This window comes from Capricornis sumatraensis, chromosome 2, assembly GCF_032405125.1.
Source record: "Capricornis sumatraensis isolate serow.1 chromosome 2, serow.2, whole genome shotgun sequence".
In the NCBI taxonomy this organism is placed as follows: Eukaryota; Metazoa; Chordata; class Mammalia; order Artiodactyla; family Bovidae; genus Capricornis; species Capricornis sumatraensis.
The window spans coordinates 199,691,450-199,763,538 of NC_091070.1; the positions used below are offsets into that span (position 1 = coordinate 199,691,450).

A 72,089-nucleotide genomic window follows, 5' to 3' on the forward strand; every position below is an offset into this window, starting at 1 on the left:
CTGGTGAACCCTCAGCGCCCCAGGCTCACACAGGCCCATGGATTCACAGCCTCATGTTGGTCATGGTGTTTGTTGCTCTCTGAACAAGAAAGCTGATCTCTGTGAGGCAGAGACCACAGCTGCCTCGTTTGTCGTGATGTCCGAGTGTCCAGCACAGGTCTGGAACAACGGGAGGTCCCCGGTCATAAGGACCTTATGAATGAATGTCATAAGGACCTTATCCCCTCCATTTATTTACATTCCTTCCCATGAAGTATCAGCTTCTGAATCAGCATCTTCAGCTCCATCCCCTCGAGGACCCAGTTACCTCCTGCACAACTCTACAGGAACCCCAGACCAAGATGGAATTCTGGATCTCTGACTCATCTGAGGCCCCTGTGCTGCTAGGGGCGCCACCGTTCATCCACCCAGGCCAGAGGCGGGAAGCACCCCGAATCCCCCTCCCTTACCCCACCCCATCTTCCCTGCTTCAGGTCTGCTGCTTGCATGGGTGTTTGCAGCCACCCTCTGTCCTTCTCCTTGTTTTCACTCTTGCTTCATGCTCAAACTATCCTCTGCACATGGTCACTTGAGAGACCTTTCCCAAACACAGAGTCAAGCGGGACCCGGTTCCTCACACCTGTGAGGTGAGCCTCCCTCCTCCAGGAGGGGGCCTGGACTTGAAGCCAGACTTCCCTGGGCAAATCCTGTCCTGCCAATTTTATATTAGCATGATGTTGGGCAAGTTAGTTGGATATTTAGGCAGAGATAGGTACGTCAGCCCCTGAATATGAAAATTAAGGGTAAAGTGATGCCCATCTTATTGGGTTGCAGTGAAGAGTAAATGTGTTAATATATGTACAGGAAGCATAGAGTAAATAAATACTTAGTGAGTGTTAGTAACAGACACCTTTCTTTTCCTCTTTTGCCTCCAATGTCTTGATTAGCCACGAGATGGCACATTGCAGGCGCTCTGCTACTTGACTACCCCAAGCTTTCCTTCCTCCCCTACCACAGTGCTTCACATCTCAGTGCCTATTTGTTTACGTTCTGGGCTTCTGTTTTCCCTTCTGCCAGCCTCACCAACTTCTGGAACGCTTTCTGATACATCTTTCCCACTCCAAACTCACCAAGTGGATTATGTTTTCTGTCTCCGAGCTCCTGGAGGGCATGACATCTCCAGGTCCCTGGGCAGAGTCCCTGCATAGAAGAAGAGCTGTGTTTGTCAGATGAATGAATATGTGTCAACCAGTCCCAGCTCAGCCACTTAAATAATTTGCATGATCTTGGGCAAATCAATTTACCTCTTAAGTTTTTTTTTTTTTCTTAAATGGACATCAAAGAGGCTCAACAACATATTTGTGGAGACAGCCCAGTGCAAAGCCTTAGTAAGATCTGATGTGTAGAACCAGGGCCTCCTTGCCCAGACACCTGCCTGCCAACCATGGAGCATTCTCATTGCCCACCAGCTATTCCCCACTTGTGCTTACTCCTGTCCCCTATCCCAGTTGAGGGTATTAGAAATGAGTTTACCTCTTCCTAAAGGTCCTTCTTTATTAAGTATGGTCTGGAATTAGCAGCAAGCTGGCTGGGCTGGGTGGGCCGAGGCTTAGTTGATGGTTCAGCTGAGTCCAGTGGGCTCCTATTTGCCTGGAAAGCACAGGCTCAGCCTCCCTGTCCCTGAAAGCCCCACTGTCCTCCTGAATGAGGCCCTCCTGGGCCTTGTCTTCTTCACTCTGGTTCCTGACGTCCCAGCTCTGGCTGGGGTGGGACACTGCCTCTGTTTGGATGACCCTGGTCACTGTGGCTCTCCCATAAAAACCCTGAAAACAATGGTCCTTCCTTAGGACAAACTCCCAGGAGTGGGATGACTCCATGAAAGAATACAAGCATTTTTGAGGCTCTTGTAAAGTACATGCTCACCAGTGATTTCTTTAACAGTTGAAGCCATTTATACTTAATCAGTTCACTGTAAACAGCGTGGTTGGGGGAAGATTCCAGTTTGCATTGCTGCCAAACACTTAAAAATTGTTCGCAAAGCATAATACTTTCTTTTTGCCAAATGTCTGTTCTGTCCTTCCTCCTTTCTCCTTATTGCTGGAAATATCTTGAAAAGCCACCAAATGGCAGCACTCACACACAATCCTTGGGATGCTTAATGCCACCAGCAACCCCTTTTCCTGTGTGTAGAGGAGAATCTGCCCAGGCCGAGGGTCCGAGCGTGGTGACCACTGATAGGATCCATGAGAGATGTGGGGGTGGCCCAAATGGAGAGATCACTGGTTGGAAGTCAAGTGCTTGGGATTCTAGAACTCATCCTGTTCTGCCTTAAGTTTAGCTACCATTTATTTCCTGAGGACTGCCTGGGCTACATTTTATCCAACCATCACATCAGGAGCATCCATCACCAGGATTTGTGTCTATATTTACAATTCCTTTTCCTGTACACTGGCTGTCTTAAAAATTGTACGTATCCCGCTGCAGATATGCTGGAATTTCTGTATCTGCCATGGCACCCTCAGGCATGGGGACTAGGTTGTTCTCTGTAGACCCTATCTCTGCCTAAATATCCAATAACTGCCTCACTCCATATTAAGCAAGAGTTCTACAGGGTGTGGCATCCTATAATATTCCAAAAGGAAACTCAGATACAGGGCTATCTATATTCAGAATTCCTTGTAAATATCTAAGGTTTTTATATACTCTTATCAATTTACCCATTCCCTAGACAGTGTAACAAGAGACTATAAGACGATGCAGTTACTTTCTGTTAATCATAAGGGAAGATAACTGAGGATAAAGCTGTCACGCAGAGATATGCAGAGATGAAAGAAATCTAGATGTTGAATTGGAGCCTACATCAAACTGTGCTTGAAAGCCACACTACAATTAGTTACATGAGCCAATAATTTCATTTTGAAGTTGAAGTTAGTTTGAGTTTTTTATGTTTTTTTTTGTGGGTTACACCAAAAGGAAACCTATATCATCCAGGAAGATATCAGAATTATTTCTAATAGTTGTTAAAACCAATCAGAAGTATCATAAATTATACAATTTATCCCCAAACCATATAGTTGTGTTTTGGCATTATATTTATCTTCCTCTGGTAACAAAATTCCTTCGTTAATCATTATATGAGGAGACTTAGAATTAGCAAACTTTCTTTAGGAACACATGGATTCCATTCTTAGATTTTAGGATAATGTGGCACGTGAGTATGGGAGGCTTGTAGCAGTCTGGAGTCAGCTCGAAGTGGAGCAGAGTCAGGGCCAGGGTCATTTTACATTTAGCCATGGAAAAACGCTGCCTAATGCAGTTCCTGGGGACACCAGGGAGGAAAAGTAATACCTGATAAATCTGTATATTATTAGAAACATGTAGTCAAGGCTATGGTTTTTCCTGTGGTCGTGTATGGATGTGAAAGTTGGACTGTGAAGAAGGCTGAGTGCCGAAGAATTGATGCTTTTGAACTGTGGGGTTGGAGAAGACTCTTGAGAGTCCCTTGGACTGCAAGGAGATCCAACCAGTCCATTCTGAAGGAGATCAGTCCTGGGTGTTCTTTGGAAGGACTGATGCTAAAGCTGAAACTCCAGTACTTTGGCCACCTGATGCAAAGAGTTGACTCATTGGAAAAGACTCTGATGCTGGGAGGGATTGGGGGCAGGAGGAGAAGGGGACGACAGAGGATGAGATGGCTGGATGGCATCACTGACTCGATGGATGCCAGTCTGAGTGAACTCCAGAAGTTGGTGATGGACAGGGAGGCCTGGCGTGCTGCGATTCATGGGGTCGCAAAGAGTCGGACACGACTGAGCGACTGAACTGAACTGAGACAATCTTTTTATATATGACACCTTTTCCAGGGAAACAAAATCCATATTCTAAACCAAACCAAGTTTGTGATAGAATTCAGGAAAGGTTTTAAATACACTGGGACCGTAAAGTTCCTTTGTGTCAAGACTAAGCGATAGTGAATTGTATCAACAATTGATTCTGCAGGATCCATAGAACTAGAAAAAATTTCCAAATTATGGAGAAGAAACACTAGTTTTACTATTATTCATTCAGAAATCTGTGCAGTTGAGCATGAGAATTCTTTTTTTTTTTTGAGAGACAAAAGAAGGTTTTTAATAAGTAAAATACAGAGCATGTAGTGTTTTACATTCACAGTTCTGCTCTCTGTTGCCATGACAATTTACCCTAGCCTTGAATTTGCAGCAAAGAGCATGAGAATATTAAACCTGGTATACTCAGTGGATTATACTGTGTTTGATAAAGCAGGTTTTTCTTATATCATATTGGAAAAGCATATTTTCTTATACCATATATTTTCTTATACCATCCCTGGTGGCTCAGATGCTAAAGAATCTGCCTGCAATGCAGGAGACCCAGGTTCAATCCCAAGTCAGGAAGATCCCCTGCCCAAGGGCATGGCAACCTGCTCCAGTATTCTTTCCTGGAGAACTCCATGGACTGAGGAGCCTGAGGAGCTACAGTCCATGGGGTCACAAAGATTCGGACATGACTGAGCAACTACTATGGGAAAGGGACATTAAGAACTTAGAACAGGAATTTAGATTGTGCCTGGGTGCTGCCTTGTCTGGGGTGGAGATGGCTGGCATCAATACATGCCCACTTGTCAAGGAACAGAGCTGTCTTTCATGAAATTAGCTGATCTCTTTGGGGGCTCGTCTGAACTCCCTGGCCATAAAAGAAGACAAACCAGGTAACGTGGCAGGGAGCCACCCCAGTGCCGGTGAACTGTGGGCACAGAGTGAGTGAATTTTGTCAAGCAAGCACAATTGTACACTTCCATCCTGTTTACCAGCTTGAGTCTTTACCTTGATCCACCTGAGAATGGTAGGGAGGCATAGGGGTGTCTTTTTTCCACAATTTTCCTTGGAGAATTTCAAGGGGTAAAGATCTGTAATGAAAGTGAAGGTCCTCCACTCCCCCCACCCCCAAACGCTACACGAATCATGAATGCAATTCCTAAAGCTAACTCTAGGAACTGACAAAGGCTGGGTACTACAAGCCTAGCCTGTGGATCACAATAAACTGTGGATGATTCTTCAAGAGATGGGAGTACCAGAGCACCTGACCTGCCTTTTGAGAAACCTATATGCAGGTCAGGAAGCAACAGTTAGAACTGGACATGGAACAACAGACTGGTTCCAAATAGGAAAAGGAGTATGTCCAGGCTGTATATTGTCACCCTGCTTATTTAACTTCTATGCAGAGTACATCATGAGAAACACTGGGCTGGAAGAAGCACAAACTGGAATCAAGATTGCCGGGAGAAATATCAATAACCTCAGATATGCAGATGACACCACCCTTATGGCAGAAAGTGAAGAGGAACTAAAAAGCCTCTTGATGAAAGTGAAAGAGGAGAGTGAAAAAGTTGGCTTAAAGCTCAACATTCAGAAAACAAAGATCATGGCACCTGGTCCCATCCCTTCATGGGAAGTACACTGGGAAACAGTGGAAACAGTGGCTGGCTTTATTTTGGGGGGCTCCAAAATCATTGCAGATGGTGATTGCAGCCATGAAATTAAAAGACTCTTACTCGTTGGAAGAAAAGTTATGACCAACCTAGATAGTATATTGAAAAGCAGAGACATTATTTTGCCCACTAAGGTCCGTCTAGTCAAGGCTATGGTTTTTCCAGTAGTCATGTATGGATGTGAGAGTTGGACTGTGAAGAAAGCTGAGCACAGAAGAATTGATGTTTTTGAACTGTGGTGTTGGAGAAGACTCTTGAGAGTCCCTTGGACTGCAAGGAAATCTAACCAGTCCATTCTAAAGGAGATCAGTCCTGGGTGTTCTTTGGAAAGAATGATGCTAAAGCTGAAACTCCAGTACTTTGGTCACCTCATGCGAAGAGTTGACTCATTGGAAAAGACTCTGATGCTGGGAGGGATTGGGGGCAGGAGGAGAAGAGGATGACAGAGGATGAGATGGCTGGATGGCATCACTGACTCGATGGACGTGAGTCTGAGTGAACTCCGGGAGTTGGTGATGGACAGGGAGGCCTGGTGTGCTGCGATTCATGGGGTCACAAAGAGTCGGACATGACTGAGTGACTGAACTGAACTGAACTGATGGGATTTGAGTCTGGGATAAGAAGGTTTTTGTTTGGAATATTATCAAGATATTTTACATAGTTTCCTGATGCTAACAAGTCTTGTGCAGCCTGAACAGGAATTTCTTAATGATTTCGAGATTCACCACTTATTTGATGTGTAAGTGCCAAATATTTAATACATATTAGATACTCAGTGGATTAATAGACATGGTCCCTGCCTTCATGGAGCTTCTATTCTAAAGTGGAAAATGGATACCAAATAGATAAATACAAATTGTGTTAATACTGAGTGCCATGAAAGAAATGAGTGGGCTGGGATAGACAGTAATCCAGTGGAATTTACTTTTTTTCACCTTAGTTGATTTACAATGCGCCAATCTCTGCTATATCAGCTTTACACATATATACATTATTTTTAAAGTTCTTTTCCCAGGTTTATCCCAGGAAAATGAAATGAAAATCACTCAGGCATCTCCAACTCTTTGTGACCCCATGGACTATACAGTCCATGGAATTCTCCAGGCAAGAATACTGGAGTGGGTAGCCTTTCCCTTCTCCAGGGGATCTTCCCAACCCAGGGGTTGAACCCAGGTCTCCCGCATTGCAAGCAGATTCTTTACCTGCTGAGCCACCATGGAAGACCAAGAATACTGGAGTGGGTAGCCTATCCCTTCTCCAGGGGATCTTCCCAACCCAGGGGTTGAACCCAGGTCTCCCGCATTGCAAGCGGATTCTTTACCCGCTGAGCCACCATGGAAGACCAAGAATACTGGAGTGGGTAGCCTATCCCTTCTCCAGTGGATCATCCCAACCCAGCAATTGAACCAGGGTCTTCTGCATCTTAGATGAATTCTTTACCAGCTGAGCTACCAGGGATGCCCCTTCAAGCTGTGTAGGGGTGTCATTAAGGGATGGCAGTTAGGTTATCCCAGGAGATTGGATATAATTCCCTGTGCTATCCAGGACCTTGTTGTTTATCCATTCTAAATGTAATAGCTTGCATCTACCAAACCCAGACTCTCAGTCCATCTCTCTCCTTCCCTCCCTTCCCCTTGGCAACCGCAAGTCTGATTTCTATGTCTGTGAGTCTTTTTCTGTTTAGTAGACAGGTTCATTTGTGCCATATTTAGTTTTCACATATAAGTGATATCATATGGTATTTATTTTTAAGGGGAATTTACTTTAGATGGGGTTGTCTAGAAAATCTTCTTTGAGAAGGTGACATACAAGTTGAAACCTGAAAGATGGTAATGGAAGTTAGCCCTCCTTTTCCTCATGTGGCTCGTAGCAGCAAAATTATGGCAAGTAGCTAGACAGTTTAAATAGCCCTGAAACATGATCCCTGCCAAGTAAAAGCAAACTAATCTTCTTGACAATATGGGTAGACAGTAAATGGAAGGAAAGCACTGATCACATCAGTAATAACCCACTCTAACAAGAAGATCCCCAAATAGAGGGACCTAAATCAGATAGAAATTTCTTTCTCTCTCACATTAAAGTCTCAGGGAAGCAAGTGGTCCAGAATTTGTAGCATGGTTTGCTTTACAAGACCGTCAAGGCATCCAGGCTCCTTCAGTCTTCTTGTTCTCCATCTTCAACACGTGGCTTTCGGTTAACGATCTGAGATAGTTACCAGCTCCCACCACCGCCTCTGCTTTTGAGCAAGTGAGAGGACATAAGAGGGAATGGGAAGGTATGCACCTTTCTTTTTGAAGACATTAGCTGGAAATTGTATACGTCCCTTCTGCTCACAGCTCTGCCTATAACCGACTTCCTCCTTTAGCTGAAAAGGAGACTAGGAAAAGTGGTCTTTCACTGGGACTATGTTCTCAGCTAAAACTATTGCTATTTCTGTAAGAGTGGAGAAAAGATGTTGAAGGGACACTGAGTCATCTCTGCCACAAATAGCCTACTGTCTGTGGGCTAGGACAGATGTTTTTAAAAAGAAAGTCTATCAGGGATAGTGCTGAGACCATGAAGGGTGTCATAGCATTTAGAGTCTAGTAATTAAAGGTCACCATTCACAGGCCATACAGGGAAATCTGTGAGTATTCCGTCTCAAGTCAGGAATAGGTGATGTGGGCAAGTATCTTGAAGGAGTCACATAAACCTGACCAAAACACTGTCACTCTCTCTTCTTGTCCCTCTCAACTGGGAGATGGCACACAAGCAAAAACAATGCTCAACTTCTTAAACACAAATCCTAAAGTTTTTCTGTAAAGGACAGTACACCCAACAGAGTTAGTTGTACATCATATCAAGTGTCATGTTTTTATTCTTTACCTTTTGTGCATCACTGATCATTTTACAAATTTGAAGAAAACAGCAAATCTTCCCCCAGAAATATATACATTTTCTAAGCGCCAGTAAAAGAGTTTGTCTATGATCTTCTGACCCCAGTGTACTCCCTGAGCCCATTTCTGGAACCTATTGAGAGCCATTCCTTTGTCCTAATATCTTGGAGAACCTTAGCAGATGGATATGTCTAGTAGTGGAGGTACCCCATGTTTAGGAGGCAAGTCATTTTATCCTTTGGCAGTTTGAGAATACTGAACAAAAAAACTTCCTCCTTTGTAAAACTCACCCATTGGTACAACTCAAAATTTCTTTAACAATATATAGATTTGATGGATAGCTACATGTACAAGGATGAAACTAAATAACTTTTCTCATACCATATACTCAAAAAAATAAAATGAATTAAAGAGTTAAAAGGAAGAGTAGAAGCCATAAAATTCCTAGAAGAACACTATAGGCAGTGAGCTCTTTGTCGTGGGTCTTAGAAATATTTTTTTGGATCTGTCTCCTTATGTAAAGGAAAAAGAAGCCAAAATAAATAAATGAGACTGCATCAAACTGAAAAGCTTTTGCACAGGGAAGGAAACCATCAACAAAATGAAATCATACTGAATGGAAGATTCAAATGATATGTCTGCTGCTGCTGCTGCTAAGTCGCTTCAGTCGTGTCCGACTCTGTGCGACCCCATAGGCAGCAGCCCACCAGGCTCCTCCATCCATGGGATTTTCCAGGCAAGAGTACTGGAGTGGGGTGCCATTGCCTTCTTTGAATGATATGTCTACTAAGGGGTTAATATCCACACTCTCTAAAGAACTCATACAACTCAATATATTAAAAAGTCCAATTTTAAAAATGGGCAAAGGACCTGAATAGGCATTCTTCCAAAGAAGACATACAGAGGGCCTACAGACACATGAAAAGATGCTCAATGTCACAAACCGTTGTTGTTCAGTCACTCAGTCATGTTTGACTATTTGGAACCCCATGGACTGCAGCACGCCAGACTTCTCTGTCCTTTACTATCCCCCAAAGTTTGCTCAGATTCATGTCCATTGAGTTGGTGATGCCATCCAGTCATCTCATCCTCTGTCATCCCCTTCTCCTCCTGTCTTCAATCTTTCCCATCATCAGGGTCTTTTCCAATGAGTCGACTCTTGAAGTCAGAATCTTAGCTCACCTACTTTTCCTCCTGTTTACTCAATAATGCCTTTGTTTCTCAGTATTTGGACTCTTCACCACAACCCTGCTGAATGGAAAGACCCTCAGGTATGACAGTCCCAAACTCCACCCAGTGGCATCTGAGATAGTCAGCAAGGATAGGAGGGAACAGAAGATATTCACAGTAGAGGCCATGGTTAGAACAACCATTCATTGGTTAGGAAAGAGAAAACAGAACAAAATTTCTATGCTTTTAAAAGAAAAATACTTTGGGACTTCCCTGGTGGCTAAGACTCTGCACTCTTGAGGCAGGGCCCCCAGGTTCGATCCCTGGTCAGGGGACTAGATCCCACATGCCACAATTAAGAGTTCAAAGGCCTCACCTAAAGGTTCTGCATGCTGCAAACAAAGACAGAAAATATCACGTGCCATAGCTAAGACTCAGGGCAGCCAAGTAGATAAATAAATATTTAAAAATAAAACAAAGAAAAGAAAAATATTTCCTATTTGTAAAGTTTCCAATGTTCCACGATGATTCCTCATCAACAGAAACACATCACATCCTTTTGGGAAGCAAAAGGTATGTGATTAGCTGACTGACACAATGTCGTTTAACCACCTTCTACCCCACTTTCATTTATTCATAAAGTCAAGCTAGTCATTGAGTTGTGATATAGATCACAAACAATGTCTTACTGGAAATCATTAAAGGAGCAAAATTATGAAGCCCTTGCCTTGTAAAATATTAACGCATATTTGAGTTTAGACCTTCAAAAATCCCACTCTCATTTACACTTAAAGTTAACCTGAATGAGGGTGAGAAGGAAAGGAGAGACCTACAGGATCTGGAAGAGAAAGAGCATTATCTTTGGCTGCGAATCAGTGTTCAGAGCCACCACACAGTCTAAATCTAGGCTGTGCTCATCCACACCTCCCACAGAGATGGGGAGGTGGAGAGGCCAGGATCTGAATGACTTGAGCATTTGAATTGCCACCCCTTGAACTTGGCACAGGGATTCCCAGGTGGCTCAGTGATTATAAGCCACCTGCCAATGCAGGAGACACAGGTTCTAACTGTTGCTTCCTGACCTGCATATAGATTTCTCAAGAGGAGGTCAGGTTGTCTGGTATTCCCATCTCTTGAAGGATTTTCCACAGTTTATTGTGATCCACACAGTCAAAGGCTTTGGCATAATCAATAAAGCAGAAATAGATGATTTTCTGGAACTCTCTTGTTTTTTTGATGATCCAGCAGATATTAGCAATTTGATCTCTGGTTCCTCTGCATTTTCTAAAACCAGCTTGAACATCTGGATGTTCACTGTTAACTACTGCTGAAGCCTGGCTTGGAGAATTTTGAGCATTACTTTACTAGCATGTGAGATGAGTGCAATTGTGCAGTAGTTTGAGCATTCTTTGGCATTGCCTTTCCTTGAGCAATATTGCATAGGAACCTGGAATGTTAAGTCCATGAATCAAGGCAAATTGGAAGTGGTCAAACAGGATATGGAAAGAGTGAACGTCGACATTCTAGGAATCAGCAAACTAAAATGGCCTGGAATGGGTGAATTTAACTCAGATGACCATTATACCTACTATTGCGGGCAGGAATCCCCAGAAGAAATGGAGTAGCCATCATGGTCAACAAAAGAGTCTGAAATGCAGTACTTGGATGCAATCTCAAAAACGACAGAATGATCTCTGTTCGTCTCCAAGGCAAACCATTCAATATCACAGTAATCCAAGTCTATGTCCCAACCAGTAATGCTGAAGAAGCTGAAGTTGAACGGTTCTATGAAGACCTTCAAGACTTTTTAGAACTAACACCCAAAAAAGATGTCCTTTTCATTATAGGGGACAGGAATGCAAAAGTAGGAAGTCAAGAAACACCTGGAGTAACAGGCAAATTTGGCCTTGGAATGTGGAATGAAGCAGGGCAAAGGCTAATAGAGTTTTGCCAAGAAAATGCACTGGTCATAGCAAACACCCTCTTCCAACAACACAAGAGAAGACTCTACACATGGACATCACCAGATGGTCAACACCGAAATCAGATTGATTATATTCTTTGCAGCCAAAGATGGAAAAGCTCTATACAGTCAACAAAAACAAGACCAGCAGCTGACTGTGGCTCAGATCATGAACTCCTTATTGCCAAATTCAGACTGAAATAGAAGAAAGTAAGGAAAACTGCTAGACCATTCAGGTATGACCTAAATCAAATCCCTTATGATTATACAGTGGAAGTGAGAAATAGATTCTAGGGACTAGATCTGATAGATAGAGTGCCTGATGAACTATGGACGGAGGTTTGTGACATTGTACAGGAGATGGGATCAGGACCATCCCCATGGAAAAGAAATGCAAAAAAGCAAAATGGCTGTCTGGGGAGGCCTTACAAATAGCTGTGAAAAGGAGAGAGGCAAAAAGCAAAGGAGAAAAGGAAAGATATAAGCATCTGAATGCAGAGTTCCAAAGAATAGCAAGAAGAGATAAGAAAGCCTTCTTCAGCAATCAATGCAAAGAAATAGAGGAAAACAACAGAATGGGAAAGATTAAAGATCTCTTCAAGAAAATTAGAGATACCAAGGGAACATTTCATGCAAAGATTGGCTCGATAAATGACAGAAATGGTATGGACCTAACAGAAGCAGAAGATATTAAGAAGAGGTGGCAAGAATACACAGAAGAACTGTACAAAAAATATCTTCATGACCAAGATAATCACAATGGTATGATCACTCACCTCAAGCCAGAGATCCTGGAATGTGAAGTCAAGTGGGCCTTAGAAAGCATCACTATGGACAAAGCTAGTGGAGGTGATGGAATTCCAGTTGAGCTATTTCAAATCCTGAAAGATGATGCTGTGAAAGTGCTGCACTCAACAGGCCAGCAAATTTGGAAAACTCAGCAGTGTCCACAGGATTGGAAAAGGTCAGTTTTCATTCCAATCCCAAAGAAAGGCAATGCCACAGAATGCTCAAATCCCATAGACCATAAAGAAAAGTTTACATATCTTACTTCATGAAAATTTAGAAGTCCCATATGATCAAAGACACCATAAATATAGTTTTCAAAAAGTAAAAGAATGGGGGGAAAATTACAAAGAAAAGTTATAATCAAGGATTATTATCCACAATATGTAAAGAACTTACATGAATCAATAAGAAAAAGATAACTTCATAGAAAAATAAACATAGATGACATACACATCACAGAGAACAAAACAAAGATAAACATAAATGGCCAATAAGCATGTTTTGAAAACTAAAAGTAATGTCTCCAATAATAGGAAAAGAGCTAAAAAAATTATGGTATATTCACATTACAGAATTTCATGGTCATGATTAGAAATGAGATGTATTTTTATTGAGTGAAAAAAGTAAGAACAATATGGATATGATCCCATAGATAAGAATACGTACATACATATGCATATCTGAAATGTACAGGAAAAAGTCTGAAAGAATGCATCCTAAGCTATTCTGTTTTTAGGAAAAGCAGTAGGATTGGGCAGGGAGGTCTGGCTATGTGAAATGGGATTTTTACCTCTTACCCCATAGCTTTTCTCGTGTTGTAAATCTTTTACAATGAGCATACATTCATGTATTATGAATGCAATTCTGAAAAAGATTTTAAAAGACCAGAAAATATATGGAAGTCACTTACAAACTTCTTGATATTTGGCATTATTAATGACCAGAATCAAACAGAAAAGATGAGAAAATCTCTGAATCATACTGAAACCCTATGTTACCCTGTTACCATACTTTGATTACTCTATATTTTAGTGGACCTTGAGCTGTAATTTGACTTTAAAACAAAATGTATATAATCATCATCTCCTAGGCTCTAACATTAGGGGAGTTTCTTCAGGTGCAAGTAGATCCCCTTCTTGGGTTTGATGAAAATATGGGGCATGAAGACAAGAGGCTCGGTGGGCTCTACTGTCATCTGGAAGCGGAGCAGAATCAAGGCAACAATCACCTTTATCTCAACTATGGCAAAATTCTGCCCAATGCAGTTCCTGCAGACACAAAGAAAAAGAGAGACTTGAAGAACTGATCCTTCTTCTTACGCTTTAATAAGATACTAGAAAAACAAGTCTGATGTTAACAATACATTTGCACATGAAATTCCATACCAACTTTTGGACTTTGGACTTCCCTTGTTCCCTGTAAGAATGTGAGCTGGAAGGTTCATGTTGATGCCCTTCCAAAACAAAGTGGCACTTGGAGCTGCTCACAGAATTGTTCCTCCCTCCACCCACCCCTCCACCCGCCGTGAAGTAGTTCTAATGTATAATAAAACATGATGACTATAGTTGGTAACACACTGTATTGTAGAACTGAAATTTGCTAAGAAAGAAGAACTCAAATGTCCTCTCACAGACAAAAAGGGACAGGTATATAAGCTGAAGAATGCTAAGGAACTACATGGGAAGGAATCTTCTCACAGTGTATATCGAATCATCATGGTGCGTATATCAAGCATCTTACCATTTAAGATTCTAATATAAAGATGAAATAAAAGATGAAATAAATTGTTTTTCTGAAAAAGAATCATGTCATTTTTATTGGGAGTGAACCTGCATTGAACCCATGAGCAACAGCTTGCCTTGCTGTTTAGCCTTCTGAGCCATGGCTGTATAGGATGCCATAGCAAAGGGTGCTGTCCTTCGTGAAACTAATTGACACTTTCAGTGGCTCAAACAGGCGCTAAGGTCTACCTCATGGTCGGGTGAGGAGATAAGTTTCCATAGAAGAACTTATAGAGCTGGGGGGCTGAAGCGAGAAGGCTGTTCCCAGGTAAACATTTTTATGTGTTTTTAAAAACTTCAAATAGTCCTCACCTTGGTCCAGATGAGAATGGTAAGTAAGCATGGGAGTGTCTTTTATTATTTTCCTGGGAGAACCTCAAGGGGTCAAAGACCTGAAACGAGAGGGTAACCCCACGACCATCCCCAAAACACCATTAACACATTTCTGAAGCTACTGCTTAGCACTGATCAACAGAAATATCCATGCACCACATATGTAATTTCAAATGTTCTGGTATCCACATTTTTACAAGGGGTAATGAATTTTATAATATAATTTATTTAACAGAAAATATGATCATTCCAACATGAATTCATATACATAATTACTTCAAGAAAATATTTCCTATTTTTTTCTACTACAGCTGCAAAATTTTACTTTCCCAGCACATCTCAGTTCTAACCAGCCACATTTCAAGCACTCCACACCACATGTGGTTAATGACTACCACCCTGGACAGCACAACTCTAGATGGGCTGACCTTGTCTGGTCTCCCAGGTGATTAGTCTCTTACCCAGACTAGGAAAGAGGAAAGCAGAAATACCATGGCCGGTGGTAGTATTTTCACTTTGAAGGTACAAGTGCATCTACTTAGAAGTCAAGCCAAGATGACCCATGTGATCAGTTGTCCAACTTCCCATTACACGTAACAGGTTTGAAACTAGCAGCATAAAAAAAAGGAAGTATCTGCACATGTTGTGTTTAGAGTTTCAAGAGACTCAGGTATGCTACAAACCTTCTTTTTGCCTCTTCAGATCCTTCCTCCTCCCTTTCCCACCTTACTCTGGGCTCCAATCTGACCCACGGGGTTTCCTGTTGGGTTTGACCAACAAAAGGCATTGAAAGGAAATCTGAAGAGTGGGACAGTCATACCTGTGGGTTTTCCCAGACGGCAGGGTTGTGGTGGAGACCCCAGATACTGAGAACCACGGTCATTCCTGAGAAAGGAAGGAAATAGAAGAGATTGCAGAAAAAAGAGCAAGTTGTGAGCTCCTTTTATACTGCTCTTCAGTAACATTTTTCTGTTTGAAGGGAAAGACTTAGTTCCTGGCAGAGTTCTGTGGGCTGTAGCTGATGCCAGCAGTGAAGGACCCATAAAAAGATGGGGTTTGGTGGCACCTTAGTTTTCAAATCAATGATCTATTTAATACCTGATTTTATCTTAAGGTGCTCTTGGTATCATGTCAAAATGATAGCCTATGTTATGTTCTCCACTATCCCTAGAAATTGTTTATACATCTATTCATGGACTATAAAGTATCCAGACACAACAGCTTAGGTACATTTAGGAAAAGAATTGTACTTCCACTGTGCAGATCCAATGACGAGTTTCTGTTGGTGCAGGTCATACAGGGAAGTAAGGAATTTTGGCAAATGTTCATGTAGTATGAGGATTTTTAAAATGACAGAAGAAACAAAAATAAATAAAATTTAAAAAACAAAAAAGGAAAAAAGACAGAGGTGAGATAATTTGAGGATTATTTGGTTATCAGAAATAATTTTGGTAAAGTAATTCTCGATCTGTCAACAAAGGGACAGTAAGTGACAGGCTGTTGGTACTGATACAAGCAATCCTGTTGGCTTGTTCCTAAGGGCAAGAGTTGACTGAACACTGAAGCAAATTAAGTGGAGGGTATCTCATGTGATCTCTCTGCCTCCCACTTGCCCTGCTCAGATACTTGTGCTGTTCTGAAGAGCACTGGGCTCCAGACGTAGAACCTCTGAGCAAATTATAGCGCTGCTCAATGCACTTTGGGATCCCCCAGTGGGTTTTTGGCTACACCAAAAGTATCTGAAAGTGCTCTGTAAACTGCAAAACACATATAAGTGTCTGCTAAGAGCATGTTTCAAGGTGAAAAAGATGAGATAATCTATTTGAAGGCTCTGTGTAAACTTTTAAGTGATGCATACTTACTAGGGTAATATTACTATGATGATGAAGACAAAGACTCTCTTTGGGTCTTCTAGATAAAGATGAAAGTGTTAATCTCCCATGAAGTCTTGCCTGGTCTCAAATGCAGCCAAGCCAGGATTATCTTAGAAACAACATCCCAAAATGGAAGAAACCCTGAGTTGGGATTCTGGTGATATAGGTTCTGTTCATAGCTTTGCTTCAAACGACTATATACCTTTGGGAAAGTCTCAGAAACCCACATCTGGTCAAGGCATTACCCACTGAGAACTTAACAGGTGCCCAACCCTAAGCCAGCTATCCTGAGGTTTGTCTTTTGACTCTTTCAAGAGTTGAGAATCCCTCTGGTCTTTTTCACTGTGGTCCCCAGGTTTCAATGATCTTTAGAAACTGCTTAGGAAAAGAATGCAAAGACCTGCAGGCAAAGAGCGTCCATCTGGAAAGGTAATGGGCTTGCTGAGTTCTCTGGAAATGGACACGGCTGGAGGAGCTATGCGGAGTGACTCCTTAATGCACATTGTAGTGTATGACATCTCACTCAGTTGGTCCCTGTGAGTACAAGAGAGGGAACGCAGGGAACTCAGACTCCATATTCAGTTTGTAAATACTGACATATTTTTCTATTCAACCTTTGCTCTTGGTCAAAGTCCTTTTACCCATTGGTTTATGTAACAGAATGTTAAAAAGGAACACTTTCTGCCTCAGGATCAGCTGAGGTCCCAGAGGACAAGGATCCATACAGGTGCCACACATCCTCACCTTGAATGTGGAGAAAAGGGAGGGAACCTCCTACACTTTGGTGGGAATGCAAACTGGCGTAGCTACTGTGGCAAACAGTATGGAGGTTCCTCAAAGAACTGAAAACAAAGCTACCATACGCTCTTGCAGTCTCACTCCTGGGTATATATCTGGAGAAAACTCTTATTTGAAAAGATACATGCACCCCAATGTTCAGTGCAGCATTCTTTACAAGAGCCAAGATATGCAAGCAACCTAAATATCCATCAACAGATGAGTGGATAAAGAAGATGTGCTATATATACAGAATGGAATACTACTCAGTCATAAAAAGAATGAAACAATGTCATTTACAGCAACATGGATGGATCTAGAGATCATGCTAAGTGAAGTAAGTCAGAAAGAGAAAGACAAATATTATATGATATCACTTACACGTGAAATTTAAAATATGATATAAATGAACTTATTTGCGAAACGGAAACAGACTCACAGTCAAAGAAAACAAATTTATGATTGTGCATGCTAAGTCGCTTCAGTCGTGTCATTCTTTGTGACCCTACGGACTGTGACCCAACAGGCTCCTCTGTCCAAGGGATTCTCCAGGCAAGAACACTGGAGTTGGTTGCTGTGCCCACCTCCAGGGCATCTTCCTGACACAGGGATCAAACCTGCATCTCTTTACCTCTCCTGCACTGGCAGGTGGGTTCTTTACCGCTAGCACCATCAAAGAAAACAAAGTTACGGTTACCACAGGGGTTAAGTGAGGAGAAGAACATTAAAAAGTACAGTCACTTTGTTGTACACCAGAAACTAACACAACATTATAAATTAATTTTACTTGAAAAAAACTCCAAATAGCCTCATAATAAAGTGAAGCACTAAACTAGTGGTAAAGGATTTGCTGAGAAGATTCCTGAAAATGTTTTGCAACATTTAGCTCATATAAATCAAGGAATGGCAAAGGAATGCAGAGAGGAGGCCTCCAAGTTTTGAGAGGGAAAAAAGATCCTTCCAAAGAACTGCTGGAATGCTGGAGTGCTGTGGAGAATGCTGGAGAGGGGGTTCCCTTCATATTTAGCAAAGAGGGAATTAAAGAAGATCACAGTAGATGTTCTGACATGTGCTCCTTAGAGGCTGGGAGGAACAGAACTAATAGGAAAGGCCGTAACTCACAACAGACAGGCAGGGAAATGAGCAGGGACAAAGCAAGAACCCTACAGTGAGTCCTATGGGCCAGTGAACCAGCAAGAAGGACATCTTCTGAACCAGCTTGAAGAACACTCTAAGGGCAAGAATTTCTTTGCCCCTAGAATCATCATCATAAAGTCCTAGTGAGAGAATCTCCAAAAACCTCACTGAGAGTAAAAGGAAGCACCAACTTTAAAGGGTAAGATGGCAACAGTACCAGCTGCCTTTCTCCTCACCCTTTCTCCCTCCTGGGACCATTTCTGGAAGGGTTGGTAAGCAGAAGCCAACAACAACCCCCTCTTTATTTTCTTGGGCTCCAAAATCACTGTAGAGGGTGATGGCAGCCATGAAATTAAAAGACACTTGCTCCTTGGAATAAAAGTTATGATAAACCGAGACAGCATATTAAAAAGCAGAGACATTACTTTACCAACAAAGGTCCATCTAGTCAAAGCTATGGTTTTTCCAGTAGTCATGTATAGATGTGAGAGCTGGACTATAAAGAAAGCTGAGTGCTGAAGAATTGACGCTTTTGAACTATGATATTGGAGAAGACTCTTAAGAGTCCCTTGGACTGCAAGGAGATTCAACCAGCCCATCGTAAAGGAAATCAGCCCTGAATATTCATTGGAAGGACTGATGCTGAAGCTGAAACTCCAATATTCTGGCCACCTGATGCGAAGAACTGACTCATTGGAAAAGACCTTGATGCTGGGAAAGATGGAAGGCAGGAGGAGAAGGGGACGACAGATGGTTGGATGGCATCACTGACTCAATGGACATGAGTTTGAGCAAGTTCTGGGAATTGGTGATGGACAGGGAGGCCTGGTGTGCTGCAGTCCATGGGGTCACAAAGAGTTGGACATGACTGAGCAACTGAACTGAACTGAATTGACTGGCAACTGCTTCACCCACCTCTAGCTTCCAGACCCAGAGAAGTACTGAACTGGAATAGATGGAGATGCCCCAAGTGGATAACAATTTGAAGTTTTTATTATTTTACTGGACCAGACAGCTTTATTATTGAAATGAGACTGCTCTTGTGATTTAAACGGATGGGAACACTATGAGATTCACTCACAGTTTCACCCCAGTGATGAAAAGTACTTCAGACGGTAAAGCGTCTGCCTACAATGTGGGAGACCCAGGTTCGATCCCTGGGTTGGGAAGATCCTCTGGAGAAGGAAATGGCAACCCACTCCAGTACTCTTGCCTGGAAAATCCCATGGATGGAGGAGCCTGGTTGGCTACAATCTATGGGGTTGCAAAGAGTCGGACACGACTGAGCGACTTCACCTCACCTCATACAAGTTTGAAGTATCAGCGGGAGAAGAGTAAATTTTTATTTGATCATAGATAGTCAGGTTGGTTCAGCAAAATGACAGCATACATTTGGTCTTTTTGCTTCAGGTATTTTTATTTGTTTTTCTGATTATTTAGCAGGCTTTGGCCATTCATTAATGTGAAGTTTTAATTTTGAACTCTTTCCTCCTCGAGTTCATAATAAGAAGAGGAATTCTGCTTAGCCTAGCACTTTTCATACTTAAGAAAAATAATGCTGTCCATCTCAGCCCTGGTGCAAAAAGATGAGAGGCCTTTTAACCCAATGCAGAAATAGGTTGACAAGGAGGCAAATGGAGATGTTGAACAACTTTCTAACTTTTTCAGAAATTTGCTCTTTGCGGTGCGGTTTTATTAGAATTATAAATTTTTGGACTGTTCTGTACAAATTTCATTAAATGTAATGAAAGTCCATTTTTTATTCTCTATAATATGGTTGCCATTTCTCTCATTGAAATAAATGGTAGCAAAGAGTTCCTCTGGAGTTTGTTTTATCACCTGGCAAAGATTTTCTTATAGTTTTCACATTTCACATAGGCCAAACAAGAATAAGAAGGTCGATATTTGAGTTGTGTATATACATCTACCCTACTCGAGGTTAAAATATCTGATTAATATTGGGAGGTGATATACACTGTTTCTAAATTCAGTGAATGAATAAAAACTTACTAGTCAACACTGCATCTTGTGCTATATAGATTAGACCTTTGACTTATGGTAGGAAATGACTGGTGTTTCATTATAAAAAGTAAGATCTCTGCTTCAGTTCAGTTCAGTTGCTCAGTCGTGTTTGACTGTTTGCGACCCCATGAACTGCACCACGCCAGGCCTTCCCGTCCATCACCAGTTCCCAGAGTCTACCCAAACCCATGTCCATCGAGTCGGTAATGCCCTCCAACCATCTCATCCTCTGTCATCCCCTTCTCCTCCTGCCCTCAATCTTTCCCAGCATCAGGGTCTTTTCAAATGAGTCAGCTCTTTGCATCAGGTGGCCAAAGTATTGGAGTTTCAGCTTCAACATCAGTCCTTCCAATGAACACCCAGGACTGATCTCCTTTAGGATGGACTGGTTGGATCTCCTTGCAGTCCAAGGGACTCTCAAGAGTCTTCTCCAACACCACACTTCAAAAGCATCAATTCTTTGGCTCTGCTATACCTATATAAATTCATATTTTCCTTTACAAATGTTCTAATTGAGCTGACTTTTGCATTTGAAACATGGTGTTTTCCCTCTAGTCACTGGGCTGGGTTGTTAGGATCTTTTTCTTTGATCAACAAAACAAATACAATGGCGGCATTTTCCTTGCAAACAATGTATCTGAGGAGCAAAGATATAACCTGGGCTTCACTAACAGAAAGATGTGCTCAAAGTCTAGCCAAATGGAGTCGAAGTTTTCCACCTGACTAACTCCTATCTATCCTGTAAGAGGCAGCTTAAGTGTCAGATCTCCCAGTAAATCTTCCTGAGCCTCCCATGCCAGATTAGGTGCTGGTCTTCTAAATCTCTGTGGTCACTAATGTATATATCTCTCTTTACCCTCACCATGTTATACTGCAATCAACTATATGGGGATCAGACTTTCCTGGTGGTGCTGTGGATAAGCATCTGCCTGCCAATGCAGGGGACATGGGTTTGATCCCTGGTTCAGGAAGATTCCATATGCCATGGATATGGAAGTTTTCATAAGCCCATGTGCATCACAACGACTGAGCCAGTTCTCCAGAGCCTGTGAGCAGCAACTACCGAAGTCAGTGCAGCCCCTGCTTGCTTCTACAGAAAGTCCATGAACAGCAAAGAAGACCTAGTGTAGCCAAAAATAAATAAATAAATATTTTTTAAAATAAAAAAAATATATGTGGACTGGTCTTCTGTACTATAGTATGAGTTGATTGAGGGCAGAACCCACATCAAATATGGCAGCTTTTTATAGTGGCTCAGTACTGAAAGCTTCCCTAGTAGCTCAGCTGGTAAAGAATCTGCCTGCAATGTGGGAGACCTGAGTTCGATCCCTGGGCTGGGAAGATCCCCTGGAGAAGAGAACAGCTACCCATTCCAGTATTCTGGCCTGGAGAATTCCATGGACTGTATAGTCCATGGGGTTGCAAAGAGTTGGACACGACTGAGTGACTTTCAGTTTCACTTTCAGTACTTCAGTGGTACACACTGTACTTGAGTTTAACACATGTGGACTGAGTATGTTTATTACTTTGTTCTAAGTCCAAAGTCCATCCTGAGAAGTGAACAAGGGGATGGGAGAGAACGTCTCCATGAGGCTTAGAAACACAGACGTTCACTCAGGTCTTTCAGAAGCACAGACTCACTGGAGTCCTACTATTCAAACTGTGTATGCAAATCTAGGAAGATCATATCCCCATTTCCAAAGCACCAGGGCCTGAGTGAAAGAAAGAAATAGGACCTTTTACACACACACTGACTTAAAAAACAATGAAATAGAAAACTTACGGATGAGTGTAAAAGAGAAAGGGATAATTTTGGGCCTTCAAGAAAAAGAGAACAATAGTAGCCTGCCTCTTCTACTCATATATATATATATATATACGAAACACTATGATCACCAAGAGGAAAGAATAAAGCAAAATCCCGCAAGGAAAACAAGGAGGAAATTTTTATGGATGCAGATCTTACCAGGTAATGGAAGACCCATCCCCCAGGATGGCTCTGATCTCCTCCCGGCATCTCTCCTGATGCTCAGGGTACAGAGCTAGGTGGTAGAGAAGCCAGGAAATGCCTGCTAATACAGAGTCATGCCCGGCCAACATGAATGTGTTCACCTCGGACCATAGGTCTGCATCTGTGAAGCTATCATTTTCAGCCTAGAAAGAGTAGTAGAGATACTTTAATGCAGTGTCAGTTTACAGATGTTTGAAGCCCCAATCAAAACAATGGTTTTAGGGGAAAAACTGGCTATCAAATAAGAGTTTTCATTTTTATGCAGTTTAACAAATATATACTTTGAGTCATGTTTTGCCCAGGGCATAAAGGAGAACCAAAGACAGATAAGCAGGCCCCTGCAATGAGTTCCTGCAATCATTTAGTCAGATTTATCCAGACTTTTCAGCATCTCTTCCTCATTGTTTTATCAGCTTAATCTGATTCATTTTCCCGTGTTTCCCTGAACCACCATGTATCTTTATGGTAATCACCAAATCCTGCTGCATTTGTAAAAAATTTAGTCTTATCTGACTCCCTCTAGTGACGGAATTGTAGAATTCAGTTTTTAATCTCAAACTGTGCAGCACCAACCATCAGTTCAAAAGTACTGTTAAATTTAGTTGATCAGTTTTGCTTTTGTCTTCCCTCCTCCCACTCATCTAACTATCCACACAATTAACTAGATACATAAGCAGGCTCAGAATTTGAAACATTTTGTTTTTTTGTCTTCCCTCCTCCCTCTCTTCTAACTACCCACGCAATTAATTAGATACATGAGTAGGCTCAGAATTTGAAAGACTTACCTGAGCAGAAAGGACAATATCCAGGAAGTCCCGGTACTTCCTCTTCTGAGTGTTAGCCTGCTTATTCTCATCCTCGAGGGAATTCCTTCTATCCTTGACTATCTTGTCTAGGGTAGAATAAATATTCCCCATTACCAAAGTGACAGAAAAGTCAATCAACGTAAAATAAATCACAGAACAAGCCATGACCCCCCGGATAGTTTCAAATCATATCTAATTTCCTGAAGTTAGAGTGAGTACATTACATTTAAATAGATTTAACTTATGCAGGGGGGCTTCCCCGGTGGCTCAGATGGTAAAGAATCCATCTGCAATGCAGGAGACCCAGGTTCAATCACTGGGTCAGGAAGATCCCCCCTGGAGAAGGGAACGGCTACCCACTCCAGTATTCTTGCCTGGTGAATCCCATAGACCGAGGAGCCTGGTGGGCTACAGTCCATGGGGTCACAAAGAGTTGGACATGACTGAATAACACTTAATTTATGCAGATGTGTATTTTCCCATCAAATGACAACTTTTGTTCAAAGTTCCAAAGACAAACACAACAGATGAAAATATACTTTATATAACTAAGTAGGCAATATAATTAAAAAATTAAAAATGTAGGTGCAAGTAACCAATTATTCTTTTCTTTCTCAGTCTAATCTCTCATTTTCATGGAAAAATTATCACATGACATGGAATGAAAAGAAAACGACCAGCAAAGAAATGCCAACCTATATATAACTGAAGGGGCTGAAAAGAAAAAAATATTGGATAGAGTGTTTAAAATTATAATCCAAGAAAACTTTCTGGAAATAAGAGAAAAATTAAATCTACACATTAAAGGGCTCATACTATGTCTGGAAAAATTGGAACAGAATAACCAGTTCATATATATATATATATATATCTCCTAATAAAACTACTTGACATTAAAGGCAGAGAAAAGGAAATTCTCAGAGATTCTAGACAAAAATATCAAATGACTTTTAATGATGATGAATTAAGCTAGCATCAAACTTCTCAAGAACAATAAAACAAATCAAGGCAAGGTTAAAGTATTTAGGAAAAACTCAAGGAAACAAAGTATGAGGCAAAATTTTTATCCAGCAAAACTATCCTTCATGTATCAAGTCTACCAAAAAACTGTTATAAACTTATATGAACTCAGAAAATGCTTTGCTCGTGAAGCCCATCTTGAGTAATCTATAGTGGATGAGTTTCATTCAACCAAGAAATTACTGGAAAAACTTTATTAAAATAATTGAGGTGGGCCTTTCAAAGATTTAATTCTAGATATCAGAATAAAATAAGGATAAAGATGTGGACAGAATAGTAACACATAAGCATTAAAAGTGAAAATAATGCTGCTAAAAATAGGAGGAGTAGGGAGGGAAAAAGCTGGCTTAAAATTCAACATCCAAAAAACTAAGATCATGGCATCCAGTCCCATTACTTCAAGGCAAAACAGTTGGGGAAATAATGGAAACAGTGACAGACTTTATTTTCTTGAGCTCCAAAATCAATGCAGATGGTGACTGCTGCCATGAAATTGAAAGACACTTACTCCTTGGAAGAAAAGCTATGACAAACCTAGACAGCATGTTAAAAAGCAGAGACATTACTTTGCCAACAAAGACCCATATAGTCAAAGCTATGTTTTTTCCAGTAGTCATGTATGGATGTGAGAATTGGACCATAAAGAAGGCTGAGTGCCAAATAATTTGTGTTTTTAACTGTGGTGTTGGAGAAGACTCTTGAGAGTCCCTTGGACTGCAAGGAGATCAAACTAGTCAATCCTAAATGAAATCAATCCTGAATATTCACTGGAAGGACTGATGTTGAAGCTGAAGCTCCAATACTTTGGCCACCTGATGCGAAGAGCCAACTCATTAGAAAAGACCCTGATGCTGGGAAAGACTGAAGGCAGGAGGAGAAGGGATGACAGAGGACAAGATGGTTAGATGGCATCACTGACTCAATGCACATGAATTTGAGCAAGCTCAGGGAGATGGTGAAGGACAGGGAAGCCTGGTGTGCCAGAGTCCATGGAGTCCGTGTGCAGAGTTGGGCATGACTGAGTGACTGAACAACAAATATCAACAATCACTTTAAACATCAATGGTTACTACACCAATTAAAAGACAGAGAAGGTCAGAATGCACCTAAAAAACAAGGTCCAACTGTATGTTGTCTACAAGCCCACCTTCAATATATAAAGATATACATAAATTAAAAGCAAAGGGACGAGAAAGATATACCATGCTGCTGCTGCTGCTACTAAGTTGCTTCAGTCGTGTCTGACTCTGTGCGACCCCATAGATGGCAGCCCACCAGGCTCCCCCATCCCTGGGATTCTCTAGGCAAGAACACTGGAGTGGGTTGCCATTTCCTTCTCCAATGCATGAAAGTGAAAAGTCAAAGTGAAGTCGCTCAGTCGTGTCCGACTCCTCGCGACCCCATGGACTGCAGCCTACCAGGCTCCTCTGTCATTGGGATTTTCCAGGCAAGAGTACTGGAGTGGGGTGCCATTGCCTTCTCCATATACCATGCTAACTAATCAAAAGAAAGCTGGAGAAGCAATGTTAGTTTCAAACAGAAGAGATTTCAGAGAAAAGAAAATATTGGGGATAAAGAAGAGTATTACATAATGACAAAGGGGTCAATTATCCAAGAAGACAATGATCTTTAATGTGCATGTGCCTAACAAAGAGCCTCAAAATGCATGAGCCAAAAAGTAATAGGACTCAGGAAGAAATAAATAAATCTACTATCATAGCTGGAGACTTCAATATCCCTCTATCATAATGGACAGATTCAGCAGGCAGAAAACAAGCAAGGATATGGTTGAACTGAACAACATCATCAATCAACTGGATCTATTTGACAACTATAGAATATCTCATTCAACATGAGAACGCTGACCAACACAGACCATATTTAGGGCCATAAACCATAATCTAGACTTTAAAAAATAGAACTCATAGGATGTATGGTTTCAAACCACAATGAAATAGAAATCAGTAATGGACAGATAATTGGAAAACTCCAAATTATTTGGTAAGTAAACCACACACTTCTAAATAACACATGAGGCATAGAAGTAGTCTCAAGAGCAACTTAAAAAATATTTTGAATTAATGAAAATTCAAATACAGTTAATCAAAATTGTGACATACAATGAAAGCAGTGCTAAAAGGGAAAGTTATAGCTTTAAAAGAATTATCAGAAAAGAAGAAAGATCTAAAATCAATCATCCAAGCTTCTCCCTTGGGAAACAGAAAAAGAAGAAAAAAATTAAGTCCAAATTAACTAAAGGAAAGGAAATAATAAAAATCTGAGCAGAAAGCAATAAAACTGAAATAAGAAATAAAGAGAAAAAATCGATGAAATCAAAAGTTGGTTCTTAGCAAAGATCAATAAAGTTGATAAATCTCTAGCCAGGTTAACTAAGGAAAAAAGAGAAAAGACAAAATTGCTATTATTAGGTATAAGAAGAACCATCACTTCTGATCTTATGGATATTAAAAAGAGAATAAGGAAATATTATGAACAACTCCATGCTTACAATTTGATAACCTAGTTGAAATGGGTCAATTTCCTGAAAGACACAATCTACCCAAAGTCAAAAGAGAAACAGCTAATCTGAATAGACCTCTATCTATAAAACTGTTTGAGTCAATAATTAATAACCTTCCAAACCAGAATGGACCAGACCTGGTTGATTTCCTTGGTGATTTCTACCAAACATTTAGGAAAGAAATCCTACCAATTCTCTGCAATCTCTTCCAGAAAAATAGAAGCAGAGGGAGTACTTCCTGACTTATTTTATGAGACCAGCCATTATTCTCACTCCTAAACTGAGACAGGCCTGGAATCTGGGACCCTTTGCTGCAGTGCTAAAAAGCTTGTACCTGGACACATCTCTTCTCAAGCTACAGTATACAAAGAAACTATATGGGACTACAAATTATTGTGTGCATGTGCAGTTAGGGCAAACTCTAGACCAAAAGATATAAAATACACAGGCCCAAACCAAAACCCATCTGCTGTTTCTAAAGGACCTGGAGCCAAAACTGGGTGTCAGGAGCAAAAGCAGGGTGTTCCGCAGGGCGCCCTGCACTCAACAACACAAAGGATGGGCAAACCACCTCAACCATCCTTCCAGCCAGACCCCTGGACACACTCCTATGATCGCCCCATGTAAGAAACAATCTCTGCCACCCGCCTTGGGGACCAAGCAAGGGAGCTTTTCACTTGTTTCTGCTCCCTCCTGGAGCCCCAATGAAGGCTTGATTGAATTTCTTGTCTGGCTTCCAGTCAATTTCTATTGACTGGGGAAGACCAAGAACCCTGGTGGGTATCAAAACCAAATAAAGACATTACAATAAAGGGAACATTTTGGAGGATAATTTGGTGGATTCTTACAAAACTAAACTTATCCTTACCATGCCATCTCTAATCATCCTCCTTGCTATTTACCCAAAGGAGCTGAAAACTTGAGTTCATACAAAAACTTGTGCACAAATGTTTATAGAGGCTTTATTCAAAATTGTCGAAACTTTGCTTTTTGAAAGCAACTAAGATGTCCTTCAATAGGTAAACTGTGATACACTCATAAGTGAAAGTGAAAGTCACTCAGTCGTGTCCGACTCCTTGTGACCCCATGGACTTCACAGTCCATGGAATTCTCCAGGCCAGAATATTGGAGTGGGTAGCCTTTCCCTTCTCCAGGGATCTTCCTAATCCAGGGATCGAACTCAGGTCTCCCACATTAGAGGTGGATTCTTTACCAGCTGAGCCACAAGGGAAGCCCTTATACAATAAAATAGAACTGAACAATAAAAATAAATGCACTATCAAGCCATGAAGATACATGGAAGAACTTTAAATGCATATTGCTAAGTGAAAAAAAAAAACAGTCTAAAAAGGTTACATATAGTATGATTCCAGTTAATGACATGGAAGAGGCCAAACTATAGAGACAGTAAAAAAAAATTAGTGGTTGCCAGGGGTGTGGCACAAAGGAAGGAGAGCTAAGTAGGTGGAGCACAGGGGAGTTTTAAGGGCACTGAAAGTATGCTGTATGATACTGTAATGGTGGAAACATATCATTACATATTTCTCAAAATCGAGAGAGTGTACACATAAAGAGTGAACCCTAAACTATGGACTTTAGTTAATAATAATGGCTCAAGAGGGCTTCCCTGGTGGCCCAGTGGTTAAGAATCTGCCTTGCAACACAGGGGACACCACTGGTCCAGAAAAATCCCACATGCCAGAGGCCAGCTAAGCCCATGTGCCACAACCACTGACCTTCTGCTCTGGAGACCACCAGCCACAACTACTGAAGCCCATGTGCTTAGACCTCGTGTTTCTCAACAAGAGAAGCCACTGCAATGAGAAGCTGATGAAGCACAAGTAGAGAGTAGCCCCTGCTGGCCACAACTAGAGAAAGCACATGTGCAGCAGTGAAGACTCAGTGCAGTCAAAAATAAATAAATAAAATAAATAAATACATATGTAAAATCATAATGGCTCACCCATTATAAGAAATACACCATACTTATACAAGATGTTAATAAGGGAAAGTATGTATATAGGGGTTGGTGAAGAAGTAGCAATATATGGGAACTCTGTGCTTTCTGCTCAATTTTTCTATAAGCCTAAAACCCCCTGAAAAATGCCTTATTAATTAAAAAAATACTACAAAGTCTTTAATTGATTCAGTGTGATTTAGCGCACAAATTGGTCTACAATGGATAGAAAAGAAAGTGAAGAAACAGGTCCAAGTACATTAGAATATGATAAAAGTGGTTACCTCAAACTGACTGGTAAAGATGGGACTTTTTAATAAATGGTGATGGGACAATTGGATAATCATTTGGAAATATTAAAGCAACTCTGTCAAGAATCCTATCATCAAGTGGGTTTATGTCAGGGATACAGCTAAACATCCTACAAGGCACTGGATGGCTCCTCACTGTCTGCGTAACAAAGATTTAGCTAGCCCCAAATGTCATTAGTGCCACAGTTGGGGTATTCTACAATAGGGGAAGGCTTTTGACTATCGCTCAAAATCTAGATGCAGTAAAAGAAAATATGAATAATTTTGACTAATGGAAATTTTTGAAAAGTGTTTATTTTCAACCAACTTAACATTTCAGTTCAGTTCAATTCAGTTCAGTCACTCAGTTGTGTCTGACTCTTTGTGACCCCATGAATCACAGCACACCAGGCCTCCCTGTCCATCACTGACTCTTGCAGTTTACCCAAACTCAAGTCCATCAAGTCAGTGATGCCCTCCAGCCATCTCATCCTCTCTCGTCCCCTTCTCCTCCTGCCCCCAATCCCTCCCAGCATCAGGGTCTTTGCCAATGTGTCAACTCTTCACATGAGGTGGCCAGAGTACTGGAGTTTCAGCTTCAGCATCAGTCCTTCCAAAGAACACCCAGGACTGATCTCCTTTAGGATGGACTGGTTGGATCTCCTTGCAGTCCAAGGGACTCTCAAGAGTCTTCTCCAACACCACAGTTGAAAAGCATCAATTCTTTGGCGCTCAGCCTTCTTCGCAGTCCAACTCTCACATCCATACATGACTACTGGAAAAACCATAGCCTTGACTAGATGGACCTTTGTTGGCAAAGTAATGTCTCTGCTTTTGAATATGCTGTCTAGGTTGGTCATAACTTTCCTTCCAAGGAGTAAGCGTCTTTTAATTTCATGGCTGCAAGCACCATCTGCAGTGATTTGGGAGCCCAGAAAAATAAAGTCTGACACTGTTTCTACTGTTTCCCCATTTATTTCCCATGAAGGGATGGGACTGGGTGCCATTATCTTAGTTTTCTGAATGTTGAGCTTTAAGCCAACTTTTTCACTCTCCTCTTTCACTTTCATCAAGAGGCTTTTTAGTTCCTCTTCACTTTCTGCCATAAGGGTGGTGTCATCTGCATATCTGAGGTTATTGGTATTTTTTCTGGCAATCTTGATTCCAGCTTGTGCTTCCTCCAGTCCAGTGTTTCTCATGATGTACTCTGCATATAAGTTAAATAAACAGGGTGACAACATACAGCCTTGACGTACCGCTTTTCCTATTTGAAACCAGTCTGTTGTTCCATGTCCAGTTCTAACTGTTGCTTCCTGACCTGCATACAGGTTTCTCAAGAGGCAGGTCCAGTGGTCTGGTATTCCCATCTCTTGAAGAATTTTCCACAGTTTATTGTGATCCACACAGTCAAAGGCTTTGGCATAGTCAATAAAGCAGAAATAGATGTTTTTCTGGAACTCTCTTGCTTTTTCCATGATCCAGCGGATTTTGGCAATTTGATCTCTGGTTCCTCTGCCTTTTCTAAAACCAGCTTGAACATCAGGAAGTTCACAGTTCACGTATTGCTGAAGCCTGGCTTGGAGAATTTTAAGCATTACTTTACTAGCATGTGAGATGAGTGCAACTGTGTGGTAGTTTGAGCATTCTTGGGCATTGCTTTTCTTTGGGATTGGAATGAAAACTGACCTTTTCCAGTCCTGAGGCCACTGCTGAGTTTTCCAAATTTGCTGGCATATTGAGTGCAGCACTTTCACAATATCATCTTTCAGGATTTGAAACAGCTCAATTGGAATTCCATCACCTTCACTAGTTTTGTTCATAGTGATGCTTCCTAAGGCCCACTTGACTTCACATTCCAGGATGTCTGGCTCTAGGTGAGTGATCACACCATCATGATTATCTGGGTTGTGAAGATTTTTTTTTTTTTTTTTTGTACAGTTCTGTGTATTCTTGCTACCTCTTCTTAATATCTTCTGCTTCTGTTAGGTCCATACCATTTCTGTCCTTTATTGAGCCTATCTTTGCATGAAATGTTCTCCTGATATCTCTAATTTTCAAGAGCTCTTTAGTCTTTCCCATTTTGTTTTTTTCCTGTATTTCTTTGCATTGATCGCTGAGGAAGGCTTTCTGATCTCTCCTTGGTATTCTTTGGAACTCTGCATTCAGATGCTTATATCTTTCCTTTTCTCCTTTGCTTTTCACTTCTCTTCTTTTCAGAGCTATTTGTAAGGCCTCCCCAGACAGCCATTTTGCCTTTTTGTGTTTGTTTTCCATGGGGCACGGTGGCTGCAATGGACTCTGCAGAAGCATGCCGAGAGGAGCTACCCCAAGCCCGAAGTCAGGGGGAGCGACCAAGAGCGCCAGGTTGAGATAGCACAGGAGCGGCCAAGAGAAGCTACCCCAAGTCTGAGGTCAGGGGTGGTGGCCGAGAGGAGCAACCCCTCGTCCAAGGAGCGGTGGTTACATGGGCGCAGGAGGGCCGAGAGGAGCTACTCCACATTCAAAGTCAGGAGGGGTGACCTCGTCCAAAGTAAGGAGCAGCGGATGCACTTTGCTGGAGCAGCCGTGAAGAGATGCCCCACGTCCACGGTAAGAGAAACCCAAGTAAGACGGTAGGTGTTACAAGAGGGTATCAGAGGGCAGACACACTGAAACGATAATCACAGAAAACTAGTCAATCTGATCACACGGACCACAGCCTTGTCAAACTCAACGAAACTAAGCCATACCGTGTGGGGCCACCCAAGATGGGCAGGTCATGGTGGAGAGGTCTGACAGAATGTGGTCCACTGGAGAAGGGAATAGCAAACCACTTTAGTATTCTTGCCTTGAGAACCCCATGAACAGTATGAAAAGGCAAAAAAGATAGGACACTGAAAGAGGAACTCCCCAGGTTGGTAAGTGCCCAATATACTACTGGAGATCAGTGGAGAAATAATTCCAGAAAGAATGAAGAGATGGAGCCAAAGCAAAAACAATATCCAGTTGTGGATGTGACTGGTGATAGAAGCAAGGTCCGACGCTGCAAAGAGCAATATTGCACAGGAACCTGGAATGTTAGGTCCATAAATCAAGGCAAATTGGAAGTGGTCAAACAGGAGATGGCAAGGGTGAACGTCGACATTCTAGGAATCAGCGAACTAAAATGGACTGGAATGGGTGAATTTAACTCAGATGACCATTATCTCTACTACTGTGGGCAAGAATCCCTTAGAAGAAATGGAGTAGCCATCATAGTCAACAAAAGAGTCTGAAATGCAGTACTTGGATGCAATCTCAAAAACGACAGAATGATCTCTGTTCATCTCCAAGGCAAACCATTCAATATCACGGTAATCCAAGCCCATGTCCCAACCAGTAACACTGAAGAAGCTGAAGTTGAATGGTTCTATGAAGATCTACAAGACCTTTTAGAACTAACACCCCCCAAAATAAGCATCTGAACGCAGAGTTCCAAAGAATAGCAAGGACAGATAAGAAATTTAACATTTAATTTCCCCCTAATGTTCTGCACTTTGTTTTTTTATCATAATTAGGCAATAGCAAGAGAATGTGAATAATTGTTTTCACTAAGTTCTGTGTAGATGCCTACAAATCCACTCCTGTTTCCTCTAATATTTAAATATTAATATTTTTGGTGTGGGCCATGATACAAACAGGTTTGATAACTACTGTTATACCGAAAGCCCATTTGTATCTTAGATGATTTCTAATCTGCTTATCTATATGTTCTTATAATATCTATATTTGTGTGTCTCCGTTTGTATGCATGTGTAGGTGTGTCTTGCAAGTTTCTTGGAACAAATGTATTTTATATTTAACATTTATTCAGTTCCAGGGACTGTCTTAAGTGCTTTACATATATTAACATATTTAATCATCATCACAAAGCAATAAGATATATTTTTTTAATCTTCATTTTGCAGGTAACCCTGAGACAGAACAGTAACTTGCCCAAAGTCATACTGCTACTCAGTGGTGGAGCTGAGGAAGGATTAGTTAATGGCCTGATAAATATTCTCTGTTTTGGTGTTCATGAAAAGTAGTGTTGAATTGCTTAAAAACTTAATTATTTCAACTTTTGTTTATGTTTTGCTAAAACTACTTATTTTCGAATGAAGCTTCTTTTCTTTTCTTTTTTTATTGGGGTTAGAATACTTAACAAGATCTACCTAAAGTGCACAATATTGTTCACTATAGGTTCTATGTTGTACAGCAGATCTTTAGAACTTATTCATCTTGGATAACTACTTTATACCCATTGAACAGTCCCCCAGGGGGTCCTTTTTTTGAATGTATGTCCATGTTTACTCTGTTCCTCCATTTATTCCTATGTTGCCTGAATATTTTTAGCTTGTCATTACCATGACAATCACTATGCAAAAAGCCATGCCAGGTATGCTATAAAATGTTAAGTGCCCACTTGCTATGTTATATTTGTATTAATAAAAACTGCATATAATAAAAATGGTGTAATACATAGAAAGGGCTTCTCTTGTGGCTCAGCTGGTAAAGAATCTGCCCGCAATGTGGGAGACCTGGGTTCAATCCCTGAGTTGGGAAGATCCCCTGGAGAAGGGAAAGGCTACCCACTCCAGTATTCTGGCCTGGAGAATTCCTGTACTGTATAATTCATGAGGTCGCAAAGAGTCGGACACAACTGAGTGACTTCCACTTTCACCTATATAGAAAAATTCAGATAAGACTATTACTGTGGATGTAGCAAACTCTTCTATAGGAATTATTTCATTTGAGCAGTGTTCCTATAAAAGCTCCATTAAGAACAAGAATTCTTTCTCTTTTCACACTGAGACTTGTTCCTCTAGAGAGACAGAATACAACTATGACAGTGTATGGACTTGGACAATCCAAACTTGAGAAATACCTGTATGCTGATGCAATATCTTGTTTATCTCCCGCAAGCGGTGGCCCAGAGGGCTTAATTTGAAAATTAGGTCACAGTGATAAAAGTAATTGTACACACGTTGTATAAGGATATTGCTGCCTTCACTTGTTGCTTTTATATAATAATCATGGGAGCTAGAAGAGGGAGTGGAGATAGTATGTAAATAAATGGCTTAAATAATGCAAAAGAGGTTTTTTTTTTTCCCCTCCTGTAACTGACCTGTCTGTTTGGCAGTTGGTTTCCCAGCTGAAAATACATTTCATGAGTATGTCCAGGGTCATCAAGTCAATGTGCTCATAGACATCCAGAAGTGCATCCTGAGAGCCACAAATCTTCTCCCACTTATCCTGGCACAGGAGGTCAAGATCAACATCATCATCATCATCAAAATGCTTTTATCTGAAAGTTCCTCCCTGATGCTTCTCTTACCATGTGACAGAGACAATTCTGACTTAGCAGGAGTCAAAGGTCATATAAGTAAATGTTAACCCGAAATAGCTGCCCCTTATTTCACTAGTAAAATGGGTTTATTTAGGCACAGCAGAGAATTGAAATTCAGGACATGCAATCACAGTGCATGCGTGCTTAGTTGTGTCCAACTCTTTGTGACCCCTTGGACTGTAGCCCACCAGGGTCCTCTGTCCATGAGATTTCCCAGGCAAGAATACTGGAGTGGGTTGCCATTTCCTCCTCCAGGGGATCTTCTTGACTTCAGGGATCAAACCAACATCTCCTGTATCTCTTGCATTGTAGATAGATTCTTTGCCATTGAGTCACCTGGGCAAGTCAGGAGAACAAAGGACAGGAACAATTATAGAGGAGAAGGAGGACTTGGGGGAGCTGTTATAAACAGAGTCCATTGAAGGAAACTGGGAGATTAGATTGCAGTGGTTTTTCATTGTCCAAGTTGTGATAGTCTCATTAACTGGGCTGTTGCAGGTAAGGAGAAATTCTTCTTTTCTTTTGCTGGATAGTAAAGTAGTAACCTTCTTCCTGTTGGACATGCAGAGGTAGGTAGGTTTCTTCCAATTGGATCTGCAGTTGACCTCTAGTGGTAGGACTTGAGAGCTCCCCTTCTGGCTTCCTGACTCCATTTTAAATGAGATTTCTGTTTACTAATTTTCACATAAATAAGCCAAGTGCTTACTTGGCATGAGTAAGGGAAAAACGCACCCAACTAAATGAGAAAAAGCATGGAACAAACCAGGTATCTGGTAAATGCCTGAGGTAAGCATTTTTTGGCCTTCCAATTATTATCACAACTCTTGTTTTAGAACAGATCAGGGTTCCAGTAAAACAGATAATCTCACATAAACCCATAATTACATGGGTTCTCCCCAGGGTTTCCTCCTTCTTCAGTCCCCAGATTGCTAGATACCCCACCTATCACTACTCTCAACCACTATAGCTACACTTAAACATAAACTTGGAATTAAAAATAATTTTTTTTGATTTAGAAGTCAGGAAAAGAAATAAGTAGTGAATAGGAGCAGTGAATAGGAGCAGCTGCTGGGAGGTGGCTCTCAGCCAACCACTGCCTGTGTCTATTCTACTTCCTCCCCTAAATGACCCACTTCCACTACCCAAGACGTTTTGTGCCTTAAACTGTCACAAAGTTCCCTGCTGAAAATGTATTAATCATAATAAGCATTCTTTGTGTAAAAAATACAAATAAATCTACATGTTTTAAGTTTCAGTTAAGTTCAGTTTGGTCACTCAGTCGTGTCTGACTCCTTGCGACCCCATGAATCACAGCACGCCAAGCCTCCCTGTCCATCACCAACTCCTGGAGTTCACTCAGGCTCATGTCCATCGAGTCAGTGATGCCATCCAGCCATCTCATCCTCGGTCATCCCCTTCTCCTCCTGCCCCCAATCTCTCCCAGCATCAGAGTCTTTTCCAGTGAGTCAACTCTTTGCATGATGTGGCCAAAGTACTGGAGTTTCAGCTTCAGCATCAGTCCTTCCAAAGAACACCCAGGACTGATCTTCAGAATGGACTGGTTGGATCTTGCAGTCCAAGGGACTCTCAAGAGTCTTCTCCAACACCACAGTTCAAAAGCATCAATTCTTTGGCGCTCAGCCTTCTTCACAGTCCAACTGTCACATCCATACATGACCACAGGAAAAACCATAGCCTTGACTAGACGGACCTTAGTCAGCAAAGTAATGTCTCTGCTTTTGAATATGCTGTCTAGGTTGGTCATAACTTTCCTTCCAAGGAGTAAGTGTCTTTTAATTTCATGGCTGCAGTCACCATCTGCAGTGATTTTGGAGCCCCCAAAAATAAAGCCAGCCACTGTTTCTACTGTTTCCCCATCTATTTCCCATGAAGTGATGGGACCGGATGCCATGATCTTCATTTTCTGAATGTTGAGCTTTAAGCCAACTTTTTCACTCTCCTCTTTCACTTTCATCAAGAGGCTTTTTAGTTCCTCTTCACTTTCTGCCATAAGGGTGGTGTCATCTGCATATCTGAGGTTATTGATATTTCTCTCAGCAATCTTGATTCCAGCTTGTGTTTCTTCCAGTCCAGCGTTTCTCATGATGTACTCTGCATAGAAGTTAAATAAGCAGGCTGACAATATACAGCCTTGATGTACTTCTTTTCCTATTTGAAACCAGTCTGTTGTTCCACGTCTAGTTCTAACTGTTGCTTCCTGACCTGCATACAGGTTTCTCAAGAGGCAGGTCCGGTGGTCTGGTATTCCCATCTCTTGAAGAATTTTCCACAGTTTATTGTGATCCACACAGTCAAAGGCTTTGGCATAGTCAATAAAGCAGAAATAGATGTTTTTCTGGAACTCTCTTGCTTTTTCCATGATCCAGCAGATGTTGGCAATTTGATCTCTGGTTCCTCTGCCTTTTCTAAAACCAGCTTGAACATCAGGAAGTTCACGGTTCACATATTGCTGAAGTCTGGCTTGGAGAATTTTAAGCATTACTTTACTAGCATGTGAGATGAGTGCAATTGTGCAGTAGTTTGAGCATTCTTTGCCATTGCCTTTCTTTGGGATTGGAATGAAAACTGACCTTTTCCAGTCCTGAGGCCACTGCTGAGTTTTCCAAATTTGCTGGCATATTGAGTGCAGCACTTTCACAATATCATCTTTCAGGATTTGAAACAGCTCAACTGGAATTCCATCACCTCCACTAGCTTTGTTCATAGTGACGCTTTTAAGTTTAGATCAAGCTATATTTGTTGAGCACCCACGCCTACAGCTGGATGTTAAGGATTTGGAGGCCACAGAAAAAAAGGCAAAGAAATTGAAAGAAATCTTTTACCCAAGTGTCAATTGTTTAGTCAGTTGCTTTCATCCTGATGGCTTCCCAGGTGGCACTAGTGGTAAAGAATACATCTGCCAATGCAGGAGATGCAAGAGAAATGGATTTGATCCCTGGGGTGGGAAGATTCACTGGAGTAGGAAACGGCAACCCTTTCCAGGATTCTTACCTGGAAAAGTCCATGGACAGAGAAGCCTGGTGGGTTACAGTCCAGGGGGCTGCAAAGAGTCGGACATGGCTGAGGATTATGTAAGTTTTACCGAGTACAAAAAGTGAGTTTGCTAATACAATATTGTTAATCAATTATATTTCAATGAAAATTCTATAAAAATAAATAAAATAAAATGAAACCTACAGGAATACCAAAAAGAATGGAGTCTAGAAGAAATGAGAACAAAAGAGGCTCTCCAGAGACACTTTGCAACAAAGCAGGGGAGGAGCTGTAAGAGGAGTCTTGGGAAAATACACAACTGAGAAGCAAGAAAATAGAAATGGTTCATCAAACTGTTGATAAACTCAAATATCACCACAGGCTGATTTGCAATTGTGCATAAAACTGCACAGCACCAGACTTGGAAAGCATGCCCTCTCTAGCCTGTACTTCTAGGTTTCTGCCTTGAGAAAGCACAATGAACATTTTAGTCACAATCCCAGTCAATTTCAGGTTAAATCTGCTTTTGTGAGCTTGGCTGAGGACCCAGCCAACCAGGTAGTAACAGTGGTTCTCTCTTGGGAAAGGGATGGGTTTGCAGATGTAGGTGGACGGCAACTTTGGCTCTGTTTGTGGTGTTTGAAGCGTTATAATGAAACTGTATTAATGAATTACTTGTCTTATTTTCAAGTGTGTACAATTTAAAAATCAAAAATATGCCATGTACAAGTGGAATTTTGGACTAGAACTCATTTATAAATCAGGGACCACCCACAGGAATATTCTGCAACATCCTTCTGCCCCTTTGGACGAGCACAGGTCAGCTCCTAATGATACTCCACTACCTGCAAGAGGAAACTCACATCTTCGACTTCAATGTAGACACATTCTTTTTAGGTCCTTTATGGCCTTCAGGCAAGTCTATTCCAACCTTCAAACTTTTACTCCTTCTAACTCATTGTGCCTAAAATGCCCTCATCCATATTATCCACATATTCAAGTCCAGCTCATATTTCATAGTAAATTTGAGTCTCCTCTGAATCTGAAGCTATTATAGCTGCTTCTAGTTTCCTTACTTGTCACCACAACACTTATCATCTGAGTCTTACCACTTGGTACTTGGTTTACTGCCATAAGATCTCAAAATATACCTAAGATGGATGACCAGATCTTCTTTTTTTATCATCCAAAGAACGATAGCAAAGGCTTACACGGACTCTCATTGCTTGGTGGGTACTTGTACATTGGTTAGTTTCTAGAAATCATCCTCATTTGACTTTCACTACCCACTAAACAGATATCTGATACATTCGCTGTAGCGTTTCGCAACACACCAGAGCACTTTCATCCCTTTACTAACCAGCATGATGTTCACGGATTGAGCCATCACCTCGACGAACGATTTCAAGGTATTAAAATGGAATCCAGGAGTTAGTAGGCGACGGTGCTGAGACCATTTGGGTCCATCCAAATTCACTAGTCCTTTTCCTTGAGAAATTAAAGGCACAAAACCACATGCCATGTTATTAGGTGAGATGGGGAAGGACAGGTGAGCAACACAGACATCATGGAGTTACTGTTGGTGCACAGACAGTGGTGACATGGTGGAATGTCAAAGTAGTGCTTGTACATTAAGGATGAAGTGAGTTTTGATGCTTATACCTGGGATGGATTTAGCACTGTAAGAAAGACCCTGAGTTTTGAAGCTGGATAAGCATGCTAACCCTGAAATCACCAGTTACTACCTGGTAGTAATTAAGTTATGTAACCTCCCTGGAGTTTGCTTTTCTCAATGAGAAACTGTGATAATAAATACGTACTTCACTGGGTCACTGTGCAGATTAAATGAAGGCATATACATAAGGCCTAGCTTGGTCCCAGCAAAGGCACAACAAATATTTATCTCCTGTCAAAACCAATCCATAAACTGCTGTCTGAACACCAAATTCACAAGCAACTAGATAAGAGGTTTAAGTCTGTCTTTGGCTACCCTTTCCTTCAGTGTTAGTCTGTGCTTCCCACCTGTAAGTGATACAAAGTGAAAAGACTCATCAAACCTAAGGACTCATAATCTTCTGTTACCAGAGAGGTAAAGATTTGGCTTTTAAAGAACCTTAAAGTTTATTACATCTAATTGCCATATTCATTGAGTGCTTATAACATGCCAGGCTTTCGATAGATACATGCTCCAATGCTGATACAATGCCAGCCATTACACTAAAATGGCTAAAATGAAAATATGTGTTTCATTCAATCCTCACAATAGCCCAGAGATGTTATTCTCATCTTTATTTTCAAAGATGAGAAAACAGAGGCTTAGAGAAATTAGATGACTTCTCCAAGATCACTCAACTAGTTAGTGGGGATAGGGGAAGGGCAGGATTCAAATTCAAGAAGCTCTGAATCCAAAACCTATATTCTTTCATTTAATTCCTTCCTTGTCTAACATATAGGCCAATTATATAACTAAAAAGCTTAATTTGTAATTAGGCTTGGAATTTGTAATTAAGCATGGAATATTTTCAAACTGTAGTTTGAAGCAAAACTTTACTGATTTGCATATGGAAATACAGAAACTCCAAAAAGAAAAGGAAAGATCCAAGAAAACAAGAGAGAAGAAAGAATAAAATAAAGAATGTGGATGGTAAGGCTGCAGTTTTAAAGACAAGAGATGGGACAGATTTACAGACAGGCTGTCTTGCAAATGAGACTTTGGCAGAGAAATTGACAAGGAGGGTTCCTAGGAAGTTGCACTGTGCTGACCTTAGGACTTCCTCTTGACCTTCCCCCTAGAAAACTCTTAGTATAGATGTACCATATTCTCCATGCTTTTGAACTCTAATTTGAGTTTCCTTGGCAAGCTCTACTATCCAAATGGGGCTTCAAGAAAGAGTGGGTCACCTCCTTCATTTGCACATACATACCAACAGTTGGAATAATGAACCTATACAGGAATTTGGACTTGGGATCTGCAGAGTCAAGCAGAGGAAACAAAAGACAACATTAGAGGAAAATCACCAAAGTTGGGGATGGTTCTCTTCATTTGCCTAAACTAACCACAAACAGTGAGCAAAAGGGAGCCCGGGACTCACTCCCTACAGCCCTTGGCTTTATTGGCTTAGGAAGCTGACAACAGCAGCTCCAGGAGGCAGACAGGTACACAAATCCAGATTCTTTCGTTGTTTCCACTTCTTCCAGCAGAAACAGATCACCCAAAGGTTGCAAAGTGTCCAGGACAGGAGTTGGGACAATATATCACATCTTTTTTGGAAAGCAAATTAACTATTAGAGCCGAGACCTGCAGAACCTGGAGAAGGAGAACCCTGAAAGGGTTCCTGAACTCTAACATGAGGGTGTTTTACAGCTCTTGTCCTTTACAAGATGAATATGAGACAAATCAGAGCTGTGAGACTGGGAGACATGGAGGCTTTTAGGGAAAGTCTGCTTTTGTAAGGTTTTACTAAGAGTAAGGGAGGTAATGGGGCTTCCCAGGTGGTGCTAGTGGTAAAGAACACACCTGGCAATGTAGGAGACTCAAGAGACATGGGTTCAATCCCTGGGTCGGGAAGATCCCCTGGAGAAGAACATGGCAACCCACTCTAGCATTCTTTCCTGGAGAATCCCATGGACAGAAGAGCCTGGCAGGCTACAGTCCATGGGGTCGCAAAGAGTCGGACATGACTGAAGCGACTTAGCGCATGCATGTACACAAGGGAGGTAATAGCACAAAGAAGCTGAGCCTATCATTAACTTTACAAAGTTGGGAGAGCAAAAACTGGACATTTGAATTTTGTGGTATGAGATAATCTACCCTGGGAACATTTCTCTTGAAGACTTTATACTCGAGAAAGGGGCTGAGGTGGGGAGTATTACTGATGCTGAAGTCACAAAACCAAGAGAGGAAAGGAAGGCCCTGGAGATCCAATGGTACCTTCTAGGTTTAAGATACACTGCCCTAAAATGGTCCAGGGAAGTCTGAACAAGACGAGTGACTAGGGGGACGTGGGAATCCCCTTCAGGATTGGTGGGAAACCTCTGCACCCTTCCGCCAGTGTCTCTTAAAGGCCCAATACCAATCTTTGCTTCAGAATTCCTTTAGAATCCTTCCTGTGGGTTGTGTCATATCACTTCTAGGAGGATTAGGATCCTGAGATTCATCTCTTTTCTTACCTGTTCTGCTCAGAAATGTCTTTGCATAGTCTGGATCATAGATATAGAAAAATACCGCAAAGGGCCCAACCCAGCGAGGGAAGGCACAAGGGTATTTTTCTACAATCTTCTCAAGGTTCTCCATTTTACCATCTTTAAATAACTGCAATGAACAAGTGAAAGAAATGAAAGAAGTCAGCCAGTCTGGACTCATCCCCCTCTATAGACACAAGTTGAACTCAGGTCCTGGATGAGGTCCCACAGGTAGAGGGGCTTGACCCTTTTTCTGGAAGTGAGTGAACACACTTTCCTTGGGATTTCTAAGCCTAGAGTATAATTTTCTAACCAAACAGTATATTCATCTTTTCAATATAATATGTTGTATCACCAGACAATGTTCCTGTTGAATGATACATATTGTGAACTGTTTCCCCAAGTGAGAAGGTGCAGTGAATAGAGTCACGCACTCTGCCTCACCTGCCAGCGTCACACACTTAGATTAGAAGTGGAGTCCGGAAGCTGAAAAAAATGTTTTTAGGTGGGAAGGAAAAAACATTACTAGATTGAACATGACCCACCATTCAGCTCACCATTCCGTTGCTATAAATACTGATGACTGATTTTTTCTCATGACTTAATAGTAAATGCTCTCTAAAAATCTGCCAATTCCATCTGCAAAGAAAGCCCAATTCTTTTCCCTTGTAATAGTAGAAGGTGCATTTATATAGGTGTGTAAATCTTGGTGCTGCTGCTGCTGCTGCTGCTAAGTTGCTTCAGTCGTGTCCAACTCTGTGTGACCCCACAGACGGCAGCCCACCAGGCTCCCCCATCCCTGGGATTCTCCAGGCAAGAACACTGGAGTGAGTGGCCATTTCTTTCTCTATGTATGAAAGTGAAAAGTGAAAGTGAAGTCACTCAGTCGTGTCTGACTCTTAGCGACCCCATGCACTGCAGCCTACCAGGCTCCTCCGTCCATGGGATTTGCCAGGCAAGAGTACTGGAGTGGGTTGCCATTGCCCTCTCTGGTATAAATCTTGAAGTAAGGTCAAAAACAAAACTCTCAGCTTCCAACATTTATACATTAAAGTACAAATACTGCAATCAGAGATGAACTTTTTGCCTTGATAAGCATGGCTCATTTAAATAGTTACTTCCCTGGTGGCTCAGACGGTAAAGAGCCTGTCTACAATGTGGGAGACCTGGGTTTGATCCCTGGGTCGGGAAGATTCCCTGGAGAAGGAAACGGCAACCCACTCTAGTACTCTCGCCTAGAAAATCCCATGGACGGAGGAGCTTGGTGCAGGCTACTGTCCACGGAGTCGCAAAGAGTAGGGCATGACTGAGCGACTTCACTCCACTTCACTTCACTTCTGAGGTAGGAAGGTAGGTGGGCCTCGGGCTGAGCCACTGGAGCTTGTCTCCAGCTGACATTTCAGAGAAAAGACAGGGGCAGAGAGGAGCTGAGCTCTGCTGGAACAAAAAGAGAAGATGACAACATATTTTTGGAATCAAGAAGATCTTCTAGACCACACATGTGCAGAAAAGATCCTCAGGGGTCAGGGAAGGGAGGAGGCACCAATCCATAACATGTCTTGCCAACCTCACAGAGACTCTTGCGTGAATCCATCTTGGCTAAAAGATATGCATGCACATCCGAAGGACCCTGAATCAGACCAGATATGAGCAACAAGCAAGATGATTGGCCAGAGGAAACCTGGAAAATCCACCCCCTCATATAAGCAATTTAAGTCACCCCCAAAGCATGACTCTCTGAGCCCACCCATGTGTTCTTTTCACATGTATTCTGCTTCTAATAAATGCTTTACCCACCATACTATCTTTTGCTCTTTGATGAATTCTTTTTTCAAAGAAGACAAGCAGTGAGGTCCCATTTTAAGCCCACTGGCCCTCAGGGTCTAGTGGTTAAGGATAACACTCTAACCACCACGACCCAGATTCGATTCCTGGCCAAGGATCTAGGATCCTGCTTCAAGCTACTGCACCCCAAAGCCCCCCAAATCACTTCTAAATCACTGACAATAAGATCCATTTACATGTGCTTGTTGTATAAAGTGTGAGGGTAGAGAGGAACCTCTGTGTGTGTCTGGATGTGCCTAGCTTTGCATTTGAGCACAATTGTGAGGGGCCTGACTTGCAAAGAAATCTTTAAAATTTTTTTTTAAAAATTATTTATTTATCTAAGTTTTTGGCTGTGCTGGGTCTTTATGGCTATGTCCAAGATTTCTCTAGTTGTGGAGAGCAGGGGCTACTCTTCGTTGCAGTGTGCAGGCTTCTCATTATGGTGCCCTTGCTTCTCTTGTTGCAGAGCATGGGCTCTAGGGTGTGTGGGCTTCAGTAGTGGTGGTACACGGGCTTAGTTAGCCCTCAGTACGTGGATCATCCTAGAGGAGGGACTAGGACTGAGTCCTTCCTCTGCATTGTGTCCCCTGCATTGACAGGTAGACTCTTAACCATCGTACCACCAGGGAAGCCCTGTAAAGAAATCTTAAAGCTGGCAAGTTCTTTCTTGTGTGACCAATCAGAATTTGCTGTGTGATTGTGAAAAGGTGGAAAACTTCAGCTCCCAGTTTCCTGTTACCAGCTAGTAGCTCTAACCCATGAAATGTTCCCTGGATACTTTAGGGCCCCGAAAACATTTGAGACTCCTGAAATCTAGTTTCTGAAATATTGCAGACTCTATTTTGCTAACATTCCCACAATCAAGCCAGTGATAAGAGTCCACTGACAGTGCAAACTGTGTTTCCTAACAATGTAAATATTTAGTCATTTGCAAACAATAAACAGATAAGTATTTATTCAGTGCCTGTTATATGTGCCAGGTCATAGAGATGCAGAGAAATATAAAACAGCCAAGTTCTTTGCCCTGGTGGAAATTGCAACTTAATATGAGGATTATTTTTTTTATGTTTGAAATTGTCATGGACATCCTCAGCCATAAGCTTTCTGGTTGTACTTTTAGTAACTCTTGTCTGGAAAAAAAGGAAAGAAAGCTATTGTGAATTCTGTAATATATGAATTTATATTTCTTCATCCACAAATCTAAACACATTTGAATTTATGTATCATATGTATTTAGGAAAGATGCTCAGAAACATTAAATAAAAAAGAGCTTAGTTCCTTGAGATATAGTAATAGCTAACATTTACCAAGCACTATCATGAGCTAGGTGCAGCTGTCAACAGATAAAAAAAATGCACAGCCTGAAAGTTGAGAATTATGTTTTATATGGTGGACAAAACTGAGGACTTAAGCCCAGGATGCAGCCTCTCAGATAGCTCTGAGAGACTGCTCTGAAGAGGTGAAGGAGAAGTCAGGATATATAGGAGTTTTTGCAACAAAGACCAGGTTGTCAAAACTTCAAAAGATTACTGTTAATTAAATAAAGCCAGAAGGAATTTAGTGCTTCTCTATGCTTTATATTCTTTACTCTTTACATCAGGAACCCTAAAAAGCAGATGCAATTGCAATCCCATTTTGCAGATAAGGAAATTGAGCCTTAGAGAAGTTAAGTAATCTCTTCTAGATTGTGTAAGAAATGGAACTTGTGTGGTCCATTTTCAGAACCAAGTAGCTGGCCTTGGGTGGAAAATTATTAACAAACGGTTTTCCACTCAGAGCTAGCTAGTTTTGTCCTGAAAATTACTGGCAAGCTAGTCTTGCCTAACAGCTTACACCTGAAGAGTCCCTAAGCTAACAGGATGTCTGGGAAGGGATAAACAAAAATCCTTGTTGAGAACTGTGGACTTAGGATAGGAAGGGAGAAGAAAGAATACCCTACGAGACTTGGGCAATTCCAAGAAGATTGTAACCGCATCAGTTCAGTTCAGTTCAGTTCAGTTGCACAGTCTCACCTAATGAGGAACCAGAGAGGGATCTGCGAGCCAGGGAATAAGTGCTTGCTGTAACTGTCCTGGGTGTGCCTGCCCATCAGACACCTGATCTTGCAAGACTATCATTGTAAGTCTTGCTTTCACTGTGCTTTGTGCCTCTGAGTCCATCCCTTGGTTTTGGGCCGGTTGAGTGTGTTTCTCACAGATTGTATAGCCAGCCACTAGTAGTAAGGATTCAAACATTCATTGAACTATGGAGCCCAAGAACTACTTAGTTACACAGACTTTCCCTGAATTATATATAAAGATACACACATACCCACCCACATAAGCACTAGGTCCTCCACACTGACTGGGATACACTGGTCTACTGAATAAATGTCAATCTACCTAGTTGGTTCTTTATAGTCAACAGATCTTTGAATGAATCAGTTTATTTAGCATCTAATATATGTGTGCATTCAACAAAGTAGTTTTTTTTTAAATTAAAGTATAGTCGATTTACAATGGTGTGTTAATTTCTGCTCTTTAGCCAAGTGACTCAGTTATATAAGCATATACTTTCTTTTTTCTGTTCTTTTCCATTATAGTTTACCTTAGGATACTGAATATAGTTCCCTGTGCTACACAGCAGTACCCTGCTGCCTATCCATTCTGTATGTAATAGTTTGCATGCACTAAACTAAACCCAAACTCCCAGTCCATTCCTCTCTGACAGCAAACACAAGTCTGTTCTCTATGTCTGAGTCTGTTTCTGTTTCATAAGTAGGTTCATTTGTGTCATATTTCAGCTTCTACATACAAGTGATTTCATATTTTATTGTCTTTCTCTTTCTGACTTACTTCACTTAGCATTGTGACAAGGAAGAACAGAATCTGGCTCCGTATTGGATCTGTTTCTTTTACTTTAACCTTTGCTTTCCATTGCTTTTGTTACTATAATCACTAAAAGGATGATATCCATAGCTATGAGCACACGTAACACCTGCCTCAGGGAACCCTGCCCTCCTGCCTGAATGTTAAACTAAAGTGCCTTTGTTGAGCTCACAGGGAAACAACCTGACCCCGCACACCTGTGAACAGCTGCAGGAAAGAAGAAATTTACACATCCCCTCCTGCGGCTGGCCAAGCTAGGAGATACTTCCTAAGACTTGTGGCCATTTTACTTTACTTCTTCACCTCCTCCCCATCTCTGTTCTATAAAAGAGATAAGTATCCAGGCCTCTGTAAGATGGGACTCTACAACTCTAGTCTGCCACCCTATTGAACACACAGTTTTTCTTCTATTTCTTGCCTCAGTGCCTCGCCTCCTGATTTATTGGCCTGTGGGTGGCAAGCAGACTGAGCTAGGACTCGGTAACAGTATGATAATATCTCATTCCATCCGTGTTGCTGCAAATGGCTTTATTTCATTCTTTTCCTATGGCTTTACTCCTTGGAAGGAAAGTTATGACCAACCTAGACAGCATATTCAAAAGCAGAGACATTACTTTACCAACAAAGGTCCATCTAGTCAAGGCTATGGTTTTTCCAGTGGTCATGTATGGATGTGAAATTTGGACTGTGAAGAAAGCTGAGTGCCGAAGAATTGATGCTTTTGAACTGTGGTGTTGGAGAAAACTCTTGAGAGTCCCTTGGACTGCAAGGAGATCCAACCAGTCCATCCTAAAGGAGATCAGTCCTGGTGTTCTTTGGAAGGACTGATGCTAAAACTGAGACTCCAATACTTTGGTCACCTCATGCGAAGAGTTGACTCATTGGAAAAGATTCTGATGCTGGGAGGAATTGGGGGCAGGAGGAAAAGGGGACGACCGAGGATGAGATGGCTGGATGGCATCACCGACTCGATGGACATGAGTTTGGGTGAACTCCGGGAGTTGGTGATAGACAGGGGGGCCTGGTGTGCTGCAATTCATGGGGTCACAAAGAATCAGATACGACTGAGTGACTGAACTGAACTGAACATCTTATTATATAATATACCACATATTCTTTATCCATTCATCTGTTGATGAACAGTTAGATTGTTTCCATGTCTTGGCTATTGCGAATACTGCAGCCATGAACACAGGTGTGCATTATCATTTGGGATTATACTTTTGCTCGGATGTACACCCAGGAGTGGGATTGCTCGATCCTATGGTAATTCTATTTGTAGTTTTTTGGAGAACCCCCATACTGCTTTTTAAAAATTATTTTTATTTAATTTTGGCAGTGTTGGGTCTTTGCTGCTGTGTGGGCTTCTCATTACCCTGGCTTCCCTTGCTGTGGAGCATGGGTTCTAGGCGTGAGGGCTTCAGTGGCTGTGGCACAGGGGCTCAGTAGTTGCAGTTCCTGGGCTCTAGAGCACAGGCTCAGTTGCTCTGGGGCATGTGGAATCTTCCCCTGCCCACCCCCACCCCCACACCCCAATACTGTTTTCCACAGTGGCTGCAGCAACTCATATTCTCACCAACCGTATAGGTGGGTTCCCTTTTCTCTATACCCTCTCCAGTAACAAAGTAGCTATTGAACGCCTACTATGAGTCAAGAACTGGGTTTATAGTGGTGAGCAAAGACTCTCCTCTCACAGATCTTATATTCTAGTGGGGAGAAGGGGAGTATGGATGAAAAATGTTGCCTGCCATATCAGCAAACAAAGAATGTTGTAGCCATCAAGCCATCAGTCACTACTGCTGCCCCCTCCCCGCCCCCCCCCCCCCAAACGTGAGCCTGACTATTGGGAACTCAGGATGGGGAAGAACATGATACGAGCTAAAGATAGCTAAGGTGCACATCAAAGGAATAATTTCAATGAATCCAAACTCTTGCATTTTCCCATACACAGAAAAGCACTAAACTCCTTATGTTGAGATACTTAGTTTTCTTCATTTTATTATTATTATTATTTTGGCCACACCACACAGCTTGTGAGATCTTAGTTCTCTAACCAGGGATGGAACCCATGCCCCTTGCAGTGGAAATGCAAAGTTCTAATCACTGGCTTGCCAGGGAATTCCCCTGATTTTCTTTAATTAATAGTAATCTTTTTTTTTTTTTTTACTTTATTTGACTTTACACTACTGTATTGGTTTTGCCATACATTGACATGAATCCACCATGGGTGTACATGCGTTCCAAAACATGAACCCCCCCTCCCACCTCCCTCCCCATAACATCTCTCTGGGTCATCCCCGTGCACCAGCCCCAAGCATGCTGTATCCTGCATCGGACATAGACTGGCGATTTGATTCTTACATGATAGTATACATGTTTCAATGCCATTCTCCCAAATCATCCCACCCTCTCCCTCTCCGTTTGAGTCCAAAAGTCCGCTATACACATCTGTGTCTTTTTTGCTGTCATGCATACAGGGTCATCATTGCCATCTTTCTAAATTCCATACATATGTGTTAGTATACTGTATTGGTGTTTTTCTTTTTGGCTTACTTCACTCTGTATAATCGGCTACAGTTTCATCCATCTCATCAGAACTGATTCAAATGTATTCTTTCTAACGGCTGAGTAATACTCCATTGTGTATATGTACCACAGCTTTCTTATCCATTCATCTGCTGATGGACATCTAGGTTGTTTCCATGTCCTGGCTATTATAAACAGTGCTGCGATGAACATTGGGGTACATGTGTCTCTTTCAATTCTGGGTCATAAGGCAGTTCTATTTGCAATTTTTTAAGGAATCTCCACACTGTTCTCCATAGTGGCTGTACTAGTTTGCATTCCCACCAACAGTGTAAGAGGGTTCCCTTTTCTCCACACCCTCTTCAGCATTTATTGCTTGCAGATTTTTGGATCGCAGACATTCTGACTGGTGTGAAGTGGTACCTCATTGTGGTTTTGATTTGCATTTCTCTAATAATGAGTGATGTTGAGCATCTTTTCATGTGTTTGTTAGCCATCCGTAATTAATAGTAATCTTTTGATGTTCCAACTATGTGATCTTTATTGCAGAACTCCTTCATACCCTGGCTTCTTGCTTACCTTTTTGGAGCAGTCTCTCAGAGCTATGTGGCTTGAAGTCCTCAGAAAGTCCACCAAATTAAACACATGGAACTTATATTTCATTTAACACTTACATAGCACTTACAAAGTAGACATGGTCTCAGTTCTTTTCAAATATCTAATAAGTTTATCTTCTGAAAAAGTCAATAAAATATCAGTAATTATATTACATGTAAATAACGAAATTATTTCCAGTAAAAGACAAAAGATATCAGATTATATTTTTTAAAAGCCTAACTATACTACTGACAATAAACAAATGGGACCTAGTTAAACTTAAAAGCTTCTGCACAACAAAGGAAACTATAAGCAAGGTGAAAAGGCAGCCTTCAGAATGGGAGAAAATAATAGCAAATGAAGCAGCTGACAAACAACTAATCTCAAAAATATACAAGCAACTTATGCAGCTCAATTCCAGAAAAATAAATGACCCAATCAAAAAATGGGCCAAAGAACTAAATAGACATTTCTCCAAAGAAGACATACAGATGGCTAACAAACACATGAAAAGATGCTCAACATCACTCATTATCAGAGAAATGCAAATCAAAACTACAATGAGGTACCATTTCACACCAGTCAGAATGGCTGTGATCCAAAAGTCTACAAGCAATAAATGCTGAAGAGGGTGTGGAGAAAAGGGAACCCTCTTACACTGTTGGTGGGAATGCAAACTAGTACAGCCACTATGGAGAACAGCGTGGAGATTCCTTAAAAAACTGGAAATAGAACTGCCTTATGACTGAGCAATCCCACTGCTGGGCATACACACCAAGGAAACCAGAATTGAAAGAGACACGTGTACCCCAATGTTCATTGCAGCACTGTTTATAATAGCCAGAACATGGAAGCAACCTAGATGTCCATCAGCAGACAAATGGATAAGAAAGCTGTGGTACATATACACAATGGAGTATTACTCAGCCGTTAGAAAGAATACATTTGAATCAGTTCTAATGAGGTGGATGAAACTGGAGCCTATTATACACAGTGAAGTAAGCCAGAAAGAAAAACACCAATACAGTATACTAACGCATATATATGGAATTTAGAAAGATGGTAACGGAAACCCTGTATGCGAGACAGCAAAAGAAACACAGATGTATAGAACAGTCTTTTGGACTCTGTGGGAGAGGGTGAGGGTGGGATGATTTGGGAGAATGGCATTGAAACATGTATAATATCATATATGAAACGAATCTCCTGTCCAGGTTTGATGCACAATACTGGATGCTTGGGGCTGGTGCACTGGGACGACCCAGAGGGATGGTATGGGGAGGGAGGAGGGAGGGCGGTTCAGGATGGGGAACACGTGTATACCTGTGGCGGATTCATGTTGATGTATGGCAAAACCAATACAATGTTGTAAAGTAAACTCCAATTAAAATAAATAAATTTGCATTTAAAAAATAAAAGTTATTCTGTTGTCTGGAAAAAAATTCAAAAAGTTAAAAACAAAGGATTAAAAAAGTACTATTTCAATACTAGCAAAAAAGTTTACATAGTTACACTAGTATCAGATACAGTAAAATTTAAGACAAGAAGTCTTACTAGATATGAAAAGGGACAATTCTTATATAAAAAGGATTAGTTTACCAGAAGATGTAATAATTGAAAATCTCAAAAGCTTGAAAATTGATAAAACAGAAAAGGACATTAGAACTAAAATGAGAAATAAAGAAGTTCACAATAAGACTGGAAGACTTTACCACAATGCTACTCAAAGTATGATCCAAACCAGTCCATGATGAGATAATTATAGAAACTGAGCACAGCACTTACAGATTTTTATAGCAATTTAACATTGCTGAAATTTCTTACTTTTTTTTAAAAAATGAAAACAATTGTCTACAACAGATCAGAAAAAAAATGGCTCTTCACCACAAATGCTTTGAGAAGCACTATCTTAATATATCATTCTTAAGAGCTGGTAGAACACATCTCTTGGGCCATTTTTAGTTTTCCCAATTTCTGATTGATGGTGCTTTCTCAGTTTTGGTTTGTGGAAGGTGTAGAGGTGAAAATTAAACTCTAATGAGAGACAAAGGAAATGGAAGTAGAGGATGAAAAGTTTAGAAAAAGTTAATCAGGTTAAATTAAAAATAAATATAGATATAGACCAATAACTTAAAGGCTGGTTCAACCCCAAATCTCTGCTCTCTCTCCATGCAACACCCCCTCAGGTCCCACAGCAGATCAGAGCTTTTATTTTCTAGAAAAACTACACCAGAGAGACTCTAAGACTTGAAGAAACCAGACACTGTGGAGGGCAGGGATGAATCACTGGACTAAAAATAGAGGGATTCAGTGAAAGACTGCATAACAAATGATTAGATCCCCAGCTCCCTTCCTTTTTCTGCTCCCAGAATGCCGGAGTCACCTGACAATCTAAGTCACAGAAAGGTAGGTTCATCTCTAAGAAAATGAAAAATGAACAAATAGGTGCTGACAGGCTGAGTCCTCCAACAGGTTTGCTCTCATGGAAAGTCCTTGCCGTGTACACAAGACTTCAAACATCTTTAGAGCCTCACTCTAGAAAATGAAATGACAGCCAAAGACCATCTCTCATTTTTGGAGATAGCCTCCAAGAAAGGCATAAAGCAAAACTAACAAACAGTGGTAGCCAGCCTCCAAAATGGCCTCCAATCACCCCCCACCTTTTTATATTGTCCCTTCCTACGTTGTACACACATTTGTCAATGTGCCTGATTGCTTACAGTAGAAATGATGGAATAAAAGTTTCAAGATTAGGTTATGAAAGACTGCAGTTTCCATCTTAGATTCTCTAATTCTCACTCTTGCTCTCTCATACTCTGAGGGAAACAAGCGGCCATGTTGAGAGCAGGGTGACTAACCTTTCCAGCTTCCCTGACTGAATGGGTTGCCAGAGGCAAAACCTTCAGAACTAAAATCACGGGTCAACCAGGAAACCTGGAATGAGTTGGTCACCCTACTTGTGAGCAGTCTTATGGAAAGGTCCATGGGGTAAAGAACTGATGCCTCTGGCTAATAGCCAATGAGAAACTGGGGCCTGTCAACAAGTCTGTAAGTGAGCTTAAGAGTGGATTCCCTAGCCCCAGTGGAGCCTTGAGATGACTATAGCCCTAGCCAATCCCATGCAAACTTGGAGGAGACCCTGAGTCTCTCACAGAGAGATTCTCACAAACTTCACAGATTGTGTGAGATAAAACCATATGTTGTTTTTAAGTTGCTAAGCTTGAAGGTAATTTGCTAGGCTTTAATAGATAACTAATACACAACAGAAAAAAAAAAAAACCTGAAAAAGTTAGTACTTCAAAAAAAGATATGTACAGTATTTCAAGATCAGGATTCTGTAACAAAGCGGAATGTGTTAAATTGACTATAGGAATGGCCTCAATTTGTTAAAGCCTCCCTGAATTCAACACTTTGTCAGTTCTCTCGCACTGATTTGGCCATGTGTCTTGCTTTGGGAGAGTAGCAAACATGACTCAGAGACTTGAAAAGCACCTGCACATTGAGGCCTGCTCTCTTGCTATTCTTGAGTCCCTGATACCACGTGGGCAAAGCTAGGCTAACCAGCTGAAGGATAATAAACCAGATGGAAGAGAATGAAGGCACCCAAGAGGACAGTCAGCCTTTATCTGCCCCAGTAGCTGACTGCAGTTTCATCAGTGAGCCAAACTAAAGTCAGTTGAGACTGGCTATAAGAGCAGAACCTCATAGTCTAGTCTAGCTCAAATTGCTGACCCACAGAATCATGAACTAAATAGCTGGCTGTCATCTTAAGCCACTAAGCTTCAGCTTTAGAGTGTTTTTTAAGTTAATTAATTTATTTTTGGCTGCGATGGGTCTTCATCACTGTGTGTGGCTTTTCTCTAATTGCAGCAAGCAGGGGCTACTCTGTTGTGGATCACATGTTTCTCATTACTGTGGCTTCTGTGTTGCAGAGCACAGGCTCTAGTATACACAGGCTTCAGTAGTTGTGGCTCGTGGGCTCTAGAGTGCACGCTCAGTAGTTGTGGCACAAGTGTTTAGTTGCCCCACAGTGTGAGTATTCTTCCCAGACCAGGGATAGAACCCATGTCCCCTGCATTGGCAGGCAGATTCCCAACCTCTGGGCCACCCAGGGAAGCCCCTTAGGAAGTTCTTTTTTTTTTATGCATCATAAGGTAATCAATACAATAACAGATGAAGAATAAGACAGAGCTCTTGGAAATCAAAATTATGACCGTCAAAAATTTTCAACGTTTTAGTAGAAATCCTAGGAAGGTAAAAATCAAGAAGAAAAGATTAAAAAAATAGATCTAGAAGGTTTATATCCAGCCAATAGGAGTTCCAGAAAGAGAGAAGAGAGAAATTGAGAGAGGTGGGGGATGTGTTGAAATAATTGTAGTAGTCACTGTAAGTGTCCTGTCCCTAATTCATCATCCTTACCACCTAAATATATACCATAATTAGCACCTGCATTTATTAGCCTAAGGGTTTTTCCCCTGGGCATTTGAGCCTGCTTTGATGCTTGACTATCAAAGAAAAATTAATAACTTAGGAAGTGAAACCTCCTCCTTACCAAGTATTGGAATTATGTATTTCCAAACAAAAGTGAAAGACTTATTCAGTGAAAATTATGTCATGTTGAAAGAAATTTTAAAAGGCATAAAGAGCCTACTGATGAAAGTGAAAGAGAAGGGTGAAAAAGTTGGCTTAAAACTCAACATTCAGAAAACTAAGATCATGGCATCTGGTCCCATCACTTCATGGCAAATAGATGGGGAAACAATGGAAACAGTGAGAAACCCAATTTTCTTGGGCTCCAGAATCACTGCAGATGGTGATTGCAGCCATGAAATTAAAAGATGTTTGCTCCTTGGAAGAAAAGTTATGACCAACATAGACAGCATATTCAAAAGCAGAGACATTACTTTGCCAACAAAAGTCCATATAGTCAAAGCTACGGTTTTTCCAGTAGTCATGTATGGATATGAGAGTTGGACTATAAAGAAAGCTGAGTGCTGAAGAATTGATGCTTTTGAAGTGTGGTGTTGAAGAAGACTCTTGAGAGTCCTTTGGACTGCAAGGAGATCCAATCAGTCAATCAGTCAGTCAGTCAATCAGTCCTGAATATTCATTGGAAGGACTGATGCTGAAGCTGAAACTCAAATACTTTGGACACCTGATGCAAAGAGATGACTCATTTGAGAAGACCCTGATGTTGGGAAAGAATGAAGGCAGGAGAAGAAGGGGACGACAGAGGATGAGATAGTTTGATGGCATCACCGAGTTGATGGACATGAGCTTGAGTAAGCTCTGGGAGTTGGTCATGGACAGGAAAGCCTGGCATGCTGCAGTCCATGGGGTTGCAAAGAGTAGGACACGACTGAGCAACTGAATTTACCGAGGTGGAAACATATCCCATGTTCATGGATTGGAAGATTTAAGATGTGAATACTACCCAAAGGAATCTACAGATTCAATGCAATCCCTATCAAAATCCCAATGATGTTTTTGCAGAAATAGAAAAATTCTAGAAAATTCATTCTAAAACTCATGTGGGATAACAAAGGATTGTGAGTAGCCCAAACAGTCTTCAATAGGAACAAAGCTGGACGACTCATGTTTTTTGACTTCAAAATTCACTATAAAAGTATACTAATCAAAATAGTATGGTTCTGGTTTAAAAACAGACACATAGACAAATAGAAAAGGATAGAAAGACCGGAAATAAACCCTTCAAAATATGGTTAAATGATTTATGACAAAGGTGCCAGGACCATTACATGGGAAAATGTGCTGGAAAAATTATATATTCACATGCAACAGAATGAAGTTGTACCTTTACCTAAAATACAAAAGATAACCCAAAATAGATCAAAGACTTCAGTTTAGTTCAGTTCAGTCACTCAGTCATGTCCTACTCTTTGCAGCCCCATGAACCACAGCATGCCAGGCCTCCCTGTCCGTCACCAACTCCTGGAGTTTACCCAAAATCAGGTCCATTGAGTCAGTGATGCCATCCAACCACCTCATCCTCTGTCATCCCCTTCTCCTCCTGCCCTCAATCTTTCCCAGCATCAGGGTTTTTTCAAATGAGTCAGCTCTTTGCATTGGAGTTTCAGCTTCAACATCAGTCCTTCCAATGAATATTAAGGACTGATTTCCTTTAGGATGGACTGGTTGGATCTCCTTGCTGTCCAGGAGATTCTCAAGAGTCTTCTCTTGAGAGAAGACTTAAAACTATAGAATTCTTAAAAGGAAACATAGGACTAAAGCTTCACAACTTTGGATCTGGCAATAATAATCTTGGATACGACATCAAAGGCATAAGCAACAAAAGAAAAAATAAACAAATGGAACTTAATGAAATTAAGAAAATTTTGTACATGAAGAGACAGTATCAACAGAGTAAAAAGGCAACCCAAAGATTGAGAGGCAATATTAGCAAATCATACACTTGGGATTAATAGTTAGAATATATAGAGAACCCCTACAACTCAACAATAGAAAACAACCTGATTCGAAATCAACAAAGGAGTAAATAGACATTTTTCCAAAGAGGAAATGAAGATGTCCAACAGGTACATGGATGCTCAACATGGCTAATCATCAGGGAAATGCAAATCAAAACCATAATGAGAGCTCAAGCACCACATGCCTACCAGAATAGCTATCATCAAAAAGAACAAATGACAAATGTTGGCAAGGATATGGAGAAACCTGGAGAATCCCCATGGCAAGAGGAGTCTGGTGGGGTCACAAAGTCTATGGGGTCACAAAGAGTCTGTCACGACTGAGCAACTAAGAACACCACAGCACAGTAAACAGTGTACCCTCACATACTCTTGGTGGGAACTGTAAATTAGTGTAGCAATTGTGAAAAACAGTATGGAAGCCTCTCAAAAAACTAAAAATACAACTATTGTATGACTTTTCCACTCCTGGCTATATAGCCAAAAAAACCCCAAAACACGAATTCAAAATATACGTGTACTCCGATGTTTGTAGTAACATCATTTACAACAGCTAGGGTATGGAAGCAACTTGTGTCCATCAACAGAAGAATGGATAAAGAAGATGTGGTGTGCATATAGATAATGAAGTACTACTCCGCCATAAAAAAGATGAAATTTTGCCATTTGCAACAATGCAAATGGACTTGGAGGTCATTAAGCAAAGTGAAATAAGTCGGTCAGAGAAAGACAACTATTGTATGATACCATTTAAATGTGGACTCTAAAGAACACAACAAACTAGTGAATAAAACAAAAACGAAGCAGACTCACAGATATAGAGAAGAAACTAGTGTTGACCAGTGGGGAGAAAAAAGAGGGGGATGGGAAATATAGGGGTAGGAGGAAAAAAGGGTTATTATGGATTATATGAAATTATATGCATGAAACTTTTGAAAATTGTAAAGCACTACAGATTTTAAAATTGTAAAGCACCCCTTCATGGATCACTGCCTTGTTGTGGCGAAGGGGCTCATGCAACTCGACAAAGCTATGAGCCATGCCATGTAGGGCCACCCAAGGTGGAAGGGTCATAGCAGAAGGTTCTAACAAAGCATGATTCACTGGAGGTGGAAATGACAAACCACCTCAATTTACTTGCCGTTGAGAACTTCATAAATTGTCTATAAAGGACAAAAAGATATAACACCAAAAGACGAGTGTTCCCAGGTCTGAAGGTGTCCAATATGCTACTGGGGAAGAGTGGAGGAGAACTACTAATAGCCTCAATAAGAATGAGGTGGCTGGGCCGAAGTGGAAACAATGCTCAGTTGTGGATTTGTCTGGTGATGAAAGTAAAATCCGAAAGTAAAATATTGCAAAGAACAATATTGCATAGGAATCTGGAATGTTGGGTAAATTACCATGGATCAAGGTAAATTGGACATGTTCAAGCAGGAGATGGTAAGAATAAACATCAACATCTTAGGAATCAGTGAACTAAAATGGATGGGAATGGGTGAATTTAATTCAGACCATTATATCTATTACTGTGGGCAGGAATCCCATAGAAGAAATGGAATAGATCTCAAATCAACAAAAGAGTCCAATGAAGTAGTTGGGTGGAACTTCAAAAATGACAGAATGATCTGGGTTCATTTCCAAGGCAAACCAATCAACATTACAGTAACCCAAGTTTATGCCCCTACCAATGATGCTGAAGAAGCTGATCAGTTCTATGATGACCTAGAAGACCTCCTAGAACTAACACCAAAATAAGATGTTCCATTCATCATTGGGGACTGGAATGCAAAAGTAGAAGGTCAAGAGATACCTGGAATAACAGACAAGATTGGCCTTGGAGAACAAAATGAAGCAAGGCAAAGGGTAACTGAATTCTGTCAAGAGAATGCATTGGTCATAGCAAATGTCCTTTTTCAATGACACAAGAGACGACTTTACACTTGAACTTCACCAAATGGCTAACATCAAAATCAAATTGATTACACTCTTTGTAGCTGAAGATGGAGAAGCTGTATACAGTCAGCAAAAACAAGACTTGGAGCTGACTGTAGCGCAGATCATCAGCTTCTCATAGCAGAATTCAGGCTTAAACTTTAAAAAGTGGGGGAAACCACTAGGACAGCCAGGTATGATTTAAATAAAATCCCCTATGAATATACAGTGGAGGTAATGAATAGATTCAAGGGATTAGAACTCGTAAACAGTGTGCTTGAAGAATTATGGATGAAGGTACATAATTTTGCACAGGAAGCAGTGAACAAAGCCATCTCAAAGATAAAGAAAAGCAAGAAGGCAAAGTGGTTATCTTAGGAGGACTTACAAACAGCTAAAGAAAGAAGAGATGTGAAAAGCGAGGGAGAAAGGGAAAGGTATATCCAATTAAATGCAGATGTCCAAAGAACAACATGGAGGGACAAGAAGGCCTTTTTCAATAAACAGTGTATAAAACTAGAAAAAAACAACAGAACGGGAAGACTAGACATCTCTTCAGGAAAACTGGAGATGTCAAGAGGACAGTTTGCCCAGATGGGCACAATAAAGGACAGAGACGGTAGAGACCTTATAGACACTGAAGAGATCAAGAAGAGGTGGAAAGAATACACAGAAGAGCTGTATAAAAAAGATACAGATGGACTGGGTGACTATGATGGTATAGTCAGCCACCCAGAACCAGACATTCTGGAGAGTAAAGTCAAGTGGGCCTTAGAAAGCTCTGCTGTTAATAAAGCTAGTAGATGTGATGGAATTCCAGCAGAACTATTCAAAATCCTAAAGGATGATGCCATTACGGTGTTTCATTCAATATGTCAGCAAATCTGGAAGACCTAGCTGTGGCCACAGGACTGGAAAAGGTCAATTCTCATTCCAGTTCCCAAGAAGGGTAGTACTAAGGAATGTGCTAACCATCAGACAATTACACTCATCTCCCATGCTAGTAAAGTCATGCTTAAAATCTTGTATACTAGGCTTTAGCATTATGCAAACCAAGAACTTCCAGATGTCCGAGGTGGATTTAGAAAAGGAAGAGGAACCAGAGATCAAATTGCCGACATTTGCTGGATCATACAGAATGCTAGGGAATTAAAAAAAAAAAATCTACCTCTGTTTCATCGACTATGCCAAAGCCTTTGACTGTGTGGATCATAATAAACTGTGGAAAGCTCTTAAAGAAATGGGAATACCAGACCATCTTACCTGTTTCCTGAGAAGCCTATATGCAGTTCAAGAAGCAACCTGTATGCAAAAGCAAACCCTGTATGAAACAATTGATTGGTTCAAGATTGAGAAAGGAATAGAGTAGGGCTGTCTGCTGTCACCCTGTTTGTTTAATCTACATGCTTAGCACATCGTGAGAAATGTCGAGCTGGATACGAGCTGGAATCAAGATAGGCAGGAGAAATATCAACAACTTCAGATATGCGGATGATACCACTCTAATGGCAGAAAGCAAAGAGGAACTAAAGAACCTCTTGATGAGAGTGAAGGATGAGAGTGAAAAAGAGCCAGCTTAAAACTAAATGTTAAAAAAAAAAAAACACCTAAGATCATGACATCTGGCCCCATTAACTCATGGCAAATAGAAGGGGAAAAGGTGGAAGTAGTGACAGATTTCTTCTAATTGGGCTCTAAAATCACTGAGGATAGTGACTGCAGCCATGAAATCAGAAGATGTTTGCTTCTTGGCAAGAAAGCTTTGACAAACCTAGATGGTGTGTTGAAAAGCAGAGACATTACTCTGCTGAGAAAGGTCCTTATAGTCAAGGCTATGGTCTTCCCAGTGGTCATGTACAGTTGTGAGAGCTGGACTGTAAAGAAGACGGAGCACCAAAGAATTGAAGCCTTTGAACTATGGTGCTGGAGAAGACTCCTGAGAGTCCCTTGGACAGCAAGGAGATCAAACTAGTCAATCTTCAGGGAAATCAACCCTGAATACTCATTGGAAGGATGCTGAAGCTGAAACTCCAGTATTTTGTTCATTTGATGTGAACAGTTGATTCACTGGAAAAGTCCCTGATGTTGTGACAGATTGAGGGCAGGAGAAGATGGCGTCAGAGGGTGAGATGGCTGGATGGCATCACCAATGCAATGGACATGAACTTGGGCAAACTTTGGAGATAGTGAGGTGCCAGGAGCCAGTGTGAGGAACTCCACCCTTGGCAAAGGTCATGAGGAAGGAGGCTAGGCATACGCAAAGGCAGGATCGAGCCTCAGGAAACCCCCTGTTCCCGAGCATCTATCCCCCAAACCAGAGTCTGTTTTATGCTCTCACCTATACCTCTGACTTTACAGGGGGTTCTCCCCCATCATCATTTCTCTCGGAGGAGTTAACTTGCAGCTCCAGTTAATAAAAATTCCTGGGCGTGACAAGAGTGTTTCAACTTACTAACTCCTCTGAAAGTTTTCTAGCCTGCCTGAGCGGGTTCATCCTGCCATGTGTGATTGTTTACAGCCTCCCAACTGTGAGAGGCACGAGATGCTTTAAACTTTCTATATGCAGACTCTTTTGAAAAGTTAGAAAATTATTAGTATAGCATAGTGGGTTGATTAGGAACTATATTGGTGAAGGGTTTTTCATTTATTGTGCCAATAGTTACTGCTAATTCCCTGCCCTAGGTGTGACAAGGGTGTCTGTCAAACCTCTCTGCTGGCAAACTAGCTTGTGTGACAGGATTATCCATACTCCTGCCAAACACATGATTGTTTACTACCTCTCAACCTAAACAGCACAGAGAGTTTGGAGTATTTTGAAAGTCTTAATTAGCACAGGGCTTTTCTCATTGTTGAGTCAATGATTGCCGCCAGGCCTCCATATCCTTAGGCACCTGGGAATATATTAATCAATGTATTTGGAACATACAAAAGAAAATATAGTAGTTTTTGATGTTAGCAATACTAGACTTTTTGAGTTAATGAATTTTCTCTTTTGTTATAGAGCACTGTACTTTGTTATAAATCACTGTGTCCTTGCTATGTAAAAATGTAACTTTATCACTATCTTAAGACTAGATAGATCTTAAGGGGAATGCTAGTGAAGGGTTTTCATTTGTTGAGCCAATATTTGCTGCTAAATCTCCATATTCCTTGCCCTTATAATGACTATAACTAGCGTATAGGAAAAATAAGTATTAACCTTTAAGATTAATCATGTTAAACCTTAGGTTAAGTAAATTCCTTTCTTGATTGTAACCCACTACACCCTCACTTTATAGGAATGCAACTTTATTTGGAGGGTGGCACCTGGTTTAAGAAAAAATCACCCCTGGAAAAAATAAGTTTTCTGGTTGACTGACCGTTATCAGAAAGGGCCATAAAATGTCAACAGGCCTCATGGCCAGAAGATGATGTAAAACCCATAAGACCTTTGTATAATTTTATATGAAGCACCTGATTTTGACAAGGGTCAGGTCTGCTGACCCCATGTGACTCTGTATTCATCCCTATGTATAACAAAAAGTATATAAGCAAACTTGAAAAATAAAGAAATGGGATCAGTTTCTGGAAAGACCAGTTCCCGTGTGTCGTTCTTTCCCCTTCTGGCTGAATTACCATCTGAAATGTGGGTACTCACCAAGCCTGCTAATTTTGCCTGGGCTTCTAAGATCCGACCGGGGAGGCCTCAGTGCCTCCTCTCCTTCGGGAGAACAGAAAGATGCCTGTGGCCTACATAGGTGGTGATTGGTATTCCACGTAAACCAAGTTATTCAGCCGCTTTTTCTTCACTAATTTTCCTACTACACTATCCGTTTCTAATCTCTCCCTATATCTGTAATTAAATAAGTTTTCTCCTAGGACGCCTACTCCGTCTCCCCTTCTAATTACCCTGGATCCACTGGGGCTGGACCCTGGCAGTGAGGGACAGAGAGACCTGGTGTGTTGCAGTCCATGGAGTTGCAAAGAGTCAGACACAACTGGGTAACTGAACAACAACAATGGATTATATGAAATCATATGTATGTAACTTCTGAAAATTGTAAAGCACTATAGAATTTAAAGAATCTTTCTTTCAGTAAAACGTTTTAAGTTAAAAAAAAAGAACAAAAACTTAAATAAACATCTCTCCAAGTAAGATATATAAATGGAAATAAGCACATGAAAAGATGTTCAGTGCTGCATTAGGGATCATTCGGGAAATGCAAATCAAGATTATGAGATACTACCTCACATCCATTAGGATGGCTGCCATTCAAAAAAAGGACAGAAAATAACAAGTTTTGGCAAGAATGTTGAGAAACTGGAACTCCTGTGCACTACTGGTGAAAATGTAAAATGGTATTGCCACTGTGGAAAACAGTACAGTGTTTCCTCAAAAAACTAAAAATAGAATTACCATAGGATCCAGCAATTCCATTTCTGCACATTTACCCCAAAGAATTGAAAGCAAGGTCTCAAAGAGATATTTGTACACTCATGTTCACAACTGCTAAAATGTGGAAACAACCCAAGGGTCCACCAACGAATGAATGGATAAAGAAAATATGGTATATACATACAATGGGATATTATTCAGCCTTAAAAAGAAAGGAAATTCTGACATATGCTATGAAATGGATGATGTGATATGATTGGGAATTTGTGTGCCAATGCAGGGGACAAGGGTTTGATCCCTGGTTTGGGAAGATTTCACTTGCTGCAGGGCAACTAAGACCCTGCCACAACTACTGAGCCCACGTGCAGCAACTACTGAAGCCCGCCCGGCCCTAGAGCTCTTAGTTTGTGACAAGAAAAGCCACCGCAATCAGAGGTCTGTGCAGGGTACAACTAGAGAGTAGCCCCTGCTCACTGCAAATAGAAAAAGCCTATGCACATCAGTGAAGACCCAGCACAGCCAAAAATAAAGAAATAATAAATTAAAAAAATTTTAATTAAAAAAACATGTTATTTAGAGTAATAGACTATTTTTAAGCAATGTATGTGGAAGGCTTTTTAAAACGCGTACATAAATGCAAGAGATGAGCGAAGCAATTTAGACAGACCTGAATTACACCACAGCTTTCTTTTTCCATATTGTCTCTTTAAATATCCCCTCTCTCACTGGTGGTGGTGTAGTGGCTAAGTCGTGTCCGACTCTTGCGACCCCATGGACTGTAGCCCACCAGGCTCCTCTGTCCATGGGATTTTCCAGGCAAGAGTACTGGAGTGGATTGCCATTTCCTTCTCCAGGCGATCTTCCCAACCCAGGAATCGAATTCAGGTCTCCTGCATTGCAGGCAGATTCTTTTACCGACTGAGCTGTGAGGGAAGTCCACTCCCACCCCCTAAATATCCCTTTTAGTGGCATGCATTGGAGAAGGAAATGCCAACTCGCGCCAGTGTTTTTGCCTGGAGGATCCCAGGGAAGGTGGACCCTGCTGAGCTGCCATCTATGGGGTCGCACAGAGTCGGACACTACTGAAGCGACTTAGTAGCAGCAGCAGTAGCAGTGGCTCCAGGGTGTTTCATGGAGTAATGTAAGTGCCGGGAGCCACAGGCTCTGGATGGGAGGAAAAGAAGGAAGCAGCCGCTTCTCTGCGCGATCGGGTTTCCAGCATCCTCCTTCATCCCTGCCTCCGATGTGTCTACCTTTTGATGCCCGTAGAGCCAGTGAGTGGGGGGCGAGGGGAAGGGGCGCAGGTCTCGAAGCAGCCTCTGCCTCTGCAGGTAGAGCTTGATGGCCTGCAGCAGCCCTAGGGCCAAACAGAACGCCAGCGTCAGGTGAAAGGGCCTCGTCCAGTGCGCCTCAAGCCAGAAGGACTCCATCCAGGACTCCATCGCTTTGCGCTGCGAGGATTGCCTTGCCGGAAGGGAGCTTTGTTTAGCAGGCTCTTGCGGGAGGATCCACCCACTCACTCCAGGGCAAAGCCCGCCCACTGTTTCTCTGTGCCCTCCCGCAGGATCCGGGTCCCTCTCCCCGCTTCCTCCTCTCATCGCCCAGGGTGCTAAAGAGCCTTGGGAGGGGCAGTTCCCGCTTAGGGGGAGGAAGCAGGCGCGAGTTCCCGGATTTCTTGCCCTTTATCAATGGATGCAAACCTGCACTCAGGACGACTTCTCATGAAGTGTCATAGTTCATGTGTGACAGTTTTCAGTCACAGAAAATCTGAATTTTAGGTTTTGAAATAATGCCAAAGCTAACGTCGTTGGTTTTCCTCTTTGCCACAAAGCATTTATAAACTGTGCTGAAGAAAAGAACTTGTTCCCCACTGAAATGCTATCAAAACCCACAAAAGTCTGGGGGCTGGTAATGCGTGAGTAGGATAATTAACCTTACATAGGTACCCGTCCAGTGGTGTGCTAGTAGTCTTACAGCTGGTTCTCACTCTGATTACTGGTGCTTGCCCGTGCCCAGCAAGTCCTGTGTCAAGTCTGCCAGCAGAGGACCTGAACACTGAGCTGGGAAGAGATACAAAGCTGCTACCGTCATGTAGTATTCCCACCACGCAGATTCAGACGGGGCCGGTTACAGGATTTGTGGATCCAGGTGCAAGATGAAAATGCGGGGCTCCTTGTTAAAACTTTATTAAAAATTTCAAGATGATGACAGCAGGGCATTAAACCAAGCACACACCCTTTTGAGTGCAGGGCTTAGATCTCCGGCCCATGAAGCCAGCCCTGGATACAAGAGACATCAGTTCAGTTCAGTCACTCAGTCGTGTCCAACTCTTTGCAACCCCATGGACTGCAGGACACCAGGCTTCCCTGTCCATCACCAGCCCCCAGAGCTTACTCAAACTCATGTCCATTGAGTCAGTGATGCCATCCAACCATCTCATCCTCTGTCATCGCCTTCTCCTCCCGCCTTCAATCATTTCCAGCATCATGGTCTTTTCGAATGAGTCAGTTCTTTCCATCAGGTGGCCAAAGGATTGGAGTTTCAGCTTCAGCATCAGTCCTTCCAATGAATATGCAGGACTGATTTCCTCTAGGATGGACTGGTTGGATCTCCTTGCAGTCCAAGGGACTCTCAAGAGCCTTCTCCAACACCAGAGTTCAAAAGCACCAGTTCTTCGGTGCTCAGCTTTCTTTTTAGTCCAATGCTCACATCCATAGGTGACTACTGGAAAAACCAAAGCTTTGACTAGACAGATCTTTGTTGGCAAAGTAATATCTCTGCTTTACAATATGCTGTCTAGGTTGGTCATAACTTTTCTTCCAAGGAACAAGCGTCTTTTAATTTCATGGCTGCAGTGATATTGGAGCCCCCCCCCCAAATAGTCTGTCACTGTTTCCATTGTTTCCCCATCTATTTGCCATGAAGTGATAGTACCAGCCATGAAATTAAAAGACGCTTACTCCTTGGAAGAAAAGTTATGACCACCCTAGATAGCATATTCAAAAGCAGAGACATTACTTTGCTGACTAAGGTCCGTCTAGTCAAGACTATGGTTTTTCCAATGGTCATGTATGGATGTGACAGTTGTACTGTGAAGAAGGCTGAGTGCCGAAGAATTGATGCTTTTGAACTGTGGTGTTGGAGAAGACCCTTGAGAGCCCCTTGGAGATCCAACCGGTCCATTCTAAAGGAGATCAGCCTTGGGTGTTCTTTGGAAGGACTGATGCTAAAGCTGAAACTCCAGTACTTTGGCCACCTCATGCGAAGAGTTGACTCATTGGAAAAGATTCTGATGCTGGGAGTGATTGGGGGCAGGAAGAGAAGGGGACAACAGAGGATGAGATGGCTGGATGGCATCACTGACTCGATGGATGTTAGTCTGAGTGAACTCTGAGAGTTGGTGATGGACAGGGAGGCCTGGCATGCTGCGATTCATGGGGTCGTAGAGAGTCGGACATGACTGAGCGACTGAACTGAACTGAACTGACTGATAGTACCAGATGCCATGATCTTAGTTTTCTGAATGTTGAGCTTTAAGCCAACTTTTTGACTGTCCTTTTTTACTTTCAAGAGACATAATTATTAATAATCTCAAGAGTATAGATAATAGTATAGTAAAATTAAAAAACTATGCATTTTTAGTACTTATTAATCATCAGATATGGGCTTCAGTGGTGGTTCAGCGGTAAAGAATCCACCTGCCAATGTAGGAGAGGCATGTTCAATCCCTGGGTTGGGAAGATGCCCTGGAGAGGGGAATAGCAATCCTCTTCAGTATTCTTGCTTGGGAAATCCCATGGATAGAAGTGCCTGGTGGGCTACAATCCATGGGGTCACAAAGAGTCAGACACAACTGGGTGACTAACACAATGACTAACAACAGCAAAACCAGCAGGTGGTGAAGTCGGATTCAAGAGTCCTAATTTCTCAAGCTGGCTTCCCTGGTGGCTAAGCTGCTGTCCCTCACATCTAGCTTTCTTTCATACATCCATTTATTTATGCTAAAACAGGCAAATGTAAGGTGTTGGATTCACAGCCCAGAATAATAAACCCAGTCTCTGCTGCAATTCCTTACTCCCCTCTCCTCAGTACCGCCCACTCCTCAGGCTCCCACTCCAGTCTCTGGAGCCAGGTTTCACTTAGCAAGGTAACGGTTAGGACAGACTCCAGTGAAGACAATTTTACCTGGACCAAATGCCAGCCCCTCAAATCCATTGTGCACCACATATGAAGTGTTTCAGTTGCCTCTTCTCAGACGTTACCAGCTCCTGCCTATCTCTGTCTCTCAACCAGAAACTGCTATTTAACAGTGTATCAGAATCTTCTGTTTTACAGTCTCTCCTGGGAGATTCATGGCATTTTTATTTTTCCGATTTTTTCTCTGTGTCCTGCTCTTTCCCTAGATCATGATAAGTGTATGGTGGCCTTCCTAAGACTGCATCATAGTGGTCTGGCTGAAGACCTCAGATTCACACCTAGGTCCTGGGTACTCTCAGCTTTGTGAGATCTAGTCTGGTCTGGTCTTTGGGTTGGTGAACTTCTAGTTAGTTCTCTCAGCAGGGTCAGGGCCTGAGGACACCTTAGCTGACCCAGTCCCACCGAGGCACTTGCTGGAATTGTTAGCTCTCTGAGACCTAGCCAGACTATTTTCTGCATTCCATGTCCTTCCTTGCAGAACAAAGGAACTTTGGGCTTTTTACCAATATACCCTAAGAGGCATGAGGGTGCTAGCTCAGGCCTTCTTTCTCCTTCACTGCCATTTTCATTCTGCTTCCTCCCAAAAAGGAACTCTTGTGCTATCAACTTTTCTGTCATCTATCCAAAACTCGCCTTCCCTTGATTTTAGCCTAGATGGGAGAAATCAGTTACTCTCCTGACCACTGGCTTCCTGACCTCTGCTCATTCTTCTCCCAGCCCAGTAGGTTGGAAGAGGTGGCTTTTCCACAACCTCCATTTCACGTAGGAAGAACTTTCCTTATGATATTGCCTGTGTTCTGTCTACCTTCAATTGAGAGTGAAGAGCTTCCATTCACTCCAAAAGTGGGGAAACAGAGAAATTTAGAAATTTATTCTGGCTAAAGACTGGCTTTCCATACTTACTGCCACTCAAAAATCCCATTTTGGGGGAGCAGTCCCTGCCTTCTCTTGGCATTCTTATGCAAATAGCCACTGAATTAACTTTCCTCAGCTGCAGTACAGGGGACAGAGGTCACTGAAAAAGCCCCCAGCAACACAGATAATGATGCTTGGCAGGTCCAAGTAAGTAAGGACTTCAGGCTTTACCCAGGACAGAAGAATCCACTGAAAGGATTTAAGATGAAAAGTTACATGGGTTAGATAGCAGAGCACTCTGATGACTATTTGGATGATAATAGGTAAATATTTATTGTGCGCTTACTAAGTGCCAAGTACTATTCTAAAGTGATTTAGAAGTAGTAGCTTATTTAATTATCAAATTAAAAATTTGAGATTGGTATTAGCATTTTACATATCCTCATTTTATTTATACAGAAACTGGGACACAGAGAGATTATGCAATTTGCCCAAGGACACTAGAGGGTAAGGAGGCAATCTGAAGAATCCAGGTCTCAGGATCTTAACATTTATGGGAGCAAATTATGTGTGTATATAGAAGGATATGGGTTTCCCAGGTGGCACAGTGGTAAAGAATCCTCCTGCCAATGCAGGAGACACAGGAGATGCAGGTTCAATCCCTGGGTCAAGAAAATGCCCTAGAGAAGGAAATGGCAACCTACTCCAATGCTCTTGCCTGGGAAGTCCCATGGACATGAGCCTGATAGGCTCTAGTCCATGAGGCTGTGAGAGTTGGACACAACTTAGGGGCTAAACCACAAAAATAGAGGGATATAGGACCTGAACTAGGAGAACAGTTCAAATGCTACTGTCGTGTTCAGGTAAGATGTGAAAATGGTCTGGACTGCCAGTATCATGGGACAGAGAGGCAGAATGAGTAGGAGAAATACTGGTGTAATTTTTTTTACGGGAATTGGTAACTGACTGGATGTGGGCACAGCAGAGAAGAAATCTAGGATGATCCTTATGTTTCTGTTCTTGAGATAGACAAAGCGAGAAGAATTAATATTCCCTAACATCCCTCTTTCCAGACACCCACCAATCCTTGTCCTGTGTGTCTTGTGCTCTTCCAAACTCATCGTCAAGATTCACTGCCTCTATAAAAGCTTCTCTAACCAGCCCCAGCCCATGGGAATCTATCCTGTGAACAATCAACACATTCATTTTTATTTTTATTTATTTTTTGTTGCACTGGATCTTCATTGCTGCATGCAGACTTTCTCTAGTTGCAGTGAGCGAGGTCTGCTCTTCAGGCTTTATGTAGGCTTTTCATTGTGGCGGCTTCTCTTGTTGCGGAGGACAGGCTGTAGGTACACGGGCTTCAGTAGTTGTAGCACACGGGCTCCAGTAGCTGTGTCTCTCAGGCTCTGGAGTGGGCTCAGTAGCTATGGTGCACAACCCCAGCAGCTCCACACCATGTGGAATCTTCCTGGACCAGGGGTTGAACCCATGTCCCCTTCATTGGCAAATGGATTTCCATCCTCTGTACCACCAGGGATGTCCCAACACATTTTTATAGCTCTCATTTGACACTTTGCTCATGTTTCATTTATTATTCATATCACAATCACCAATCCTATGCAGCCTCATTATGTATGCCTCATTATGTACCTCTTTATATATGCAACTTGCTTTCCTAATTAGGTTTTGAAACTCTATAGTGGTTCAAATATTGTTTTTTTTCATCTCTTGGATTCTCTTGGAGCCCGACTTTGGGCTAGACACACAGTAGATGTTTTAAAAATAGTTTTTTAATTCGCTTGGACTAAGGAGACATGTGCGGGGAGGGGGAGATTTGGGAAAGAGCAGAATGAGGAATATAGAATAATTATCTCCAAAACAAATGGAAGACAAAGAACTGGAGCCTTCCCAGGTCAAGTAGTTTGTATACTAAGAGAATAAGCATAACATAGGGAGTGAGGAGGGAGGAGGCGATGGCACCCCACTCCAGTACTCTCGCCTGGAAAATCCCATGGACGGAGGAGCCTGGTAGGCTGCAGCCCATGGGGTCACAAAAAGTCGGACATGAGACATGACTGAGCGACTTCCCTTTCGCTTTTCACTTTTCACGCGTTGGAGAAGGAAATGGCAACCCACTCCAGTGTTCTTGCCTGGAGACTCCCAGGGACGGGGGAGCCTGGTGGGCTGCCGTCTAGGGGGTCGGTCACACAGAAGTGACTTAGCAGCAGCAGGGAGTAGGGAAGGGATTTGAGAAGAGGAAGAATAAATTAAATTGACAATTATTTTCATGACAGGGAGCCTGGTGCTTGTTCATAATGGACATGGTGTTGCAAAGTGCTTAGAGAGGAGCAATAAGGGAAAAAATAGGGCCAGGGGATGAATGGGGCATTGAATAGAATGAATCAGCTGGTGGGATGTGGCTCAGAAACTTCGTAGATGGATATTTTCATGAAAATATTGAGGCTGGGTAGAAATCACTGTGTTCTGCTCTTAATTTAACACAGAAGTTATAGTTTTTGAAGGGGTGTGCTGGGGTCCAGCCCCGGTGGATCCAGGGTGATTCGAAGGTGGGGACGGAGTCAGCGTCCTGGAAAAAACTTATTTAATTACAGATATAGAGGGAGATTAGAAACAGATAGTGTAGTAGGAGAATTAGTGGAGAAAAGAGGCTGAATAACTGGTTTACATGGAATACCAATCACCACCTATGTAGGCCCCAGGCGTCTTCCCATTCTCCCAAAGGAGAGGAGGCACTGAGGCCTCCCCGGTCTGATCTCAGAAGCCCAGGCAGAATTAGCAGGCTTGGTGAGTACCCACATTTCAGATGGTAATTCAGCCAGGAAAGCGGAGAGCAAGAAAGAAACGACATGGGGGAATCAGTCTTTCCAGAAACTGATCCGATTTCTTTATTTTTCAGGTTTGTTTATATACCTTTTTGTTATACATAGGGATGAATACAGAGTCACGCGGGGGTCAGCAGACCTGACCCTTGTCACAATCAGGTGCTTCATATAAAATTATACAAAGGTCTTATGAGTTTCATCATCTTTTGGCCATGAGGTCTGTTGACATTTTATGGCCCTTTCTGATACTGGTCAGTTAACCAGAAAACTTATTTTTCCAGGGGTTATTTTTTCTTAAATCAGGCGCCACCCTCCAAATAAAGTTGCATTCCTATAGGGTGAGGGTGTAGTGAGTTACAATCAAGAAAGGAATTTACTTAACCTAAGGTTTAACATGATTAATCTTAAAGGTTAATACTTATTTTTCCTATATGCTAGTTATATACATTATAAGGGCAGGAACATGAAGTTTTAGCAGCAAATATTGGCTCAACAAATGTAAACCCTTCACCAATGTTCCCCTTAAGATCTATTTTGTTTTAAGATAGTGATAAAGTTACATAGCATAGTGATTTATAGTGATTTATAACAAAGTACAGTGATCTATAACAAAAGAGAAGATTCATTAACTCAAAAAGTCTAGTATTGCTAACATCAAAAAACTACTATATTTCCTTTTCTATATTTCAAATACATTGATTAATATATTCCCAGGTGCCTAAGGATATGGAGGCCTGATGGCAATTATTGACTCATCAATGAGAAAAAGCCCTATGCTAATACTCCAAACTCTCTGTGCTATTTATGGCTGAGAGGCTGTCACACAAGCTAGTCTGTCAGCAGAGAGGTTTGACCTGAGACATCCTTTTCACACCCAGGGCAGGGAATTAGCAGTAATTATTGGCAGGACAAATGAAAAAACCCTTCACCAATATAATCCCTAATCATCCTACTAATACTATACTAATGATCTTCTAACTTCTCAAGAGTCTGTATTTAGAAAGTTTTAAAACATCCCGTGCCTCTCACAGTTGGGAGGCTGTAAACAATCACATGCGGCTGGAAGAGCCTGATCAGGCAGGCCAGAGAACCTCCAGAGTTCGTAAGCTGAAACACTCTTGTCACGCCCAGGAATTTTTATTAACTGGAGCTGCAAGTTAACTCCTTCTCTGAGAGAAATGGTTATGGGGGAGAGCTCCCCGTAAAGTACTCTGGTTTTGGGGGTAGATGCTCGGGAATAGGGGGTTTCCTGAGGCTTGATCACTCCTTTGCGTATGCCAAGCTTCCTTCCTCATGGCCTTTGCCATGGGCGGAGTTCCTCACGCTGGCTCCCAACAGGGGTGCAACTGGGAAGAAATGTGAGAAGTGTGAGAGGTGAGAAACAGGGAGGGAGTGGGTAAATTAGATTTCTGATGCCAAATAATTAATCCTTTAATTTTCTTAAAGGATTCTGAGGCATTGTTTGCCCTGGCAAGGACAGGGAGGATTGAGTGCCTGAGCAGAGTGGTGATTTGGAACAGCCACCATGGTTAATGTGAGGACATAGGCACATAAGATGTGAAAAGACAGGAACCAGTGGAATTTACATAGCAAGTTCCATGTAGAGGGCCAAGGACACAGAGTTCCATTACTTCCTTCCACAAGAGCCTGGAGGTAAGAGAATGGAAATGTTCAGGTAGGAAGCATAGACCCATTTCCCGCAGGCATTGTTGCCTCCTGTATACCAGCCAGTGCTGAGCGATGCCAGGATACAAAGTGGATCAAGGGGAGGCCTTGCCCTGGCAGAGTTCACAATCTGGTGGGGGGGGGGGGTGGGATAGATTGATAAGCAAAGAGATATAGTACAATGGGTAAATGCCACAATTGGAAGGACCCATATGGATTATCTAGACATTGTCCTGTCTTTGGAATAAGGAAATTGAATCCAAAAAAGGGGAAGGGGCTTGCCCTAAGCCCCTTATCACCAGACTGAGAATTTTAAGGTCCTTCATTTCTCTTTGTCTCCTGTGTGACACAGCAGTTGCACTGGTCTCCCCAGTCCCTTTGAATGATACAACCAGTGAACTGGGGAGACCATTCAGTTCAGTTCAATTCAGTTGCTCAGTCGTGTCCAACTCTGCGACACCATGAACTGCAGCATGCCAGGCCTCCCTGTCCATCACCAACTCCCAGAGTCCACCCAAACCCATGTCCATTGTGTCGGTGATGCCATCCAACCATCTCATCCTCCATCGTCCCCTTCTCCACCTGCCTTCAATCTTTCCCAACATCAGGGTCTTT

At 41.7% G+C, this 72,089-nt stretch overlaps 1 protein-coding gene across 1 annotated transcript; it reads right to left on the reverse strand.

The window, feature by feature from the left end:
* Positions 1-13,382: 13,382 nt before the first annotated feature.
* Positions 13,383-41,462, reverse strand: CYP4X1 (cytochrome P450 family 4 subfamily X member 1). Its single transcript, XM_068965699.1, has 11 exons — positions 41,324-41,462; positions 40,078-40,122; positions 38,514-38,641; positions 33,938-34,065; positions 33,698-33,852; positions 23,004-23,110; positions 22,174-22,361; positions 16,672-16,805; positions 15,218-15,282; positions 14,377-14,456; positions 13,383-13,551 (listed from the first exon to the last, which is right to left on the reverse strand). Exons 1-11 carry the CDS (start codon positions 41,445-41,447, stop codon positions 13,383-13,385), a joined length of 1,323 nt encoding a protein of 440 aa, XP_068821800.1. The 5' UTR covers positions 41,448-41,462.
* Positions 41,463-72,089: the final 30,627 nt, after the last annotated feature.

Bases quoted from the DNA above. Each gene is read 5' to 3' on its own strand.
- CYP4X1 (XM_068965699.1), bottom strand. From the start codon at position 41,447: ATGGAGAACCTTGAGAAGATTGTAGAAAAATACCCTTGTGCCTTCCCT. The intron at 22,362-23,003 runs GTAAGTCTTTCA...TACTCTTTCTAG, and splicing joins ATATTGTCCTTTCTGCTCAG to GCTGAAAATGATAGCTTCAC. The intron at 14,457-15,217 runs GTATGACTGTCC...CTCTCGTTTCAG, and splicing joins CCGTCTGGGAAAACCCACAG to GTCTTTGACCCCTTGAGGTT.